This window comes from Ranitomeya imitator, chromosome 1, assembly GCF_032444005.1.
Source record: "Ranitomeya imitator isolate aRanImi1 chromosome 1, aRanImi1.pri, whole genome shotgun sequence".
In the NCBI taxonomy this organism is placed as follows: Eukaryota; Metazoa; Chordata; class Amphibia; order Anura; family Dendrobatidae; genus Ranitomeya; species Ranitomeya imitator.
The window spans coordinates 971,908,516-971,980,604 of record NC_091282.1 but is presented as its reverse complement, the minus strand read 5'-3'; positions in this window follow the sequence as shown (position 1 = coordinate 971,980,604).

Genomic DNA, 72,089 nt, shown 5'->3' with positions numbered 1-72,089 from the left:
ACCAAAAGTGCACACACACTGCCCGCACTTTCACCAACAGATAGGACATTTTTAAGGACGGTCTGCACGAGCTTTATAAACTGTCAATTCTGCACTCACACAAGCTTGTTAGACCATGCCCTGGGCTTGGTCTAACAAGCTTGCTAGCCTGGTGACCTGGATGTTGTCATGAGGGCCTCGGCTCACCATGGCAATGATCGGGCTCTGGTACTGACGTCATGGGGGCACCAATCAGAGGAGAGTGGGAACCCCCTCAATCTCCCTTGCTTCTAAATGCTGAGATTGATGTGGAGCCTAGCATTTAGAGGTTTAAACTGCCACAAAATCGACAGGCCATGTCCTGTACATCCAAGGTTGGGGAATCATTAATAACATTTTCTTAAATAGCCATAGAATAGTATAAATTTAAGTGTATTACTATAATGGCCCCATGACTGCTTTAGATATGGTACTGTGTATTTTAGGATGTAGCATTTAGGAAATGTTCACCAAATAGGACAGTAAAATGTGCTGGCTTTTATTAGCAAACAGTCAAGTCCATTTATTTTGACCTGATTGTGCTGCCAGCTGAGTGTTCACACAGGTTCTTACTTTTGACCTGCTCTTGACCTGGTCACAGCTTACTTGTCATATAGTACCCACCAGCCTGGGATCTATTAAAAGAATAGTAGTTTGTCTTTTACAGAGTATCATGCTGATAGCAAAAGTAAATGTTATGGTTTGCTACAGGAATCAATTTGGTTACTGTTTATTCTTCTTTTAGGTATTTTTGCAAGTGTTTTTCATTCCATAAAACCTGTGAAGATAGCGCTTTTGTATTATTTTAAACTTCTGCATCTCATCTTTGTACTAATCATATCTAAACAAAAGCACTGCAACATGAGTTGAATTTATTAGTTTAAGACTCATATCACCTTTTCAAAAAGTTTTTGAGCTTCATGAAACTCTGAAAAAGTTACTACATTTGTTTGACATCATCAGTTAACATTGAAAGACATCATATCCAGCAAAAAAAGTGCCTGCTTTAGACAACTTCTGGTCTTCTACCCTATTAGGACTCATTCACATGTCCTTGCTTACATACATACTGTACATAAAAAAACAGTACTGGTGCCATCAGCGTTTTCCATCAATGTGTCAGCCGTGTGTCCATGTTTACCATCAGTGTTTTTTATGGTGTGGTTAAAGAAAGCTTTTCCTATACTTTGCAATGTTAAAGTTGTATTATTATTATTTATTACTATAGCGACATTTATTCCAAGGTGCATTACATGGGTTCTGTACGTGCTTTTCATGGACCCATAGACTTGTATTGGCCCTTGTCATCTGTGCTGCCAAAAAAATGGACATATCTTTGTGTGTTTTGCACTGACACACGGTCAGTGTAAAAACACAGACATGTGCATAGCAGTATAGGGTATAATGGGTACGTGTGGTATCCATGAAGAAAACGGAGGCCATAGTATTGAAAAAATTAACGGACATGTGAAGGAGGACTTAGGTTGTTTTTACCTAATGCAATGTAGTCTAGTAAATGAAGCTATAAACTTTAGAGAACTATAGGTATAATGAAGTCACTAGTAGAGATGAGCGGTGTTTGAGTCGAACTGTTCGCCAATTTCAAATTCGAGCTGTTTTGGGCGGTGTTCGAGTCGTTCGACGAACTCGAACAATTTGCTTAAAATTCGGCTGTTCGAGTTTCTGTTTGATAACTGTTCGTTCACCAAAAGCCTAAGTTGATTTGCACATTAAAACTGTTTATCATTTTTAATAGACTGTTTCAGTGTATAGTGGGCGGGGGGAGGAGGATAGATCTTTGCTGAAATAATGCCAATCTCCTTTTTTTTTCTTTCCCGCATTTACAGTGGGGCGGTGCAGTCTCTCAGCCTATCAGCAGTGCACACACACACACACACACATCAATGTGCATGTGATGCGCACAAGCAAGGGCATGTGTCATTGGCTGTGTATGTCACATGTCCTTAACCTTTAAGAACCAGCCATTTGCCCCATCACCACCATTTCCTCACTGCTGCAGCTTAGTGTTAGACGGCACCGCTGCTGCTGTGGGCGCTATACTGTATAAGACTGCCGTCACACTAGCAGTATTTGGTCAGTATTTTACATCAGTATTTGGAAGCCAAAACCAGAAGTGGAACAATTAGAGGAAAAGTATAATAGAAACATATGCACCACTTCTGTATTTATCACCCACTCCTGGTTTTGGCCTACAAATACTGATGTAAAATACTGACCAAATACTGCTAGTGTGACGGCAGCCTAAGAGTGTTTTTTGGAGTGAATTTTCAGAGAGATAGGTTTAGGGAGTCGGGAGGAGTCGGGGCTAGTTGTAATATCAGCCCTTTTCAGGGTAGGTTATAGCAGTTCACTGTTTGCCAGGCAGGTCTGTGCCAGTGCTGTGCAAGTGTTTGTCACAGCATTTGGTGTAATCTAGCTCAGCCAATCCTTTTGGGCTAGTAGCATTGTCTGATAGTCATCTGAGTAGCCCGCCTGTGAAGCTAGCTACACCGCCTGTGTATCTCAATTTTTACTGCATCTAACCCAGTTAATAGTTTTGGGCCTAGGAGCAGTGTCTGCACATCAGCAGAGTAGCCCGCCTGTGAAACTAACTATACCGCCTTTGTATCTCAATTTTTACTGCATCTAATCCAGTTAATATTTTTGGGCCTAGGAGCAGTGTCTGCACGTTAGCAGAGTAGCCCGCCTGTGAAACTAACTACACCGCCTGTGTATCTCAATTTTTACTGCATCTAACCCATTTAATAGTTTTGGGCCTAGGAGCAGTGTCTGCACGTCAGCAGAGTGGCCCACCTGTGAAACTAACTATACCGCCTGTGTATCTCAATTTTTACTGCATCTAACCCAGTTAATATTTTTGGGCCTAGGAGCAGTGTCTGCACGTCAGCAGAGTAGCCCGCCTGTGAAACTAACTATACCGCCTGTGTATCTCAATTTTTACTGCATCTAACCCAGTTAATAGTTTTGGGCCTAGGAGCAGTGTCTGCACGTCAGCAGAGTAGCCTGCCTGTGAAACTAACTACACCGCCTGTGTATCTCAATTTTTACTGCATCTAACCCAGTTAATAGTTTGGGGCCTAGAAGCAGTGTCTGCTCGTCAGCAGAGTAGCCCGACTGTGAAACTAACTACACTGCCTGTGTATCTCTATTTTTACTGCATCTAATCCAGTTAATATTTTTGGGCCTAGGAGCAGTGTCTGCATATCAGCAGAGTAGCCCACCTGTCAAACTAACTACACCGCCTGTGTATCTAAATTTTTACTACATCTAATCCAGTTAATAGTTTTGGGCAGGGTTGAGCGAAACGGGTCGGCCATTTTCAGAAGTCGCCGACTTTTGGCAAAGTCGGGTTTCATGAAACCCGACCCGACTCCTGTGTGGGGTCGGCCATGAGGTCGGCGATCTTCTGAATCTGGTATCGGAATTCCGATACCGAGTTCCGATATGTTTGCAATATCGGAAATCGGTATCGGAATCCATATTTAAGTGTAAAATAAAGAATTAAAATAAAAAATATTGCTATACTCACCCTCTGACGCGCCCTGGTACTAACCGGCAGCCTTCCTTCCTTAGAATCAGCGCGTGAAGGGCCTTAGATGACGTCGCGGCTTGTGATTGGTCGCGCGACTGCCCATGTGACCGCTCGCGCGACCAATCACAAGCCGCGACGTCATCTAAGGCCCTTCACGTGCTGATTCTATGGAAGGAAGGCTGCTGGTTGGTACCAGGGCGCGTCAGAGGGTGAGTATAGCAATATTTTTTTATTTTAATTCTTTATTTTACACTTAAATATGGATCCCAGGGCCTGAAGGAGAGTTTCCTCTCCTTCAGACCCTGGGAACCATTGGAAACCCAATGCACTGCATTGGGATCATGTTTCGGCCGACCCCGACTTTTTTATAGGATCGGCCGATTTCACTCGACCCGACTTTTTCAAAAGTCGGGTTTCGGGAAACCCAACCCGATCCTATAAAAGTAAAAGTCGCTCAACCCTAGTTTTGGGCCTAGTAGCATTGTGTCTGCACTTCAGCAGAGTAGCCCGCCTGTGAAACTAACTGTACCGCCTGTGTATCTCAATTTTTACTGCATCTAATCCAGTTAATATTTTTGGGCCTAGGAGCAGTGTCGGCACGTCAGCAGAGTAGCCCACCTGTGAAACTAACTACACCGCCTGTATATCTCTATTTTTACTGCATCTAATCCAGTTAATAGTTTTGGGCCTAGGAGCAGTGTCTGCACGTCAGTAGAGTAGCCCGCCTGTGAAACTACTTACACCGCCTGTGTCTCTAAATTTTTACTGCATCTAAACCAGTTAATAGTTATGGGCCTAGTACCACAGTTTGGCCACTCAGTTCTGCTCGGTTTTCATCCATCGGTTGTTTTTGCCAACAACTACAGATACATAGTTGCCAATTAGTTAAGCACTAAAATGAGTGGCAAAAGGCCTGCTGCCTGTGGAAAGGGGAATAGGCATGTTGGAAAGGAAAATAAAGGTTGTGTCCGTGGGGTAGGTGGTAAAGCAACAGTAACATCTGCAGAAGAAAGACCATCTTCCAGCCAAAGTAAGATGTCTACTTCTTTTCGTGGACAATCTGATATGATCCCTTTCTTACGACCATCGCTACAAGCATCGCCAAAAATTCCAGATGAGGCCCAAAAACAGCAGGTGCTTGAACGGATATCAAGTGCTCGTTCAAGTGGGCTCTCCTCCATGTCAACTTCAACATCACAACTACTCCAGTCCTCAGAGTTGTCACCCCAATCGCACTTGCTTCCTCACAGCTCCCAAGTCTCCAGCTGCCCGTCTGAGCATGGGGTAACACACATGGTTCAGTCTGTAGAGCTATTTACGCATACTATAGCCTGGGAATCAGAGGTCTGCTCCAGAGCTTCTGTGAATCCAGACAAGGAAATGATCTGCACTGATGCCAAGAATCTTTGTCAGTCGGATCCAGGCCCAGATGAAGAAGGTTCTGAGCATAATGTAGACCCTCATTACCAAACTGTAACTACTGTTGGTGGAGACAATGAAGAAGATGATGATGAGACTGAGATACCTGATTGGAATGAAAACCTGACTTTTCGGTCAGCGCAGGAAGAGGTTGTCTCTGAGGATGATGGGTGTGAGAACACACAGGATGATGCTCACGAGGTTGTAGACCCACTTTCTGTCAACCCCCAGTCCGCCAGTCCATGAGGTCAGCAGAGGAGGTGTAGGAGGATGCTAGTGACGACTCTGATGACGAGGTTACGTTGCGCCTTCCTGGACAGAGACGAAGTACTGGAAGCACGTCAACAACTGCATCCTCAACCCCAACTGTGCCTCAGACCAGAAGTCGTGGTGGCTCTTCAGGCCTCACTGGCTCTAATCCTTGCATAGCCTGGGCATTTTTTGACATTACAAAGGATGACCCAACTCATGTTGTCTGTAAGATTTGTCAACAAAATCTCAGTAGAGGCCAAAAAATGACTAGCTTCAGTACTTCATGCATGAACCGTCACATGGATATGAGGCATAAGTTGCAGTGGGAAGCTCACTGTGCTACAATGCGGCCTAGTGGGCCGGGTCAACCACCATCTGCCTCATCAAGTGCATCCACGTCCTCTTCATTCTCTGTGACCGTGGGGACAGCAGTCGCACATGGTTGTGGACGCAGACCTTACACCTTTTACCCGCAACAGCCAGTGTGATTGGCAGGTCGTCAGGACATTTGCAAGTGGAAACACCTGCTGTTGTTGAGCGCTCTCCGACATCGACACCACATTTTGATCAAGGCAACATAACATCTCTGCCTGCACCTTCCGCACAGACCAGCAGTTTGCCGGGGACACCCTACTCAACTCCGTCTAAGCACGGCAGCCAGCCCTCAGTCCCTCAGATGTGGACAAGTAAAGGACCATTTCCTCCTAGCCATGACAAAGCTAAGAGGTTGAATTTCTCCGTCTGCAAGCGGTTGGCTACAGAAATGCTGCCTTTCCGCCTGGTGGACACAGAGGATTTTTGAGACCTTATGTCTGTCGCAGTGCCCCAGTACCAGATGCCCAGTCACCACTACTTCTCAAAGAAAGCTGTGCCTGCGCTACACCAGCATGTCGCACACAACATCACTGCTTCCTTGAGAAACTCTGTGTGTGACAGGGTGCATTTCACCACAGACACTTGGACAAGTAGACATGGACAGGGGCGTTACATGTTGGTGACTGGGCACTGGGTAACTACGGCGACATCAGGAGAAGGGGCTGCTGTCCAGGTCTTGCCGTCCCCATGAGTTGCTCGACGATCCTCTGTATTTAGAAGTTCCTCCACTGCTTCTGCCTCCTCAACCTCCTCTCGGTCCTCCACCTGCACCCAAAGCCTGTCTGGTAATGCCACCCACGTTGTAACTGTGCAGAAGGATTCCTGCACACCTCCTCACTATGCAGTCACCAGGGCTCAACGACATCAGGCAGTGTTTACATTGAAATGTCTGGGAAATGTGAGTCACACAGCTGAGGACTTGTGGTCAGCTCTGGAGACCGAGTTCCATCAATGGTTGTCTCCACTCAACCTGCAGCCAGGGAAGGCTGTGTGCGACAATGCTGCAAACATTGGTGTGGCCCTTCGCCGGGGCAATGTCGCATACATGCCTTGTATGGCCCATGTTTTGAACCTGGTTGTCCAGCAATTTTTATCCCACTATCCCGGACTAGATGGGCTTCTGCAGAGGTCACGGTCGCTGGGTGCTCACTTCCACCATTCGCATCCCGCAGCTCAATGACTTACATCTCTACAGAAGTTGTTGGGCCTGACAGTTCACTGGCTGAAATGCGATGTGCCCATATGGTGGAATTCAACTCTGCACACGTTGCAGCGACTGTGGCAGGAACGACGAGCCCTGGTGCAATACGTTATGATGTATAGCCTGGGCCAACGAGATCAAGAGGTGGGGCAATTCACGCTGCAGGAGTGGTCTCAGATCAGGGACCTATGCATCCTTCTGCACAGTTTTGAAATAGCAACGAAGATGTTTAGCGCTGACGATGCCATTATCAGCATGACCATTCCGGTGATTTACATGCTGGAGCACACCTTACACAGTGTTCGGAGTCAGGTGGTGGAACAAGAGGAGGAGGAGGAGGAAAAGGAGGAGTCGTATGAGGAAGGGATAATATCTCCAAGGTCAAGAAGGTTGGCAGCACCAATGCGGCTGGCATTGGAGGCTGGGGGAGAGGGATTACCAAGGGCACATGGTAGCGGCCAAACTGTTGAGGAAGGTGCAGGAGGCGAGGAAGAAGTGGAGGACGAAATGGTGCTGGGCATGGAAGACTCATCAGATGAGGGAGACCTTGATCAAATTTCTGTTGTGCGAGGTTGGGGGGGAGAGGGCAGATGAAGGAAGCATGATTCTCACCTCGCCACCACCAAGACAACAAGGACTTGGTACTCTTTGATGCGCAAGACACATGAGTGACTTCTTACTGCACTACCTGCAACATGACCCTCAGATTGTCAGAATCCGAAGTAATGCCGACTACTGGGTTGCCACACTCTTAGATCCCCGGTACAAAAGCAAATTTGGTGAAATAATTCCTGCCATAGAAAGGGATTCACGCATGCAGGAGTATCAGCAGAGACTGTTACAGAATCTAACATCTGGTTTTCCACAAAACACCAGTGGTGCACGTAGTGAATCTCTGAGTTCTAACTTGCCAACCGTGGGACTATCGAGTCATCACTAAAACCGTAACAGTAACATCGTATCTGGTGGCAACAGCAATTTTTTCCAATCGTTTCAAGATTTTTTTAGACCATCCTTTGCAAGGCCACAGGAGACAAGAAGTTTGACGCACAGCCAACGCCTAGAGAGGATGGTACAAGAGTATCTCCAAGTTAACATCGCTGCCATGACTCTGGAACTGGAAACTTGCTCCTTTTTCGCTTCCAATCTTGAAAAATGGCCTGAGCTCGCCACTCACGCCTTGAAGATCTTGTCGTGCCCCACAGCCAGCATTCTCTCTGAACGCGTGTTCAGCGCTGCTGGTGGTGTGCTGATGGACAGATAAGCGCAAGCGGCTGTCCAGTGACAATGTAGACAGACTAACGTTCATCAAGATGAACAAATCCTGGATCTGCAAGGACTTTTCTACCCCTGTGTCATCTTGGGGAGACTAAAAGCTTGATGATTTTTGAAAATCACCTCACCAGCCATTTTAAAAAACACTGGCGAAATTGATGCCACTTAACCCCTTCGCGCCATGCACCGTACTAGTACTGCGCTGCCGGCACTGCATTTGTGCCAGCAGCAGTACTAGTACGGCGCACCGATCACCGCGGTCTCGCGCTGAGCGCCGCGGTGATCGGGTGCGGGTGTCAGCTGTATATGACAGCTGACACCCCGCAGCAATGCCCACGATCGGCGCTATCGCCGATCGCGGGCATTTAACCCCTCTGATGCCGCTGTCAGTTGTGACAGCGGCATAGAGGTGGATCGCGCAGGGACGGGGGCTCCCTGCGCTCTCCCACCGGAGCAACGCAATGAGATCACGTTGCTCCGGTGACCCGGAAGGAGTCCCCGGATCCAAGATGGCCGCCGGACTCCTTCCGGGTCATGAAGTGACCTGGCTAGCCGGCGCCTGCTGAGAGCAGGCGCTGGAAAGCCAGCTAAACTGCATGTCAGATCGTTGATCTGACGGTGTGCTATGCACAGTGTCAGATCAACGATCTGATCTATTACAGAGATGTCCCACCCTGGGACAATGTTAGAAAGTTAAAAAAAAAAAAATAGAATGTGTAAAAAAAAAAAAAAAAAATCCCCAAATAAAAAAAAAAAACATTTCCCAATAAATCCATTTATTTATGTAAAAAAAACAAAAAACAATAATTGTACACATATTTGGTATCGCCGCATCCGTAACGACCCGCTCTATAAAACTATCCCACTAGTTAACCCCTTCAGTGAACACCGCAAAAAAAAAAAAACAAGGCAAAAAACATTGCTTTATTATCATACAGGCGAACAAAAAGTGGAATAACACGCGATCAAAACGACGGATATAAATAGCCATGGTACCGCTGAAAATGTCATCTTGTCCCGCAAAAAAAAAGCCACCACACAGCATCATCAGCAGAAAAATAAAAAAGTTATAGCTCTCAGAATAATGCAATGCAAAAACAATTATTTTTTTATATAAAATAGTTTTTATTGTGTAAAAGCGCCAAAACATAAAAAAAATTACATAAATGAGGTATCGCTGTAATCGTACTGACCTGAAGAATAAAACTGCTTTATCCATTTTACCACACGTGGAACGGTATAAACGCCCCCCCTAAAAGAAATTCAGGAATTGCTGGTTTTTGTTCATTCCGCCTCCCAAAAATCGGAATAAAAAGCGATCAAAAAATGTCATCTGCCCGAAAATGATACCAATAAAAACGTAAACTCGTCCCGCAAAAAACAAGACCTTATATGACTCTGTGGGCCAAAATATGGATAAATTATAGCTCTCAAAATGTGGTGATGCAAAAACTATTTTTTGCAATAAAAAGCGTCTTCTAGTGTGTGACGGCTGCCAATCATAAAAATCCACCAAAAAAACGCTATAAAAGTAAATCAAACCCCCCTTCATCACCCCCTTAGTTAGGGAAAAATAATAAAATGTAAAAAAATGTATTTATTTCCATTTTCCCATTAGGGCTAGGGTTAGGGCTAGGGTTAGGGCTAGGGTTAGGGCTAGGGTTAGGGCTAGGGTTGGGATTAGGTTTAGGGCTAGGGTTAGGGCTAGGGCTAGGGTTAGGGCTAGGGTTAGGGTTGGGGTTAGGGTTTCAGTTATAATTGGGGGTTTCCACTGTTTAGGCACATCAGGGGCTCTCCAAACGCGACATGGCGTCCGATCTCAATTCCAGCCAATTCTGCTTTGAAAAAGTAAAACAGGGCTCCTTCCCTTCCGAGTTCTCCTGTGTGCCCAAACAGTGGTTCCCCCCAACATATGGGGTATCAGCGTTCTCAGGACAAGTTGGACAACAACTTTTGGGGTCCAATTTGTCCTGTTACCCTTGGGAAAATAAAAACATAGGGGATAAAATATCATTTTCGTGGAAAAAAAAATATTTTTTATTTTCACGGCTCTGCGTTATAAACTGTAGTGAAACACTTGTTGGTTCAAAGCTCTCACAACACATCTAGATAAGTTCCTTGGGGGGTCTAGTTTCCAATATGGGGTCACTTGTGGTGGGTTTCTACTGTTTAGGTACATCAGGGGCTCTGCAAATGCAACATGACACCTGCAGTCCATTCCATCTAAGTCTGCATTTCAAACGGTGCTCCTTCCCTTCCGAGCTCTGCCATGCACTCAAACGGTGGTTCCCCCCACATGTGGGGTATCAGCGTACTCAGGACAAATTGGACAATAACATTTGTGGTCCAATTTCTCCTGTTACCCTTGGGGAAAAAAAATTGCGGGCTAAAACATCATTTTGTGGAAAGAAAAAATTATTTTTTAATTTTCACAAAGCTACATTCTAAACTTTAGTTGAAAACACAAAAAAGCACAGTAAAACCAAAAACACACTGTTGCAAAAAAATCACAGTGGACAGCAAGTGCTAGTAAAAAGATGGAAAAAACAGGGTATTTGGTTGATACGTTTTTTGCAAAAAATGTATATTAAGCCGCTCTACCAAACGTCAAGGTATACCCATATCAGAGCAGTCCTAACTAATGTATGTAATCCCTATCTGATGTATTTAAAACCTGGTCATATGTACAATACCTGTATGAGCAGGATTCAGAAAAGGAATGTCCATGTGGACACGCTGGACAGAACGGCTCCTGTGCGCACAGCTCAAAAAAAGAGGGGTGGAGGCCTCCCCAGTCTTGTGTACACAAGAAAACAATTATATGAAACCAGAACACATGAGCTGCGTGCACAGTGAACAAGCCCATAGAGACATGTTCACACCACCAAGAGACTTGAAAACACAAAAAAGCACAGTAAAACCAAAAACACACTGTTGCAAAAAAATCACAGTGGACAGCAAGTGCTAGTAAAAAGATGGAAAAAACAGGGTATTTGGTTGATACGTTTTTTGCAAAAAATGTATATTAAGCCGCTCTACCAAACGTCAAGGTATACCCATATCAGAGCAGTCCTAACTAATGTATGTAATCCCTATCTGATGTATTTAAAACCTGGTCATATGTACAATACCTGTATGAGCAGGATTCAGAAAAGGAATGTCCATGTGGACACGCTGGACAGAACGGCTCCTGTGCGCACAGCTCAAAAAAAGAGGGGTGGAGGCCTCCCCAGTCTTGTGTACACAAGAAAACAATTATATGAAACCAGAACACATGAGCTGCGTGCACAGTGAACAAGCCCATAGAGACATGTTCACACCACCAAGAGACTTGAAAACACAAAAAAGCACAGTAAAACCAAAAACACACTGTTGCAAAAAAATCACAGTGGACAGCAAGTGCTAGTAAAAAGATGGAAAAAACAGGGTATTTGGTTGATACGTTTTTTGCAAAAAATGTATATTAAGCCGCTCTACCAAACGTCAAGGTATACCCATATCAGAGCAGTCCTAACTAATGTATGTAATCCCTATCTGATGTATTTAAAACCTGGTCATATGTACAATACCTGTATGAGCAGGATTCAGAAAAGGAATGTCCATGTGGACACGCTGGACAGAACGGCTCCTGTGCGCACAGCTCAAAAAAAGAGGGGTGGAGGCCTCCCCAGTCTTGTGTACACAAGAAAACAATTATATGAAACCAGAACACATGAGCTGCGTGCACAGTGAACAAGCCCATAGAGACATGTTCACACCACCAAGAGACTTGAAAACACAAAAAAGCACAGTAAAACCAAAAACACACTGTTGCAAAAAAATCACAGTGGACAGCAAGTGCTAGTAAAAAGATGGAAAAAACAGTTTTTTCCATCTTTTTACTAGCACTTGCTGTCCACTGTGATTTTTTTGCAACAGTGTGTTTTTGGTTTTACTGTGCTTTTTTGTGTTTTCAAGTCTCTTGGTGGTGTGAACATGTCTCTATGGGCTTGTTCACTGTGCACGCAGCTCATGTGTTCTGGTTTCATATAATTGTTTTCTTGTGTACACAAGACTGGGGAGGCCTCCACCCCTCTTTTTTTGAGCTGTGCGCACAGGAGCCGTTCTGTCCAGCGTGTCCACATGGACATTCCTTTTCTGAATCCTGCTCATACAGGTATTGTACATATGACCAGGTTTTAAATACATCAGATAGGGATTACATACATTAGTTAGGACTGCTCTGATATGGGTATACCTTGACGTTTGGTAGAGCGGCTTAATATACATTTTTTGCAAAAAACGTATCAACCAAATACCCTGTTTTTTCCATCTTTTTACTAGCACTTGCTGTCCACTGTGATTTTTTTGCAACAGTGTGTTTTTGGTTTTACTGTGCTTTTTTGTGTTTTCAAGTCTCTTGGTGGTGTGAACATGTCTCTATGGGCTTGTTCACTGTGCACGCAGCTCATGTGTTCTGGTTTCATATAATTGTTTTCTTGTGTACACAAGACTGGGGAGGCCTCCACCCCTCTTTTTTTGAGCTGTGCGCACAGGAGCCGTTCTGTCCAGCGTGTCCACATGGACATTCCTTTTCTGAATCCTGCTCATACAGGTATTGTACATATGACCAGGTTTTAAATACATCAGATAGGGATTACATACATTAGTTAGGACTGCTCTGATATGGGTATACCTTGACGTTTGGTAGAGCGGCTTAATATACATTTTTTGCAAAAAACGTATCAACCAAATACCCTGTTTTTTCCATCTTTTTACTAGCACTTGCTGTCCACTGTGATTTTTTTGCAACAGTGTGTTTTTGGTTTTACTGTGCTTTTTTGTGTTTTCAAGTCTCTTGGTGGTGTGAACATGTCTCTATGGGCTTGTTCACTGTGCACGCAGCTCATGTGTTCTGGTTTCATATAATTGTTTTCTTGTGTACACAAGACTGGGGAGGCCTCCACCCCTCTTTTTTTGAGCTGTGCGCACAGGAGCCGTTCTGTCCAGCGTGTCCACATGGACATTCCTTTTCTGAATCCTGCTCATACAGGTATTGTACATATGACCAGGTTTTAAATACATCAGATAGGGATTACATACATTAGTTAGGACTGCTCTGATATGGGTATACCTTGACGTTTGGTAGAGCGGCTTAATATACATTTTTTGCAAAAAACGTATCAACCAAATACCCTGTTTTTTCCATCTTTTTACTAGCACTTGCTGTCCACTGTGATTTTTTTGCAACAGTGTGTTTTTGGTTTTACTGTGCTTTTTTGTGTTTTCAAGTCTCTTGGTGGTGTGAACATGTCTCTATGGGCTTGTTCACTGTGCACGCAGCTCATGTGTTCTGGATTCTAAACTTTAGTGAAACAATTGGGGGTTAAAAGTGCTCACCACACATCTAGATAAGTTCCTTAGGGTGTCTTCTTTCCAAAATGGGGTCACTTGTGGGGGGTTTCCACTGTTAAGGCACGTCAGGGGCTCTCCAAATGCGACATGGCGTCCGATCTCAATTCCAGCCAATTTTGCATTGAAAAGTCAAATGGCACTCCTTCCCTTCCGAGCTCTGCCATGCGCTCAAACAGTGGTTTATCCCCATATATGAAGTATCGACGTACTCAGAACAAATTGCACAACAACTTTTGGGGTCCAATTTATCCTGTTACCCTTGGGAAAATAAAAAATTTGGGGCAAAAAGATCATTTTTTGTGAAAATTAATATAAAATTTTTTTTACGGCTCTACATTATAAACTTCTGTGAAGCACTTGGAGGTTCAAAGTGCTCACCACACATCTAGATTAGTTCCTTAGGGGGTCTACTTTCCAAAATGGTGTCACTTGTGGGGGTTTCCACTGTTTAGGCACATCAGGGGCTCTCCAATCGTGACATGGGCTCCGATCTCAATTCCAGCAAATCTTGCATTGAAAAGTCAAATGGCGCTCCTTCCCTTCCGAGCTCTGCCATGTGCCCATCAGTGGTTTACCCCCACATATGGGGTATCGGCGTACTCAGGACAAATTGTACAACGACTTTGTGGTCCAATTTCTCCTGTTACCCTTGGTAAAATGAAACAAATTGGACCTGAAGTAAAAATTTTGTGAAAAAAAAGTTAAATGTTCAATTTTTTTAAACATTCAAAAAATTCCTGTGAAGCACCTGAAGGGTTAATAAACTTTTTGAATGTGGTTTTGAGTACCTTGAGGGGTGCAGTTTTTAGAATGGTGTCACTTTGGGGCATTTTCTGTCATATAGACCCCTCAAAGTCACTTCAAGTGTGAGGTGGTCCGTAAAAAAATGGTTTTGCAAATTTTGTTGCAAAAATGAGAAATTGCTGGTCAACTTTTAACCCTTATACCGTCCTAACAAAAAAAAATTATGTTTCCAAAATTGTGCTGATGTAAAGCAGACATGTGGGAAATGTTGTTTATTAACTATATTATGTGATATAACTCTCTAATTTAAGGGCATAAAAACTAAGAGTTTGAAAATTGCTAAATTTTCATAATTTCCGACAAATTTTTGTTTTTTTCACAAATAAATGCAAGTCATATCGAAGAAGTTTTACCACTATCATGAAGTACAATATGTCACGAGAAAACATTGTCAGAATCACCAGGATCCGTTGAAGCGTTTCAGAGTTATGACCTCATAAAGTGACAGTGGTCAGAATTGTAAAAATTGGCCCTGTCACTTAGGTGAAAACAGGCTTTGGGGTGAAGGGGTTAAGTGGTGTCCGTGGCCGAATATTTGGAAAAAATGGAGACTCTTTATTTTGTCCCCTTGCTGAGTTTTACATGACGTTGCCATCGTTAATTCCAGGTGGGTGGGGTCATCTGCAGAGTTGTTTACTCATACTATGGCCTAGGATTCAGAGGTTTGCTCCAAAGCTTCAGTGTCTGCTAGTCAGCAGAATAGCCCAGCCACCCATCGCCTGTTTACCTAAGTACTATTTTTAACGGCATCTAGCCCAGGAAATCCTTTTGGGCCTAGTAGAATTTGGTGCTACTCAGCAGCGTACTTCACCCATGAAGCAAGCTACACCGCCTATTTACCTAAATACTATTTTGTAACGGCATCTAGCCCAGGAAATCCTTTTGGGCCTAGTAGAATTTGGTGCTACTCAGCAGCGTACTTCACCCATGAAGCAAGCTACACCACCTGTTTACCTAACTACTATTTTGTAACAGCATCTAGTCCAGGAAATCCTTTTGGGCCTAGTAGAATTTGTTGCTACTCAGCAGCGTACCCCACCCATGAAGCAAGCTACACCGCCTGTTTACCTAAGTACTATTTTGTAACGGCATCTAGCCCAGGAAATCCTTTTAGGCCTAGTAGAATTTGGTGCTACTCAGCAGCGTACTTCACCCATCAAGCAAGCTACATGCCTGGTTACCTAGCTACTATTTTGTAATGGCATCTAGCCCAGGAAATCCTTTTGGGCCTAGTAGAATTTGGTGCTACTCAGCAGCATACCCCACCCATGAAGCAAGCTACACCACCTGTTTACCTAACTACTATTTTGTAATGGCATCTAGCCCAGGATATCCTTTTGGGCCTAGTAGATTTTAGTGCTACTCAGCAGCATACCCCACCCATGAAGCAAGCTACACCGCCTGTTTAACTAAGTACTATTTTGTAATGACATCTAGCCCAGGAAATCCTTTTAGGCCTAGTAGAATTTAGTGCTACTCAGCAGTGTACCCCACCCATGAAGCAAGCTACACCTCCTGTTTACCTAAGTACTATATTGTAACGGCATCTAGCCCAGGAAATCCTTTTGGGCCTAGTAGCAATTTCTGCTACTCAGCAGCGTACCTCACCCTTGAAGCAAGCTACACCGCCTGTTTACCTAACTACTATTTTGTAACGGCATCTGTCATGATCCCAATGGCAGGGGATCACAAAAATGACAAGCACAGATACAAACAAGCTCTAGGGCGATGGAACCTGAGCTGACCGCGACCCTGAACCTAACACACAAATAAAAGTAGCCGGGGAACGTGCCTACGATGATCCTAGACGTCTCGCTCCAGCCAAAGATCTAACTTCCCCTATCAGAAGAAACACAGACCTCTCTTGCCTCCAGAGAAATACCCCACAGCAAATAGCAGCCCCCCACATATAATGACGGTGAAATGAGAGGAAAGCACATACGTAGTATGAAAACAGTGTCAGCAAAATGAGGCCCGCTAAAGCTAGATAGCAGAGGATACAAAAGTGAACTGCGCGGTCAGCGAAAAACCCTTCAAAAAACCATCCTGAAATTACTTGAACTCATGTGCCAACTCATGGTACATGAAAAGTAATTTCAGCCCACTAGAGCAACCAGCAGCAGAGAATCACATATCTGCAGGCTGGACTAAAAACCAAATTAAGCAAAACACAAAACAGGAAAATCCAAACTTAGCTTGTCCAGAAGGTACTAGGAGCAGGGAGCAGAGGTAACAAGACACACTGGATACATTGATAACCGGCGAGGAAATGCCAGCAAAGCCAGGTTAAATAGGAAACTCCCATATGCTGATGGAACAGGTGGAACCCAGAAACCCAGGAAAGACAAGTCACCCAGTACCATCAGTAACCACCAGAGGGAGCCCAAAAACAGAACTCACAACAGTACCCCCCCTTGAGGAGGGGTCACCGAACCCTCACGAGAACCACCAGGGCGACCAGGATGAGCCCTATGAAAAGCGCGAACCAAATCATCAGCATGAACATCCGAGGCAACCACCCAAGAATTATCCTCCTGACCATAACCCTTCCACTTGACCAAATACTGGAGTTTCCGTCTGGAAACACGAGAATCCAAGATCTTCTCCACAACATACTCCAATTCTCCCTCCACCAGCACTGGAGCAGGAGGCTCAAGCGAAGGAACAACAGGTACCTCATACTTCCGCAACAACGACCGATGGAACACATTATGAATAGCAAACGATGCCGGGAGATCCAAACGAAACGACACAGGGTTAAGAATTTCCAAGATCCTATAGGGACCGATGAACCGAGGCTTGAACTTAGGAGAAGAGACCTTCATAGGAACAAAACGAGAAGACAACCACACCAAGTCACCAACAAGAAGTCGAGGACCCACGCGGCGACGGCGATTAGCAAACTGCTGAGCCTTCTCCTGGGACAACTTCAAATTGTCCACCACATGACTCCAAATCCGATGCAACCTATCCACCACCATGTCCACTCCAGGACAATCAGAAGGTTCCACCTGACCAGAGGAAAAACGAGGATGAAACCCCGAATTACAAAAGAAAGGAGAAACCAAGGTAGCAGAACTAGCCCGATTATTAAGGGCAAACTCGGCCAGCGGCAAAAAGGTAAACCAGTCATCCTGATCAGCAGAAACAAAACACCTTAAATAAGTTTCCAAGGTCTGATTAGTTCGTTCAGTCTGGCCATTCGTCTGAGGATGGAATGCAGACGAAAAGGACAAATCAATGCCCATCTTAGCACAGAACGTCTGCCAAAATCTAGACACAAACTGGGATCCCCTGTCAGAAACGATGTTCTCAGGAATCCCATGCAAACGAACCACATTCTGAAAAAACAGAGGGACCAACTCAGAGGAGGAAGGCAACTTAGGCAAGGGTACCAGATGAACCATTTTAGAAAAGCGATCACACACAACCCAGATGACGGACATTTTTTGAGAGACAGGGAGATCCGAAATAAAGTCCATGGAAATGTGCGTCCAAGGCCTCTTCGGGATAGGCAAAGGTGACAACAATCCACTGGCCCGAGAACAGCAAGGCTTAGCCCGAGCGCAAACCTCACAAGACTGCACAAAAGAACGCACATCCCTCGACAAGGAAGGCCACCAAAAAGACCTGGCCACCAAGTCTCTAGTACCAAATATTCCAGGATGACCTGCCAACGCAGAAGAATGGACCTCGGAGATGACTCTACTGGTCCAATTATCCGGAACAAACAGTCTCTCAGGCGGACAACGATCAGGTTTACCCGCCTGAAACTCCTGCAAAGCACGTCGCAAGTCTGGGGAGACAGCAGACAAAATCACCCCATCCCTAAGGATACCAGAGGGCTCAGAATTTCCAAGGGAGTCAGGCACAAAACTCCTAGAAAGAGCATCCGCCTTCACATTCTTTGAACCTGGCAGGTATGAAACCACAAAATTGAAACGAGAGAAAAACAGTGACCAACGAGCCTGTCTAGGATTCAGACGCCTGGCAGACTCAAGGTAAATCAAATTTTTGTGATCAGTCAAGACCACCACACGATGTCTAGCACCCTCTAGCCAATGACGCCACTCCTCAAATGCCCACTTCATGGCCAAAAGTTCCCGATTACCAACATCATAATTCCGCTCAGCCGGCGAAAACTTTCTAGAAAAAAACGCGCATGGCTTCATCACTGAGCCATCGGAGCTTCTCTGTGACAAAACCGCCCCCGCTCCAATCTCGGAAGCATCAACCTCAACCTGAAAAGGGAGCGAAACATCTGGCTGACGCAACACAGGAGCAGAAGAAAACCGGCGCTTAAGTTCCTGAAAGGCCTCCACAGCCGCAGGAGACCAATTAGCAACATCAGCACCCTTCTTAGTCAAATCCGTCAAAGGCTTAACAACACTAGAAAAATTAGTTATAAAACGACGATAGAAATTAGCAAAGCCCAAGAACTTCTGTAGACTCTTAAGAGATGTAGGCTGCGTCCAGTCACAAATAGCCTGAACCTTGACGGGATCCATCTCAATAGTAGAAGGGGAAAAAATATACCCCAAGAAAGAAATCTTCTGGACTCCAAAGAGACACTTTGAGCCTTTTACAAACAAGGAATTGGCCCGCAGGACCTGAAACACCTTCCTGACCTGCTGAACATGAGACTCCCAGTCATCAGAAAAAACCAAAATATCATCCAAATACACAATCATAAATTTATCCAGATATTCACGGAAAATATCGTGCATAAAGGACTGGAAGACTGAAGGAGCATTAGAAAGTCCAAAAGGCATTACCAAATACTCAAAATGGCCCTCAGGCGTATTAAATGCGGTTTTCCACTCATCACCTTGCTTTATTCGTATAAGATTATACGCACCCCGAAGATCAATCTTAGTGAACCATTTAGCCCCCTTAATGCGAGCAAACAAATCAGTCAACAATGGCAAAGGATACTGATATTTTACGGTAATCTTATTCAAAAGACGATAATCTATACAAGGCCTCAAGGAACCATCTTTTTTGGCCACGAAAAAAAAACCTGCTCCCAAAGGTGACAAAGATGGACGGATATGTCCCTTTTCCAAGGACTCCTTAACATAATCCCGCATAGCAGTATGCTCTGGCACTGACAGATTGAACAAACGACCTTTAGGAAATTTACTGCCTGGAATTAAATTTATAGCACAATCGCAATCCCTGTGAGGAGGAAGCGAACTGAGCTTAGGCTCCTCAAAAACATCCCGATAATCAGACAAAAACACAGGAATCTCAGAAGGAGTAGATGAAGCGATAGAAATCGGAGGTGCATCATCATGAACCCCCTGACAACCCCAGCTTAACACAGACATTGATTTCCAGTCAAGGACTGGATTATGAGTTTGTAACCATGGCAGACCAAGTACTAGAACATCATGCAAATTATACAGTACCAGGAAGCGAATCACCTCCTGATGAACGGGAGTCATACGCATGGTCACTTGTGTCCAGTACTGAGGTTTATTCATAGCCAAAGGTGTAGAGTCAATTCCCTTCAAAGGAATAGGGACTTCCAGAGGCTCCAGACTAAACCCACAGCGATTGGCAAATGACCAATCCATAAGACTCAGGGCAGCGCCTGAATCCACATAGGCATCGACGGAAATGGATGATAATGAACAAATCAGAGTCACAGACAGAATGAACTTAGAATGTAAAGTACTAATGGCAACAGACTTATCAACCTTTTTTGTGCGTTTAGAGCATGCTGATATAACATGAGCTGAATCACCACAATAAAAGCACAACCCTTTTTTCCGCCTATACTTTTGCCGTTCACTTCTGGACTGAATTCTATCACATTGCATTATCTCAGGTGACGGTTCAGACGACACCGCCAAATGATGCACAGGTTTGCGCTCCCGTAAACGCCGATCAATCTGAACAGCCATAGTCATAGACTCATTCAGACCAGCAGGCGCAGGGAACCCCACCATAACATCTTTAATGGCCTCAGAAAGGCCATCTCTAAACTTTGCAGCCAGAGCGCACTCATTCCACTGAGTAAGCACCGACGACTTCCGAAATTTTTGACAATAAATTTCTGCTTCATCTTGCCCCTGAGAGAGGGCCAACAAAGCTTTTTCAGCCTGAATCTCTTGGTTAGGTTCCTCATAGAGCAAACCCAATGCCAGAAAAAATGCATCCGCATTAAGCAACGCAGGGTCCCCTGGTGCCAATGCAAATGCCCAATCCTGAGGGTCACCCCGCAGGAAAGATATAATTATCTTGACTTGCTGAGCAGGGTCTCCAGAGGAGCGAGATTTCAAAGAAAGAAACAACTTGCAATTGTTCCTAAAATTCAGAAAACGAGATCTATCTCCAGAAAAAAACTCTGGGACAGGAATTCTAGGTTCAGACATAGGAGCATGTACAACAAAATCCTGTATATTTTGAACCTTAGCGGCAAGATTATTCAGGCTGGAAGCCAAACTCTGGACGTCCATGATAAACAGCTGAGATCAGAGCCATTCAAACATTAAGAGGAGGAGGAAGTAGCCAGGCTGCAATAAGGCTAGGCAGCAAACTCTGAGGGAAAGGGGAAAGAAAAAAAAAAAAAAAAAAAAACTTCCTCAGACTACTTATCCTCCTACTTCAGCCAATACAATTAACACTTTGTGGGCCGGTTATACTGTCATGATCCCAATGGCAGGGGATCACAAAAATGACAAGCACAGATACAAACAAGCTCTAGGGCGATGGAACCTGAGCTGACCGCGACCCTGAACCTAACACACAAATAAAAGTAGCCGGGGAACGTGCCTACGATGATCCTAGACGTCTCGCTCCAGCCAAAGATCTAACTTCCCCTATCAGAAGAAACACAGACCTCTCTTGCCTCCAGAGAAATACCCCACAGCAAATAGCAGCCCCCCACATATAATGACGGTGAAATGAGAGGAAAGCACATACGTAGTATGAAAACAGTGTCAGCAAAATGAGGCCCGCTAAAGCTAGATAGCAGAGGATACAAAAGTGAACTGCGCGGTCAGCGAAAAACCCTTCAAAAAACCATCCTGAAATTACTTGAACTCATGTGCCAACTCATGGTACATGAAAAGTAATTTCAGCCCACTAGAGCAACCAGCAGCAGAGAATCACATATCTGCAGGCTGGACTAAAAACCAAATTAAGCAAAACACAAAACAGGAAAATCCAAACTTAGCTTGTCCAGAAGGTACTAGGAGCAGGGAGCAGAGGTAACAAGACACACTGGATACATTGATAACCGGCGAGGAAATGCCAGCAAAGCCAGGTTAAATAGGAAACTCCCATATGCTGATGGAACAGGTGGAACCCAGAAACCCAGGAAAGACAAGTCACCCAGTACCATCAGTAACCACCAGAGGGAGCCCAAAAACAGAACTCACAACAGGCATCTAGCCCAGGAAATCCTTTTGGGCCTAGTAGAATTTAGTGCTACTCAGCAGAGTACCCCACCCATGAAGCAAGCTACACCGCCTTATTTCTTTCTCAATCTAACCCTTTGGATCTGGGGTGTCCACTTTCCCTCCTGCTCTCTCCTTCTCACAGGTGGACTACCGCGTGTTTTCACACTGTGGTGAATCTTTTGTGCCCCGGCATAAGAACTCATCGAGGTAATAGATAATATGTGCCGCCTTACAAACGTCCATGACGACACATTCGAGGAAACGCCTCAAATAGTGAGCAGGATATGGAGCACCCCATGGGCAAACAGCGATTAATGTAGCATGCTCCTTCACAGAAGCAACCCAAAGGGAGGACACTATTCGGAGGTACAGGTAGTAACCGGAACGCCCCCTCAATGTCTGTTTTGGCCATTAGGGTGCCCCTTAACAACTTCTTGACCCGACTAATTGCCTCGTCAAAGGAGGCACAGTACATAGTACTGTACTTGGTTCCGCGTCGATGTTGTCATTTACTGACCTGCCCCTTGGATATGACAAATGGTGGATTAGTCTGAATGTTTTGGGTTCATTTTTTGGCACAACTCTCAATGGGGGTACCACTACGTCTTCTAAGTAAAGTGTTCTGAATGGACCCGCCGCCATTCTACCTAAAGATAATTTAATTTTTTTATTTTTTTTGTCAAGATGTCTGGGTGTTGGTCGAGTGATTTTAGATTTTGACTACAGCCTTTCTTAATTTTAGAAGGGCATGACATGCCTAGATCTGTGTCTCCTCCTCCTTTTACTCCTCCACCTCTTTTCTTTTTGCATGACTATATGTAGTTGTGACTTTTCCATGTGTTTGTTGTGTCTTCTGAGCAGTTTGTCAGCTTTTGGACACCTTTTAAGGTGTTTTCTATGTGTTTTCTATGTGTTTGTATGTGTTTGTGTTTGCCTGCCATTGGTTTCAATGGGGCTCGACGGTGTTCGTCGAATGTTCGACGAACATTCGTCGAACACATCCCAGTTCGACGAACCAAACCGAACCCGAACACTAGGGACGTGGCTCAACACTAGTCACTAGGCACCTTGTAGCATCTAAATTTACCTGGCAAGACTGAAAGAGAAAATTGCAGTTTATTTTGTAGCCTATGTGCCTATAACAGCTGACGCTGGAAGACCTCCATATTGAGATGATTTTATCCAGTTGGGCAGTTCAATTTTGTCATTTCTGAAAAACATATTCATCTATTGAGCTCCCCTAAATTAAATATTATCAGTTTTTGGTTTTTTTTGGTTTGTTTTTTTACAAATGATCTACATTGTTTGCATTTAAGAAAATAACAGGACATCAAAGAAAACACAACTCTGAAAAGAATACACATATATACAAAAATAGATATACAGCGTACATTCACCAATAATATATAAACCTACAACATAATGCACGACTCAAATAAGTATAATAAACATAATTTTATTAGTCATAAAAACATAACACAACACATATACAAGGGAAAACAAAAACAAGTGTTAAAAAGTACGAGGTGTCACATGGACTAACACAGTATATATATAGTTGCCCATAAAATCTGAAGTAGATATCAATGTTGAAAATTAATTCATATACCTTAAATGGACACTAAAACATACAAAATTTTTATGCATAAGTACCCACAAAATAAATTATTGCAATTTTTATAATTATGTTTATTATACTTATTTGAGTCGTGCATTATGTTGTAGGTTTACATACAACTCTGAAAAGGTATAATATATATTATATATCTACTATATGATTGTCTAAGGGTCACTTCTGTCTTTCTGTCTGTCTGTCCTTCTGTCTTTCTGTCACAGATATTCATTGGTCGCGGCCTCTCTCTGTCATGGAATCCAAGTTGCTGATTGGTCATGGCAAAACTCCCACAACCATTGCCACGACCAATCAGTGACGGCCACAGTCCGGCGGCAATATGGCCGCTCTTTCCTCCCCGCAGTCAGTGCCCGCTCCATACTCCCCTCCAGTCATCCAGTCAGCCCTCACACAGGGTTAATACCGGCGTTACCAGAGCGCGGTATAACGCACTCCGGTTACGCAACTATTAACCTTGTGTGACCAACTTTTTACTATTGATGCTGCATATGCAGCATCAATGGTATAAAGATCTAATATTACAAATAATAATAATAATAAAAAAAAAATGTTATTCTCACCCTCCCATGTCACGCTGTCCTTGGCAGTGCAAGCGGCAGGTTCCGGTGCTAAGGATGCTATGCGAGAAGGACCTGCCATGACGTCACGGTCATGTGACCGCGACGTCATCACAGGTCCTGCGCTCATACCAACCCTGGGACTGGAAGCTGCCGCATGCACCGCACATAGGCGACAGGACTACAAGGGGCCCCTCGTAAGGTGAGTATATGTTTCTTTTTTATTTTTTAACCTGTTACATACGTGGCTGGACAATATACTACGTAGCTGGGCAATATACTATGTGACTGGCCAATATACTACGTGACTGGGCAGTATACTACGTGTCTGTGCTGTATACTACATGGCTCTGTGCTGTATACTGCGTCGCTGTGCAATATACTATGTCGCTGTGCAATAAACTACGTGGCTGGGCAATATACTAAGTCACTATACAATATAGTACCTAACTGGGCAATATACTACTTGACTGGGAAATATACTACGTGACTGGGCAATATACTACGTGGCTGGGCAATATACTATGTCACTGGGCAATATACTATGTGGCTGGGCAATATACTATGTGGCTGGGCAATATACTATGTGGCTGGGCAATATACTATGTGGTTGGGCAATATACTACGTGGCTGGGCAATATATTACGTGGGCTGTGCAATATACTACGTGGACATGCATATTTTAGAATACCCGATGCGTTGGAATCGGGCCACCATCTAGTATATACATATATGTAAGGTTACAGCTCCTGAAACCCCTCTGGTTGGTAGATGCAATGTAGTATTGTAAGTGATAAAGAGATTGCGAGTAATCTGTGCTGTTGATGTACAATCAATCAAATAGTCAAGATCAAGCAAACATATTGACAGTGCGGTTTATTTTCCACGTGTTTCGGAATATTACAACTTCTTCAGGAGAACCACGAGGATTTTTGATCCTGAAAAAGAAGTTGTAATACTTCGAAATGTGTTGAGAATAAACCGCACTCTCAATATCCTTATTTGATCTGGACTCCTTGATTGATTGCACACCAGCAGCGCAGATTTCCCATTATCTCTTTACCACTTGTAAGTGTTGCAATTTGTCACTTAAAGGGGATGGTGAATTTACTCTTATGTTAGCAAATGCGTTGGGCACATGATTTTATGGCAACAACTAATATTTAAATAATATAGGTGTTATGCGTCGAGATTTTCCCGCTGCACAGGATACATCACTGGTGCTATGGTTTCCCTGCGGGTGCTGCTCAGCACAGACATCGGTCCCAGCGTCTTGCTCACGCTCATGGTATGTGTTTGGTTACTACTGACTTTCCAGTCAAACCTATGGTAACCAGCGGTAGGCAGGCACAGACTGATGCTCGGGAGTCTAAGTCCAGAGATCACCCTACTGAGCATGTCTGTGATGTGGCATCTGCTCATTGGTGGTCAGACGGTTGCTGCAACAATGAGGTGGCAGTTCCGGATTGTCCCGCGTGAGTGTTTGGGGTGGAGCTTTGTGTATAAAAGACCCCCAGCGGCACATGTGGGCACGCTAGTATCACTTATGTGTGGTGTATGTGAGTGGATACGCTACCACTCTGCGTGTGTCACTCTATACTCTGAGAGTCCTTACGTTGGCAGGTAGGGTTAGGACTGGGTAGCTAGTAGCTTCCCTTGGCATAGCATCTGTTTCCTAGATGTGTGCGGTTAGCACAGTTGAGTTACAGAGCAAGTCCAACCCTCAGGCTACACAGCTCAGGGAAAGCATCAGGGGTTTGAACCTAGCATCACATGAGCTCTTCCTTTGGCTCAGCATCTGCTTCATTCTTGTGTGTGATTGACACAGTTTAGTTGCAGAGCAAGCGCAATCCACGTGCTTCCATCCCTGTGACATTTAACAGGGAATAGTACTCAGCGGTCTGAGTGCAATACCTCTCAGTGAAGTAACTGAGCTTGGTACTTTGCGTTCTGTTCATACTGTGTGGAGTTAACACAGTCTGATTTAGGTTAAAACTTGAAACTTCATTCTGCCATGGTTCACACTAGCAGCAGTCATCCATCTCTGCATGGTGGACCTCGGGTTGCGATTGCACTTTAATTTATATTTTGCTTAGTGCAATCCACCAACCCTAACAATAGGGTTCTCTACCTTTACATTGGAAGTGCAGCTTCCTCCCAGATGCCACAACTATCCAGCCCATAAAATGCCTGCTGATGGAGAAGCATGTGACCAAACTATTTCAGTAGCATTATCCAACTGAAAAATGCATCACAATGGAAAGTTGTTTTGAAAATGGATGAGGATTATGGATAGGTCTGGTCACATCTTCTTTCAGCAGCTTTCATTCATTTCATGGAGAATTGTGCAGTATTTGAGAAACTTTGCCTTCTTCTGCCCCTGTTAATGCAACCTTCCTCACACACTGTATATAGAGTTGAAACCAGAACTTTACATACACTATATAAAGACACATATGCATGTTTTTCTCAAAATCTGACATGAAATCAGAATAAACCTTTCCCGTTTTAGGTCAATTAGGATTACTATAATTATTAATATTTGTCAAATGCCAGAATAATAAGTGACAGAGAATGTTTTAAGACATTTTTATTACTTACTGCAGAGTCAAAAGCTTACATACATTTCATTAGTAATGGTAACCATTGCCGTTAGGCTGGTTTCACACATCAGTCTCTGGTACATGTGGTGACAGTTTTCTCACACACTAGAGACACTACCACACGTAGACCCTTTCAAATGAATGGGTCTATGCACATGTCAGCAGCGTGTTTTCACGGACTGTGTGTCCGTGTGCAAAACACGCAGACATGTCCGTTTTTACCCAGATGCACGGGCCGCAAAACGTGCCACACACGCGCCACACACATGCACACAGAGAACAGTGTACACTGTCCTCCATGTGCATGGATGGCTGCCGAGAAAGTAGCGCTACTGTAAGCGCTGTTCCCCTGCGTGTGGTGCTGAATGCGGCTTTCCTCTATCCACTCACCCCTGCTGTGTCGGCAAGCAGCGTGAACAGGGGAGAATAAATTAATGAAAAACCCGACGTGGGGTCCCCCTATGTTTTTAAACCAACCTGGGAAAACTCACGGGTGCAAGCTGCTATTCTCAGGCTGGTAAGGGGCCATTGATATGGCCCCCCCAGCCTAAAAGCAGCAGCCCACAGTTGCCCAGAAAAGGCGCATCTATTAGATGTGCCAATTCTGGAGCTTTGCCCAGTTCTTCCCATTTACCCTGTAGTTGTGGCAAGTGGGGTAATGAGGGGTTAACCCCTTCATGACCCAGCCTATTTTGACCTTAAAGACCTTGCCGTTTTTTGCAATTCTGACCAGTGTCCCTTTATGAGGTAATAACTCAGGAACGCTTCAACGGATCCTAGCGGTTCTGAGATTGTTTTTTCGTGACATATTGGGCTTCATGTTAGTGGTAAATTTAGGTCAATAAATTCTGCGTTTATTTGTGATAAAAACGGAAATTTGGCGAAAATTTTGAAAATTTCGCAATTTTCACATTTTGAATTTTTATTCTGTTAAACCAGAGAGATATGTGACACAAAATAGTTAATAAATAACATTTCCCACATGTTTACTTTACATCAGCACAATTTTGGAAACAAAATTTTTTTTTGTTAGGAAGTTATAAGGGTTAAAATTTGACCAGCGATTTGTCATTTTTACAACGAAATTTACAAAACCATTTTTTTTAGGGACCACCTCACATTTGAAGTCAGTTTGAGGGGTCTATATGGCGGAAAATACCCAAAAGTGACACCATTCTAAAAACTGCACCCCTCAAGGTACTCAAAACCACATTCAAGAAGTTTATTAACCCTTCAGGTGCTTCACAGCAGCAGAAGCAACATGGAAGGAAAAAATGAACATTTAACTTTTTAGTCACAAAAATTATCTTTTAGCAACAATTTTTTTATTTTCCCAATGGTAAAAGGAGAAACTGAACCACGAAAGTTGTTGTCCAATTTGTCCTGAGTACGCTGATACCTCATATGTGGGGGTAAACCACTGTTTGGGCGCACGGCAGGGCTTGGAAGGGAAGGAGCGCCATTTGACTTTTTGAATCAAAAATTGGCTCCACTCTTTAGCGGACACCATGTCACGTTTGGAGAGCTCCCGTGTGCCTAAAAATTGGAGCTCCCCCACAAGTGACCCCATTTTGGAAACTAGACGCCCCAAGGAACTTATCTAGATGCATAGTGAGCACTTTGAACCCCCAGGTGCTTCACAAATTGATCCGTAAAAATGAAAAAGTACTTTTTTTTCACAAAAAAATTCTTTTAGCCTCAATTTTTTCATTTTCACATGGGCAACAGGATAAAATGGATCCTAAAATGTGTTGGGCAATTTCTCCTGAGTACACCAATACCTCACATGTGGGGGTAAACCACTGTTTTGGCACATGGTAAGGCTCGGAAGGGAAGGAGCGCCATTTGACTTTTTGAATGAAAAATTATTTCCATCGTTAGCGGACACCATGTCGCGTTTGGATAGCTCCTGTGTGCCTAAACATTGGCGCTCCCCCACAAATGACCCCATTTTGGAAACTAGACCCCCCAAGGAACTTATTTAGATGCCTAGTGAGCACTTTAAACCCTCAGGTGCTTCACAAATTGATCTGTAAAAATGAAAAAGTACTTTTTTTTCACAAAAAAATTCTTTTCGCCTCAATTTTTTCGTTTTCACATGGGCAGAAGGATAAAATGGATCATAAAATTTGTTGGGCAATTTCTCCCGAGTACGTCGATACCTCATATGTGGGGGTAAACCACTGTTTGGGCACTCGGCAGGGCTCGGAAGGAAAGGCGCGCCATTTGACTTTTTGAATGGAAAATTAGCTCCAATTGTTAGCGGACACCATGTCGCGTTTGGAGAGCCCCTGTGTGCCTAAACATTGGAGCTCCCCCACAAGTGACCCCATTTTGGAAACTAGACCCCCCAAGGAACTTATCTAGATGCATATTGAGCACTTTAAACCCCCAGGTGCTTCACAGAAGTTTATAACGCAGAGCCATGAAAATAAAAAATAATTTTTCTTTCCTCAAAAATGATTTTTTAGCCTGGAATTTCCTATTTTGCCAAGGATAATAGGAGAAATTGAACCCCAAATATTGTTGTCCAGTTTGTCCTGAGTACGCTGATACCCCATATGTGGGGGTAAACCACTGTTTGGGCGCACGGCAGGGCTCGGAAGGGATGGCACGCCATTTGGCTTATTAAATGGAAAATTAGCTCCAATCATTAGCGGACACCATGTCGCGTTTGGAGAGCCCCTGTGTGCCTAAACATTGGAGATCCCCCAGAAATGACCCCATTTTGGAAACTAGACCCCCAAAGGAACTAATCTAGATGTGTGGTGAGGACTTTGAACCCCCAAGTGCTTCACAGAAGTTTATAACGCAGAGACATGAAAATAAAAAATAAAAATTATTTTCTCAAAAATGATCTTTTAGCCTGCAATTTTTTATTTTCCCAAGGGTTACAGAAGAAATTGGACCCCAAAAGTTGTTGTCCAGTTTCTCCTGAGTACGTTGATACCCCATATGTGGGGGTAAACCACTGTTTGGGCACATGCCGAGGCTCGGAAGTGAAGTAGTGACGTTTTGAAATGCAGACTTTGATGGAATGCTCTGTGGGCGTCACGTTGCGTTTGCAGAGCCCCTGATGTGGCTTAACAGTAGAAACCCCCCACAAGTGACCCCATTTTGGAAACTAGACCCCGAAAGGAACTTATCTAGATGTGTGGTGAGCACTTTGAACCCCCAAGTGCTTCATAGAAGTTTATAATGCAGAGCCGTGAAAATAATAAATACGTTTTCTTTCCTCAAAAATAATTATTTAGCCCAGAATTTTTTAATTTTCCCAAGGGTAACAGGAGAAATTTGACCCCAATATTTGTTGTCCAGTTTCTCCTGAGTACGGTGATACCCCATATGTGGGGGTAAACTACTGTTTGGGCACATGCCGGGGCTTGGAATTGAAGTAGTGACGTTTTGAAATGCAGACTTTGATGGAATGCTCTGCGGGCGTCACGTTGGTTTGCAGAGCCCCTGATGTGCCTAAACAGTAGAAACCCCCCACAAGTGACCCCATTTTGGAAACTAGACCCCGAAAGGAACTTATCTAGATGTGTGGTGAGCACTTTGAACCCCCAAGTGCTTCATAGAAGTTTATAATGCAGAGCCGTGAAAATAATAAATACGTTTTCTTTCCTCAAAAATAATTATTTAGCCCAGAATTTTTTATTTTCCCAAGGGTTACAGGAGAAATTGGACCCCAAAAGTTGTTGTCCAGTTTCTCCTGAGTACGCTGATACCCCATGAGTGGGGGTAAACCACTGTTTGGGCACACGTCGGGGCTCAGAAGGGAAGTAGTGACTTTTGAAATGCAGACTTTGATGGAATGGTCTGCGGGTGTCACGTTGCGTTTGCAGAGCCCCTGGTGTGCCTAAACAGTAGAAACCCCCACAAGTGACCCCATTTTAGAAACTAGACCCCCCAAGGAACTTATCTAGATATGTGGTGAGCACTTTGAACCCCCAAGTGCTTCACAGACGTTTACAACGCAGAGCCGTGAAAATAAAAAATCATTTTTCTTTCCTCAAAAATTATGTTTTAGCAAGCATTTTTTTAGATTCACAAGGGTAACAGGAGAAATTGGACCCCAGTAATTGTTGCGCAGTTTATCCTGAGTATGCTGGTACCCCATATGTGGGGGTAAACCACTGTTTGGGCACACGTCAGGGCTCGGAAGTGAGGGAGCACCATTTGACTTTTTGAATACGAGATTGGCTGGAATCAATGGTGGCGCCATGTTGCGTTTGGAGACCCCTGATGTGCCTAAACAGTGGTAACCCCTCAATTCTAACTCCAACACTAACCCCAACACACCCCTAACCCTAATCCCAACTGTAGCCATAACCCTAATCACAACCCTAATTCCAACCCTAACCCTAAGGCTATGTGCCCACGTTGCGGATTCGTGTGAGATATTTCCGCACCATTTTTGAAAAATCCGCGGGTAAAAGGCACTGCGTTTTACCTGCGGATTTTCCGCGGATTTCCAGTGTTTTTTGTGCCGATTTCACCTGCGGATTCCTATTGAGGAACAGGTGTAAAACGCTGCGGAATCCGCACAAAGAATTGACATGCTGCGGAAAATACAACGCAGCGTTTCCGCGCTGTATTTTCCGCACCATGGGCACAGCGGATTTGGTTTTTCATATGTTTACATGGTACTGTAAACCTGATGGAACACTGCTGCGAATCCGCAGCCAAATCCGCACCGTGTACACATAGCCTAATTCTAAAGGTATGTGCACACGCTGCGGAAAACGCTGCAGATCCGCAGCAGTTTCCCATGAGTTTACAGTTCAATGTAAACCTACGGGAAACAAAAATCGCTGTACACATGCTGCGGAAAAACTGCACGGAAACGCAGCGGTTTACATTCCGCAGCATGTCACTTCTTTCTGCGGATTCCGCAGCGGTTTTACAACTGCTCCAATAGAAAATCGCAGTTGTAAAACCGCAGTGAAATGCGCAGAAAAAAACGCTGTAAATCCGCCATAAATCCGCAGCGGTTTAGCACTGCGGATTTATTAAATCCGCAGCGGAAAAATCCGCAGAGGACCAGAATACGTGTGCACATACCGAAACCCTAACCCTAGCCCTAACCCTAACCCTACCCCTAGCCCTAACCCTAGCCCTAACCCTACCCCTAACCCTACCCCTAACCCTACCCCTAACCCTAACCCTACCCCTAACCCTAACCCTACCCCTACCCCTACCCCTACCCCTAACCCTACCCCTAACCCTAACCCTATTCTAACATTAGTGGAAAAAAAAAATTTCTTTATTTTTTTATTGTCCCTACCTATGGGGGTGACAAAGGGGGGGGGTCATTTATTATTTTTTTTATTTTGATCACTGAGATATAATCTATCTCAGTGATCAAAATGCACTGTGGAACGAATCTGCCGGCCGGCAGATTCGGCGGGCGCACTGCGCATGCGCCCGCCATTTTGGAAGATGGCGGCGCCCAGGGAGAAGACGGACGGGACCCCGGCTGCATCGGTAAGTATGATGGGGTGGGGGGGACCACGGGGGGGGGATCGGAGCACGGGGGGGGAATCGGAGCGCGGGAGGGGTGGAACGGAGCACGGGGGGCGTGGAACGGAGCACGGGGGGGCTGGAATGGAGCACGGGGGGGTGGAACGGAGCACCGGGGGGGTGGATCGGAGTGCAGGGGGGGTGATTGGAGCACGGGGGGGTGATTGGAGCACGGGGGGAGCGGACAACAGCACAGGGGGGGAGCGGAGCACTGGACGGAGGGGAGCCGGAGCAGTGTACCGGCCAGATCGGGGGGCTGGGGGGGCGATCGGTGGGGTGGGGTGAGGGCACATTAGTATTTCCAGCCATGGCCGATGATATTTCAGCATCGGCCATGGCTGGATTGTAATATTTCACCCGTTATAATAGGTGAAATATTACAAATCGCTCTGATTGGCAGTTTCACTTTCAACAGCCAATCAGAGTGATCGTAGCCACGAGGGGGTGAAGCCACCCCCCCTGGGCTAAACTACCACTCCCCCTGTCCCTGCAGATCGGGTGAAATGGGAGTTAACCCTTTCACCCGATCTGCAGGGACGCGATCTTTCCTTGACGCCACATAGGCGTCATGGGTCGGATTGGCACCGACTTTCATGACGCCTACGTGGCGTCATGGGTCGGGAAGGGGTTAATGTCACCTTCCTATTGTAAGGTGACATTAAGCCGGCTTAATAAGAAAGACACCTCTCCATTACTAATCCTATAGTTGGTAAAGGGTTAATTAAACACACCACATAGTAAGAATAAAGTATTTTAATGAAATCATACATCACAAAGTTTCCCATCTTTATTATACGGGTAATCCAAGCGACGCCCTCAATCTCCTGTAAAAAAAATAAAAATAACAAACCAACAATATACCCATTCCTGTCCGGCATTCAGTCAGTCCCACGGCGTAATCCATATCTGGGGGATAGGCAGTTTACAACTAGGAGTGGTGCTAATGCGACAGGCCAGGCTGTAAACTACTGGGGAATGAATGAGAAGCAGTGGGCGCAGGCTCAGTAACTAGCGGTGATGTCACTGAGTCTGTGCTCACTTGCCGGCATGAACTCCTGTGACCTCAGGACCGTAGGAGAGTGCAAGTGATGAGGTCACGGCAGTTCAAGCTCTGTCACAGAGACCTCATCACTTGCATTCTCCCATGGTCCTAAGGTCACAGGCGCTCATGCCGGCAAGTGAGCACAGACTCAATGATGCCAGTACTAGTTAATGAGCCTGTGCCTGCTGCATTTCATTCATTCATTCTCCCCTGCTTACACTGCTCCCCATGAGAGAAGGGATGACAGCCGGCTTCAGCACCATACACATCAACCCCACAAATATTACCACACTTGCCACCGCTACAGGGCAAACGGGAAGAGCCGGGCAAAGTGCCAGAAAATAAATAAATAAATGTGCCTTTTTGGGCAACTGCGGTCTGCTATTTTTAGGTTGGGGGTCATTATCTATGGCCCCTTGCCAGCCTGAGAATTGCAACCCCCAGCTGTGAGCTTTCACAAGGCTGGTTGTCAAAAATGGGGGGGACCCCATGCCATTTTTGTACATTATGTATTTAAATAATTTAAAAAACAGGATGGGGACCCCTCGAATCTTGATAACCAACCTTGCAGGAGCTGACAGCTGCAGGTTGCAGCCCCCAGCTGTGAGTTTTGCCTGGTTGGTTCAAGAAAATAGGAGGAACTCACATCAGGTTTTTCATTCATCTATTTAGTTAGATCGCAGTCGGCAGCTATGGAACGATCATCCGCTCCTGCTGTCACTGTTATTAGTAGCAGCAGGTGTCAGATCATGGGGGTAAGAGTCCCAAAAGCCCCATCTGCTGTCATAGTTCGGACATCATTCTCCTTTGCTCACGCCGATCACTGGCTTGCGGCTTTAAGTCTCCTCACCACGACATGCTTAACATGTCACTCTCTGCAAGGAGAAACAATACTTCTTGGATCCCAGTCAGACACCTCTCAATCAGCCAAACCAGATATCCATTTCGGTAAGTAGCAAGGTTATGGTCCTGAAGATAACTCCTAGGTTGACTCGGAAGATCTTCAAGTGGAGGCAAGGCCTGGTGAGGGAGTTCTATTGGCAATGTCTGACAATGCGGGCTTCTGAGGGTCCGGTGGCTTCTCATAGAAGGGGATGTACTGTCATTGTTCAGTTTGAGGATTTAAGCCGGTGACCCGTTACTTCATGGTCGGTTCTTCTGTTTGATTTATTGCTTTTTCCCTTCCCTGTCCAATTGCTGATTGTTTCCATTATATTTATTCTCCCATCTTGGTTTGCTCCTTTCCAGGAGATTACAATTTTAGCATTTTGGCTTGCCCTATCACGTTCTGGGTGGGGCTTACTATAATATCCCTGCACGACACTTCCTTGCTGCATGTGCTTAAAGGTGGATTTGTGCTAAGCTTATATTCTTGCTGTTTGTTTGCTTGTGTACCTTCGCGACATCTTTTCCTTTTACCAATTTTAGCTTTCTGGGAGATGATTCTAGCTTCATTTATTTGTTTCTCCTTACTATTCCCTCTCTCCCAATTTATGAACCTGCTTTAAGTTTCTCACCATGGGTCTTCATGTCCACCTGAACAACTTTCTCTCCACTTGTGCCAGTGTGTTGAAGCCTCCCCGCTGGTTCCTCAGGATGCACAAAAAAAACTTCATTGGCCTTTTCTGTAGTCAGGTGCAAAGTCTTGTTTTTAATTGTGAGGCTAGGGATTGTGTACAAAAAGAAAAATATTCAGCTCACCCAACAAAGATCCAAATATGATGAAGACATCCGAGCAAGGATAAACGTCCAGCCAGTGACATGGAGAATACAGGAAAAACTCAAAGAAATCCAGCTCCAGGAAATAGAAATAATTTTTTGTTTAAAATTCAATGCAGCCTTATTCAAATTATCATGGTAAAAATTTGAACCCGACTAACAAGTGGCTGAAGAGAGGATCACACATCAGCCCTCACATCAGCTAGGGATTGACTAGTCTGTGCAGGGACCAATTGGGTGTAGGTATGGCTTCTATAGTAAGTCTCCTTAGGGTACCGTCACACAGTGAAATTTTGATCGCTACAACGGTACGATCCGTGACGCTCCAGCGTCGTAACAATATCGCTCCAGCGTCGTAGACTGCTGTCACACTTTGCAATGTACGACGCTGGAGCGATAATTTCATGACGTATGTGCGATGTAGAAGCCGTTGGTTACTATGCGCACATCGTATACGATATATGTTACACCATGCGATCATGCCGCCACAGCGGGACACTAGACGACGAAAGAAAGTTTCAAACGATCTGCTACGACGTACGATTCTCAGCGGGGTCCCTGATCGCAGGAGCGTGTCAGACATTGCGATATCGCTCGAACGTCACAGATATATCGCTCGAACGTCACGAATCGTGCCGTCGTAGCGATCAAAATTTCACTGTGTGACGGTACCCTTACTCATGTGTGAGCGTGGTACATGCATAACAAGTATCATGTCTTTAGTCAGTATTGCTAGTTCAATCCTGAAGTTCCTGAAAGGGACCCTGTCAGCAGTATTGTGCTGAGTAACCTACGGACAGTGTCAGGTTGGCGCAGTTAAACTGATTAAAATGATACCTTGGTTAATGAAATCCATCTTGTGGTTTGTTGTCTAATCTTTGTTTTCAGTTTTGAGTTAATGACATGCTTGATCTCTGGGGCGAGGTCTTCATGTAGTGCTCTGCTTAGCTATTCATCTGTATGGTTTGTGACAGGTCACTGATCCCTCAGTGATCTACTCCCTATTTTGCATAATGAATATTATATATAGAGAAAAAAATCACCTGCAGTAGGCAGGTGGCAGCACCTGCACTGCAGCATGATCGCATGTGTAATGTGCATTAAATTCTTTTAATTAATTTTAAAAAAGTGTCTTAAAATGGCGTCTGCATAGGCACCAGCCCCGCCGTCTTGGAGGAAGCAATTTTTTTTCCCTAGCAATATGTCATCGCCTGCGCAATAGCAGCTATCGGATCGCTGATAGCTACTACTGCACAGGCGCGGCTGGCACCATTTTCAAACTGATATTTTTGTTTTTTATGAATTTATGGATACTATCAAAGAAAAGAATTAAATACATGTTATCGATGCTGTCATGCTACAGCACAGGCGCCAGCGCCTGCCTGCAAAAGGGGATTTTTATTTTCAATATATATATATACTATTCATTATGTAAAATAGAAGGCAGGTCACTAAGGGATCAGTGACCTGTCAGAAGCCATACTGATGAATGCCTAATTAGAGCACCACATGAGGCCCCCCACAGGCCGCCCCAGAGCACGAGCATATTATTAACTCAAAACTGAAAATAAAGATTAAACAACAACCAAAAGATGGATTTCATCAACCAAGGTATCATTTTAATCAGTATAAAGGTGCCAAGCTGACAATGCCTGTAGGCTACTGAGCCTGTAGGTTACACTAAACAAAAAAACAGAAAGGTGATTCCTCTACCCATTTAAATAATTAAAAAAGTGCTAATAAGCCATTTAGAAACCAGCAAAGAATTAGTTACCTCCTTGAACACATGTTAAAATATGCTAATCATGCACTTGAAGGAAGCTGTCATGTGTTATTGTAGCAACATGATTATGTTTGTGAATCTACAGGAGTCTGTTCTACCTAATTAGAGGCTAAATGGTGACAAAGGTCCAGACACCCATGACACTAATTGTATCCATGACAAATTCCCAAAATAATCTGTGTTAAATGCCCATCTCAATTCACTGTCTTCAATGTATCTGTTACCAATTTAGTGAAAAAAGTATTTTATATCCTATCCTAAGAACTACAGAAATACAGGGATTATTCATTAGATCAGTATAACGGTTTTAGATACTTTACATTAAATGTGGAGTTGCAAAACCCAAAAACTATTAAAGGTACAATTTCTAATTATGTAATCGTTGTCATTGCAAATATATTACTAATATTTTACAACTTTATTTCTTCAATATGTGGATTTTTATTAGATAGATAGATAAATAGATAGATTGATAGTTAGCAATGATTTTAAATCTGAGTTGCATCCCATTTCAAAAAAATATTTAGAGATCAGAAGATCGAGTCTTTTCTTCCTTATGGTATATCAGTGGACATGCTGTTAGGGTTGGTGGATTGCACAAAATAAAATATAAATTAAAGTGCAATCGCAATCCGGGGTCCACCATGCAGAGATGTTACCTGCTGCTAGTGTGAACAATGAAGGAACCAAGCAGTGAGCGTTTATTCTAGACACACTGAGTTTACGCCACACAGTGTGTTTAGAACACTGAGTACCAAGTTCAGTTACTTCACCGAGAGGTATTAAATTTAGAACGCAAAGTGCTAAACCCTGTTCACGACACAGGGACGTAAGCACATGGATTAGACTTGCTCTGCAACTAAACTGTGTCAATCGCACACATGAATGAAGCAGATGCTGAGCCAATAGATAGAACTCTTATGACGCTAGATAAGATACCCTGTTGCCTCCACTGAGAAATAAAGCCTAAGAATTGAGCTTGCTCAGTGACTAAACTGTGCTAACTGCACACATGAATGAAACAGATGCAAAGTCAAGCAGCTAGTTATCCCTCTCCTGACACTACTGATCCTGTGCATAGCCGGCACCCAAAGCATGTAGCAGACTAGAGACTCTGGCATAGAGCCAAGGGAACGAAACCGCATGAATGTGCAGACAGAGTGGTGGAGTATCCACCCATATACCCCAAACATAAATTACACTAGGGCGCCCGCGGGTGCCTCTGAGACCCTTTTAAACGTTAGGCTCCACCCCAAACACTCACGCCCAGTCAGTCGAGGCTTCCCCCACGGGCAAATCTGGGACTGCCACATCACCAGAGCAGGTAGTGTCCAACCACCCATGAGAAGACACCACATCACGGACATGCTCAGTAAGATGATTTCTGGACTTAGACTCCGGAGAGCAGGGCTTCACCAGAATATCATTGGTTACCATAGACTTGGCTGAAGAGCCAGTAGTAACCAAATATATACCATGAGCCTGAGCAAGATACTGGGATCGACGTCTGTGCTTAGCAGCATCCGCCTCGGCTGGACCTGAATGGGAGACCGCAGGAGCAGATAATGCTTGGAATCTATTATTATTATTATTATTATACATTTTTATAGCGCCATTTATTCCATGGCGCTTTACATGTGAATACGGGGCAAATATAGACAAATACATTAAACATGAGCAGATAACAAGGCACACGAGTACATAAGGAGGGAGGACCCTGCCCGCGAGGGCTCACAGTCTGCAGGGGGTGGGTGAGGATACACTAGGAGAGGGAAGAGCTGGCTGTACGGCTGTTCAGTAGGTTGAGGATCACTGCAGGCTGTAGGCTTGTCGGAAGAGATGAGTCTTCAGGTTCTTTTTGAATGTTTCTATGGTAGGCGCAAGTCTGATGTGTTGGGGTAGAGAGTTCCAGAGTATGGGGGAAGCACGGGAGAAGTCTTGGATGCGGTTATGGGAAGAAGAGATGAGAGGGGAGTAGAGAAGGAGGTCTTGGGAGGATCGGAGGTCGCGTGTAGGTAGGTACCGGGAGACCATGTCACAGATGTATGGAGGAGACAGGTTGTGGATGGCTTTGTATGTCAGTGTGAGGGTTTTGAACTGGAGTCTCTGGGCGATAGGAAGCCAGTGAAGGGCTTGACACAGGGGAGAGGCTGGGGAATAGCGGGGGGACAGGTGGATTAGTCGGGCAGCAGAGTGTAGGATGGATTGGAGTGGTGCCAGAGTGCTAGAGGGGAGTCCAGAGAGTAGGAGGTTGCAGTAGTCGAGGCGGGAGATGATAAGGGCATGCACTAGCGTTTTTGCAGTGTTGCGGTCAAGGAAAGCACGGATCCGGGAAATATTTTTGAGTTTGAGACGACAGGAGGAGGCAAGGGCTTGGATATGTGGCTTGAAAGAGAGGGCAGAGTCGAGGATCACCCCGAGGCACCGGGCGTGTGGGACTGGGGATAGTGAGCAGCCATTGACATTGATGGATAGGTCTGGTGGAGGGGTAGAGTGAGATGGGGGAAAGATGATGAATTCTGTTTTGTCCATGTTCAGTTGTAGAAAGCGAGCAGAAAAGAAGGCTGAAATGGCAGACAGACAGTGCGGGATTTTGGTAAGCAAGGAGGAGAGGTCAGGTCCGGAGAGGTAGATCTGCGTGTCGTCAGCGTAGAGATGGTACTGCAGCAGTAAAATCTCGATGTCTAACACATGCAATTTGGAAATGTTCCTACATATAATTCCTATGTACACTTATCTGACTGCTTGAGATAGGTTCATTTGAGCCGAAACGTTGCCACGCCATATGGACAATATAAAGTCCACTTGCATTCGGTAAATATTGGAGTGCTGACTACTTTTTCTATTTTTATGTGCATTTTTACAAAAGTTGTATTCTTTGTATGTGATGCTTTGCACACACATTGCATTTTTTTGTAGTGTGCTGTTATAATTTCCTTGATAGATAGATAGATATGTGATAGAGATAGATAGATAAATAGATAGAAGATAGTTATGGGATAGATAGATAGATAGATAGATAGATAGATAGATAGATAGATAGATAGATAGATAGATAGATAGATAGATAGATAGATAGATGTATCCAATAATTACCCCAAAAGTGAAGTGGACATTATTTGGCCCACATTTTAGCCACACTTTGTGGGACAAATAAAGTCCACTTCGCTTTTTGGTAATTATTGGAGTGATGCTTCCTTTTTTACTTCTATATTTCTGGCACGTAACGGATAATTTGTTTGGGAGGCCTGTGCACCCACTGACTAAATGCTGTGCTGCTCCATTTTTCTAAAAATAGATGGATAGATAGATAGATAGATAGATAGATAGATAGATAGATAGATAGATAGATAGATATTAGAAAGATTAGTTTAAATTTATTTACCCTTGTATTATATGTTTCACCCTAGTACGCTTGACTCAGGTTATGAAATAAATTTTAAATGCTAGTTATCATTATTGTTTATATTTGTAAAATACCTTAAATATATACTGTATATATATATATATATGTGTGTGTGTCTATATATATATATATATATATATATATAACAAATTATGCAGTTTATGCTACTGTCAAACATGTACATTCTTTTAACAAAAAATATGCAGACAAGAAGTAATTCAACATAATCATATATGAGTAAATGTAATCCTCATTAATATGTTCTTTCTACACATACAATATTGATGTAAATTATGTCCAGTTGGTCTGTTGAGTTTTTATGAGCATCCTCCAGAGCCCAGCAGTCTCCAAAGTATCCCGCTGCTATGCTAACAAAGTAACATTTACTCAAGTGAGTATTTAACAGGATAGCTTTAATCTGCAATACCTTAAACCAAGCTTTTGCAATCATTTTCACACACTATTTTACTTCTTTCTTGTTAGATAAATATGACTATCACTTTATTCCCATGCTTGTCCTACGAAATTATGACCCATTTTGCAACTTCAAAGCATACTGTACTTTAATGCCCTATTGAATATTAAAACCAGTTAATTAAAGAATTTTTTTTTTTTTTTAAGAATGATTAATCCCTCTCTGACATATATGGCACAGCTGGAAAACTACTGTACTTGTCCTCTGCAGTCACTATTACATTGTGTCCAATTCATTATTAACCCCCAAGGGTGGTTTGCACGTTAATGACCAGGCCAATTTTTACAATTCTGACCACTGTCCCTTTATGGGGTTATAACTCTGAAACGCTTCAACAGATCCCAGTGATTCTGACATTGTTTTCTCGTGACATATTGGACTTCGTGTTAGTGGTAAAATTTATATGATATTATCTGTGTTTATTTTTGAAAAAAATAGAAATTTGGCGAAAAGTTTGAAAATTTCACAATTTTCCAACTTTGAATTTTTATGCCCTTAAATCACAGAGTTATGTCACACAAAATACTTAATAAGTAACATTTCCCACATGTCTACTTTACATCAGCACAATATTGGAACCAAATCTTTTTCTTGTTAGGGAGCTTTAAGGGTTAAAAGTTGACCAGCAATTTCTCATTTTTATAACACCTTTTATTTAGGAACTACATCACATTTGAAGTCACTTTAAGGGGTCCATATGATAGAAAATACCCAAGTTTGACACCATTCTAAAAACTGCACCGCTCAAGGTGCACAAAACCACATTCAAGAAGTTTATTAACCCTTCAGGTATTTCATAGGAATTTTTGGAATGTTTAAAAAAAAAAATAACATTTAACTTTTTTTCACAAAAAATTTACTTTAGCTCCAATTTGTTTTATTTTACCAGGGGTAACAGAACAAATTGTACAACAAGTTTTGGGGTCCAATTTCTACTGAGTATGCTGATACCCCATATGTGGGGATAAACCACTGTTTGGGTGCATGGCAGAGCTCAGAAGGGAAGGAGCGCCATTTGACTTTTTAATGCAAAATTGACTGGAATTGAGATAGGACGCCATGTCGCGTTTGGAGAGCCCCTGATGTGCATAAACATAGAAACCCCCCACAAGTGACACCATTTTGGAAAGTAGACCCCCTAAGGAACTTATCTAGATGTGTGGTGAGCACTTTGACCAACTAACTGCTTCACAGAAGTTTATAATGTAGAGCTTTAAAAATAAAAAATCATATTTTTTCACAAAAATGACCTCTTGGCCCCAATTTTTTATTTTTCCAAGGATAACAGAAGAAATTGGACCCCAAAGGTTGTTGTGCAATTTGTCCTGAGTATGCTGATACCCCATGTGTGGGGGTAAACCACTGTTTGGGTGCATGGCAGAGCTTGGAAGGGAAGGAGCGCCGTTTGACTTTTCAATGCAAAATTGACTGGAATTGAGATGGGACGCAATGTTGTGTTTGGAGAGCCACTGATGTGCCTAAACATTGAACCCCCCCACAAGTGACATTTTGGAAAGTAGACCCCCTAAGAAACTTATCTAGATGTGTGGTGAGCACTTTGAACCCCCAAGTGTTTTACTACAGTTTATAACGCAGAGCCGTGAAAATAAAATTCTTTTTTTTTCCACAAAAAATCTTTTTTAGCCCCCAGTTTTGTATTTTCCCAAGGATAACAGGAGAAATTGGACCCCAAAAGTTGTTGTCCAATTTGTTATGAGTATGCTGATACTCCAAATGTGGGGGAAAACTACTGTTGGGGCACATGGCAGAGCTCGGAAGGGAAGGAGCACCGTTTGAAATACAGACTTAGATGGAATGGTCTGCAGGCGTCACATTGCGTTTGCAGAGCCCCTGATGCACCTAAACAGTAGAAACCCTCCACAAGTGACCCCATATTGGAAACTAGACCCCTCAAGGAACTTATCTAGATGTGTTGTGAGAACTTTGAACCCCCAAGTGTTTCACTACAGTTTATAACGCAGAGCCATGAAAATAAAAAATCATTTTTTCCCATAAAAATGATTTTTTAGCCCCCCAAATTTTTATTTTTCCAAGTATAACCAGAGAAATTGGACCCCAAAAGTTGTTGTCCAATTTGTCCAGAGTACACTGATACCCCATATGTTGGGGTAAACCCCTGTTTTGGCGCATGTGAGAGCTCGGAAGGGAAGGAGCACTGTTTTACTTTTTCAACGCAGAATTGGTTGCAATTGAGATCGGACGCCATGTGGTGTTTGGAGAGCCTCTATTGTGCCTAAACAGTGGAAACCCCCAATTCTAACTGAAATATTAACCTAAACACACCCCTAACCCTAATCCCAACCCCAACTATAACCCTAACCACTCCCCTAACCCGAACATACCTCTAATCCTAATCCCAACCCTAACCACACCCCTAACTCCAACACACCCCCTAACCCTAATCCCAACCATAACCCTGACCACACCCCTAACCATGACACACCCCTAAACCTAATCCCAACCCTAATCCCAACCGTAAATGTAATCCAAACCCCAACCCTAACTTTTGCCCCAATCCTAACCCTAACTTTAGCCCCAACCCTAACCCTAAATATAGCCCCAACCCTAACCCTAACTTTAGCCCTAACCCTAATTGTAGTCCTAACTCTAACTGTAGCCCCAACCCTAACCCTAACTGTAGCCCCAACCCTAACTGTAGCCTTAACTCTAACTTTAGCCCTAACCCTAACTTTAGCCCCAACCCTAACCCTAACCCTAATGGGAAAATGGAAATAAATACATTTTTTAAATTTTATTATTTCCCTAACTAAGGGGGTTATGAAGGGGTGTTTGATTTACTTTTATAGCGGGTTTTTTAGCTGATATTTATGATTGGCAGCTGTCACACACTAAAAGATGCTTTTTATTGCAAAAAATAGTTTTTGCGTCTCCACATTTTGAGAGCTATAATTTTTTGGTCCATAGTCATGTGCAGTCTTGCATTTTGAGAGCCGAGTTGACGTTTTTATTGGTACCATTTTCGCGCATGTGACATTTTTGATCACTTTTTATTCAGATTTTTGTGAGACAGAATGAACAAAAACCAGCAATTCGTGAATTTCTTTTGGAGGGGCGTTTATACCGTTCCACGTTTGATAAAATTGATAAAGCAGTTTTATTCTTCGGGTAAGTACAATTATAGCGATACCTCATTTATATCTTTTTTTATGTTTTGGCTCTTTTACATGATAAAATTTATTTTATGTAAAAAATAAGTATTTTTGCATCGCTTTATTCTGAGGACTATAACTTTTTTATTTTTTTGCTGATGATGCTGTATGGCAGCTCGTTTTTTGAGGGACAAGATGATTTTTTCAGCAGTACCATTTTTTTATATCCGTCTTTTTGATCGTGTGTTTTTCCACTTTGTTTGGCGGTATGATAATAAAGCGTTGTTTTTTTCCTCTTTTTTTTTTTTTTACGGTTATCACTGAAGGGGTGAACTAGTGGGACAGTTTTATAGGTCGGGTTGTTACCGACGCGCCGATACTAAATATATGTACTTTTATTGTTTTTTTATTTAGATAAAAAAATGTATTTAGTGGAACAATATTTTTTTTTTTCATTATTTAGGATTTTTTTTTACATATGTAAATATATTTTTTTAACTTTATAACAAGGGGGGAGCATCATGTTATACTGTCAGATCACTGATCTGACACTTTGCTGTGCACTGTGTCAGATCAGCGATCTGACAGGCAGTGCTGCAGGCTTGCAAGCGCCTGCTCTGAGCAAGCACTTGCAAGCCACCTCCCTGCAGGACCCGGAAGGAGCCCCGCTGCCATTTTGGATCCAAAGCCTGCAGGGAGGAGGAGGTAGGAGACCCTAGGAGCAACACGATCACATCGCGTTGCTCCAAGGGTGTCAGGGAAGCACGTAGGGAGACCCCTCCCAGCGCGATGCTTCCTTATGCCGCCAAAATGCTACAATCATCTTTGATCGCAGTGTTCTGGGAGTTAATGTGCCAGGAGCAGTCCGTGACCGCTCCTGGCCCATACTTCCAGATGTCAGCTGTAATAATCAGCTGACACCTGGCAGCGATCGTCCGCACTCCCCCTGTGAGCAGGCCCATTGCCTATGACATACTATTCCGTACGGATGGAATAGTACGTCTAATGGCAGAAAGGGGTTAAAAAAGGTGAAAGGTGCTCTTTAACCATTTATGGAGCACATGTCTCTAGAAGTACAAGCTTGGCAGTTTGTTTTGGACACTAAAATGGCATAATTCTAAGTTTCATTCTGCAACAACCACTGTGCATTAATTCTCCTCTAAGCACTGCCATATTGGGTACTACCATGTATAGGAATAGTTGTTTTACAAATTGTGTGGTCTATTTTCTCTTTTTACTCCTTGAGAAAATGAATAATTTAGGGTTAGAAAATAATTTTAGTGAAAAAAACTGTAATTTTTTATTTCCATATCCCAGCATTCTAAAAGTCTGTGAAGCAGCTGTTGGTTCAAAATGCTCACCACATCACTAGATGATTTTATTGAAGGGTTTACTTTCCAATTTCCGGTCACTTTGGGGATTGTGTGCAGTTCTGGCACTTAGAGAGTTTTTAAAGTGTCACCTACAAACTATTCCAGTCAAATTTGCACTCCAAAAGCTAAATGGAAATTTCTCTCTCCCTGAGCTTTGCCATGTGTCCAAGCCAAGGCCATCTCTGCCATGAGGTGAGAAAAGCATATCACCTCAAGTGGCGGTCTGAGGTCTCTCTTAGGCTACTTTCACACTGGCGTTTTTTGCCAGACGTCGCAATGCGTCGTTTATGGCAAAAAACGCATCCTGCAAACTTGTTTGCAGAATGCGTTTTTGCCCCATAGATTAACATTGCGACACTTTGCCACACGTCGCAACCGTCGTGCGACGGTTGCGCCCCCACCTCCCCGCACCTCACAATGGGGCAGCGGATGCGCCGGAGAAATGCATCCGCTGCACCCGTTGTGCAGTGCGTCAAACGCTAGCGTCGGAATCTCTGCCCGACGCATTGCGACGGGGAGATTCCGACGCTAGTGTGAAAGTAGCCTAGGTGGCAGCAAAATGAGATCTTCACAGGCCTGTACTTACTAACTGTAGACAAAGAAAGGTTAAGTCTGAAGCTAGATCATGTAAATGCCAGGACATTCTTTGCGTGTGGAGTCAGTTTGCCCTGCTTTCATGTCCTACTCTTGCAGTTCTACTAGCTAGTCAGCCGTCTCCTTTTTGAACAGCAGCAATGTTCGTGAGAGTGTCTTGTCTCCAGGATCTGAATGGGCAAGGGAAGCATAAGGATTATCGGCAAGCAGGTCAGGATTTCTTTGCTTTTTTTTGTTTATCTTTGCATATTAATAAATGAGTAAAAGTGGGTGAAAGAATTTTTGTTCAAATAAAGGAAATAAAGGACTTTGCTCTGTGTGCTTTTTAACTTAATCTGATGGGGTTAGCAACTAGGGTGTCTTATAGACGCCTCTCCATTACTAACCCCTGGGCTTGATGTCTGCGGACATAACAAATCTGACATCAACCAGTGGAAACAGCCAAGGATAAGCTCCAGAATTGGTGCATCTAATGAATGTGCCATTTTTTGGGAGGCTTGGAGCAGATGTTCTTAGTCTGTGATAGGGCTAATATCCATGGCCCCCTTCCTAGCCTATTAATATCAGTCTACAGCTGTCTGCCTAGCCTTTGCTGGTTATTAAAAATATGGGGGCATTTTTGGGGAGGGTCACCCCTTGTTAATAACCAGTAAATGCTAACTATACAGCTGTGATCTGATATCACCTAGCCAAATCTGTTCTCATGCTTCGCACTGACGAGGGCCAACAGCCCGAAACACCGTGTCTGCGAATTGAGATATTGATTTGGCTTTTATCCTAAGTCATATTGCACGACTCGTTTAAGGGTTGATTGTGACTTGTAGGATCACTACTTCCAACAGGTGGCGCTATAGAGTTTAAGTCCTCTTTTTCTCAGAAGAGGTAATTTGCATATTATATTTCCCAGAGGAGCATTGCACGGCGAATAAGCCTCCTTACCTTGACAAGCCAGAGATGGTATGTCACTCTCCATAAGGAGGAACGATACCCCTTAGACCCCAGTCCAGAGCATCTCACCTAGCCAAATTAGTTCTCATGCTTCGCACTGACGAGGGCAAACAGCCCGAAACACCGTGTCTGCGAATTGAGATATTGATTTGGCTTTTATCCTAAGTCATATTGCACAACTCGTTAAAGGGTTGATTGTGACTTGTAGGATCGCTACTTCCAACAGGTGGCGCTATAGAGTTTAAGTCCTCTTTTTCTCAGAAGAGGCAATTCGCAGATACTAAAAGCAGATACGTGTTCAACCACATCCTGATGCAACCCCGGCCACAAAAACCTTGAAAAATGAGGTCTGCAGTTACCTTACCACCTGGATAGTCAGCAAGCACAGAGTTGTGATGTTCCTTAATTACTTTGCAGCGCAGATTAGAGGGTAAAAAATAACCTTCTTGAAGGGCAGGGGGCCGGGGCCTCCAACATCTCACCTTCAAGCTCAAGGTACAATGCTGAAATGACTTTCCCCCTTCTTCAAAATTGTAGCAGGGTTCTCATGGTCACCACCAGAAAGGAAGCTCCAGGACAAAGATTCAGCCTTGACATGTTTGACCCCTGGATGGAAAGTGACCACAAAATTGAACCAAGTAAAAAACAAGGACCATCTAGCTTGCCTAGGGTTGAGACATTTAGCCAATTGTGAGGGGTTCTTATGGTCAGTAATAACAGTAATGGGATGGACAGCCCCCTCCAATCATTGTTGCCATTCTTCAAATGCCAATTTAATCACAAAAAGTTCCCAATTGCCCACATCATAATTTCTCTCAGTCAAAGACAGTTTCATAGAAAACAAAGCACATGCACACCATTTACCTGGGAACAGACCCTGAGACAACACAGCCCAAACCCCTACCTCTGACGCATCAACCTCTGCAACAAAGGGTTGGGAATCATCGGGTTGAATAAGTATAGGGGCCTAGGCAAAACTGCTCTTTACGGAAGAAAAAGCCTGCAGGGCGGCATCCAACCATTTGGAAAAATCAGACCCATTCTTTGTCATGTCAGTAAGGGGTTTCACAACTGCAGAATAATTTTGGATGAATTTCTGGTAGAAATTAGTAAAGCCCAGGAAATGTTGTAGAGACGTCAGGTTCTTTGGACAGTGTTAGGGTTTGGCGGAACGCACCAAATATATATTTATAGAGTAATTGGTGCATTCACAACCAGAGGTCCACTGTGCAGGAGTAAAACCCGCTGCTAGTAAGTGACGGTCCTATATGGCACTATATGTGAACTCTGTTACTTCACAGAGTCACTAAAGACAAGAGAACGCTGTGCCCTGTTAACCTTACAGAGCAACACAGCTACCAAATAGAGCGAACAGTGGTCATGCAGTCAGAATAGCACAGGCAAAACTCCTCACCGGAGGTGCCGGTATTCTAGAGGCTTATTTCAGCCGGGCCCTGAATCCACTCACACAAAACTCCTCACCAGAGGTACCGGTATTCTAGGGGCTTATTTCAGCCAAACCCTGAAACCACATACACATGACCACACTGGCGCAGAACACATAAGTTAGTTGATACTAGTGCATGGCCATGCGGCCATGCAAACCTTTCATAGCTGCAGCAACTTCAGGACCTTCCTAGAGGACGAATGGGAGCTGCTGCAATGCCTGAGCAAACTCAGAACCTTCCTAGAGGATCAATGTTAGCTGCTACAATACCTAAGCATGTGACCCCCGACCTCCAATGAGAGGCCTTACCCTGGGCATGCTCAGAAGGGAAAAGCAGGACTTAGTCCCAGAGACATCTGCTCGCCGCTGACCAGTACTGGTTACAATGGCTGAACCTGGAAAGGCAGCAGTAATCATCTACACCGATTCAGGCTGAGCCAGACGCTGGGACTGACGTCTCCACTGAGCAGGCTCCACTGCAGCTGGAGAAGAATGGGAGACCAGAGCGGAGATGGCTCGAGATTTCCCCTGTGCAGAGGCAGGAACTCAACCTCTAACATTACCATCCTGCTAGGGCCCCCCTCTCCTTCGACCTCGCTACACTCAAAGGCCGCAATGAGCTGCGGAGCTCGAATGTGCTCAGCAGGCTACCAAGACCAGTCCTCTGGGCCATAACTCTTCCAGGCCACCAAATAAAATTTCTTGCCCTGTACCACCTTGCACCCCAAAATAGCGTTCACCTCATAAGCGTCCATAGAGGAACCCGATGTCCCAGCAGATGACTCAGAAAACCGGGACATGTATACGGGCTTCAAGAAGGACACATGAAAGGTGTCAGTGATACCTAGTCATGGAGGAAAGGCCAGATGGTAGACCACAGGGTTAACCTGTTCGAGGACCTTGAAGGGACCCAAGAAGCAAGGTGCAAACTTAGTGGACTCAACTCGCAGCCTGATGTTACGGGCGGAGAGCCGCACTAAGTCACCAGGAGCAAAGGTCAAAGCAGAGCACCGATGAGCATCAGTGGAGGACCTCATTCTCTCCTTGGAGGCCTTAATGGCATCCTGAGTGCGGTCCCAAATGTCCCATGCCTACACAGCACAGTCTGCCAGCCTGGAGTTGGCGGAAGACATGGGCATGGGCACAGGGATATGCGGATGCTGGCCGTAATTAAGGAGGAATGGAGTCTGACCGGTGGAGTCGGCTATGGCATTGTTAATACAAACTCCACCCACGGTAGCAAGGATGCCCAGTCATCCTGCCTGGCAGAAACAAAATGACATAGATATGTGACCAGAGTCTGGTTGATCCTCTCTATCAACCCATTCATCTCGGGATGATATGCCGAGGAGAGATTCAACTCAATGCTGAGTAGACGACAAAGCTCTCTCCAGAATCGAGATGCAAATTGGGGATCCCGGTCACTGACAATTTTGTCCGGCATACCATGTAGGCGAAAGATATGTTTAATAAACAATGCTGCCAGCGCCCGTGCAGAAGGTAGCTGTGGAAGAGGCACCAAGTGCACCATTTTGGAAAAATGGTCAGTGATCACCCAAATAATGGTTCAGCTACGAGACTTGGGTAAGCCCACCACAAAATCCATCCCTACCATCTCCCAGGGCCTGTCCGCCACTGGCAGGGGGTAAAGCAACCCAGCTGGCCGTTGACGAGGAGACTTGTTCTTGGCGCAGGAGACACAAGCCCGAACATAGTCAGCAACGTCACGGGACATATGCGGCCACCAGTATGTCCTCGCCAGTAGCTCAGAGGTCCTTTTGGACCCAAAATGTCCACCCACCCTGGACGAGTGAGCCTAAGAGAGAACCTCCGGACACAGACTGGATGGTACAAGTCTTGCCTAGCGAAACCAGGGCCACAGTTCTCAGACTCTTGGTAAGGACAATAAGCTGAGGATCCTCTTCCTCCTCCTCAGATGACACAACGGAGCGAGAGAGAACGTCGGCACGAATGTTCTTCTCCCCGGAAAGGAAATGGAGGGTGAAACGGAACCGGGAGAAGAACAAGGACCATCTGGCCTGGCGAGAATTTAACCGCTGGGCTGTCTGTAGGTAAACCAAATTTTTATGGTCTGTGAACACTTCGAAAGGAAAGCGAACCCCCTCCAAAAGATGTCTCCACTCAGAGAAGGCCAACTTCAGTGCTTGCAACTCTCTGTCCCAGATGGAATAATTCCTCTCCGCTGGTGTGAAGGTCTTGGAAAAGAAGAAGCAAGGATGCTTCCGACCTTGAGCATCCTTTTGAAAGAGGACTGTTCCAACACCATCGGAAGAGGCATCCACCTCCATTATAAACGGCTTATCTACATTGGGGCAATGTAGGATAGGAGCGCTAGCAAAATGGGACTTAATAGAAGTGAAGACCTTGAAGACCTCCTCAGACCACAATTTGGGATTTGCTCCCTTCTTAGAGAGGGCTACCAAGGGAGCTACCAAAGTTGAGAAATGAGGAATGAACTGGCGATAATAGTTAATGAACCCCATAAAGCGCTGCACCACTTTAAGGGAATGAGGTTCTTGCCAGTCCATCACAGCCTGTAGTTTGGCAGGATCCATAGCCAATCCCTGGGCGGAGATGAAAAAGCCCAGGAAAAGTAAGGACTCCTGCTCAAACACACATTTCTCCAACTTGTCGAAGAGGGAATTAGCTCGTAAGAGGTCGAAGACTTTGTAAACATCTCTCCGGTGGCAGTCAATATCTGGAGAGTAGATGAGGATATCATCCAGATAGACTACGACCCAGGTGGAGAGCATATCCCGGAAGACATCATTTACAAAGTCTTGGAAAACGGCTGAGGCATTACAGAGCCTAAAGGGCATCACTAGATATTCATTGTGCCTATCCCTGGTGTTAAAAGCCGTCTTCCATTCATCCCCCTCACGGATGCAAATTAGGTTGTAAGCACCCCGCAGATCTAGTTTAGTAAATACCCTTGCTCCCGGATGCCTATGAAAGAGCTCAGATATCTGGGGCAGGGGATATTTATTCTTAACAGTGATGGCGTTAAGACCCCTGTAGTCTATACATGAACGTAGTTCCACGTTCTTCTTTTGCACGAAGAAGAACCCGGCCCCTGCAGGTGACACTGACTTTCTAATGAAATCCCTTGCCAGATTTTCCTGGATGTACTGTGACATTGCCTCCGTCTCCAGGAGAGATAATGCATAGACTCGACCCCGGGGAGGCTCAGCACCAGGCAAGAGGTCTATAGGACAGTCATAGGGGTGGTGAGATGGAAGGGTCTCCGCAGCCCTTTTGGAGAACATGTCCATATAGGGCCAATTATGCTTGGGGAGAGAGAATAGATCTGCAGGTACCTCGGTAGTAGCAACCTGAACGTATTCCCTCTGGCATCTACCAACTCAAGATTCACCCCTTCCCAAAATTCTGCCTGTGGACCACTCAATATGAGGAGAGTGGTACCGTAGCCAAGGTATCCATAACAGGACCTCATCAATTCACTCAGGAATGATGAGCAGAAATATAATCTCCTTATGAGATGGCGACATGGACAGAGTGAAGGGGATGGTCTGGTGGGTTTTCTGAGAGGGCAGTGTCGACCCATTCACCACACGTACGGTAACTGGTTGAGCAAGCATTACCAGGGGAATTGCATGACGTTGGGCGAAGGCTGAAGACATAAAATTGCCCTCCAACCCAGTATCCACGCAGAGCTCTACCGAGTAGGAGAATGAGGCTATAGGAATTGTCTCCTTAAAGGACAATTTTGAGGCAAATGTCGCCGTGTCTGATGTACCTCCACCTACTACCACTAGACCCTGATGTTTCCTCAACCGCTGGGGACATCTGGTGGCAAGATGTCCTGATTGCTGGCAAACATGACAGACCTTGAGTGTACGAGCGGTCCAGGACTTAGATCTCTCTCGTGACACCTCCATGGCCTCATGTGACTCAGGGACCAGGACTGGAGATTCCAAAGGTTGGGCGAAGGTGGGAGCCAGCTGAAACCTCTGTCTACACTGGGCTCACTCTAACTTCTGCTCATAAAAATGGAGGTCAATACGAGTGGACACAGCTATTAACTACTAGAGTGTGGCAGGAATCTCCCTAGTGGCCAGAGCTTCCTTCACGTGGTCAGGCAGCCCCAAAATATTGGGATAAGGGCTTTATCCGACCACTCCAACTCAGATGCTAAGGTATGGAAGTGGACAGCAAAATGGCTGACCAAGGACAAGCCCTTAGTCAATGCCAATAGTTGGAGCGCCATTTCATGGGTGACTCGAGGTCCTAAAAAGACGGGTTTCAGAGTGCTCAGGAACAGTGGAGCACTCTGCACCACATGATCGCCACGCTCCCACAGTGGCGTAGCCCACTCCAATGCCCCATCTGACAGGAGAGATACTATAAATCCCACCTTTGCCAGCTCTGTGGGGAAATGTGCGGCCATAAGCTCAAAATGTAACTGGCTCATGAAACCCCTACAAGATTTACTATCTCCAGAAAATTTCTCTGGCAGCGGGAGGCGAGAAAGAGTTTGAGCAGGGGTGGCAGTGGACAAAGTTGCTGCAGCCATGCTAGCAGCCTGAACAGCAACTGCGGTAACATCCAGTGCTGAGGATGAGTGCTCGAGAGCCGCCAACCTACCCTCCAGCTGCTGGATGTACTGCAAAGATTGCTGTTTAACCGCCATTTACTAGCCAGGCCCTAGCGCTAGTATTATGTTAGGGTTTGTCAGAACGCACCAAATATATATTTATAGAGTAATCGGTGCGTTCACAACCTGAGGTCCACTGTGCAGGAGTAAAATCCGCTACTAGTAACTGACGGTACTATATGACAGTATAAGTGATCTCTGTTACTTCACAGAGTCACTAAAGACAAGAGAACGCTGTGCCCTGTTAACCTCACAGAGGAACACAGCTACCAAATAGAGTGAACAGTGGTCATGCAGTCAGAATAGCACCAGCAAAACTCCTCACCTGAGGTGCTGGTATTCTAGGGGCTTATTTCAGCCAAACCCTGAAACCACATACACATGACCACACTGGCACAGAACACATAAGTTAGCTGATAATAGCGCATGGCCGTGCAGCCATTTGAACCTTTTATAGCTGCAGCAACTTCAGTAGCTTCCTAGAGAACCAATGGGAGCTGCTGCCGTACCTGAGCAACTTCAGGACCTTCCTAGAGGACCAATGGGAGTACCTGAGCATGTGACTCCCGACCTCCAATGAGAGGTCTTACCCTGGTCATGCTCAGAAGGGGAAAAGCAAGACTTAGTCCCAGAGACGTCTGCTCACCGCTGACCAGTACTGGTTACAATGGCTGAACCTGGAAAGGCAGCAGTAATCATCCGCATCGTATCAGGCTGGGCCAGACGCTGGGACCGACGTATCCACTGAGCAGGCTCCACTGCAGCTGGAGAAGAATGGGAGACCACAGCGGAGATGGCTCGAGATTTCCCCTGTGCAGAGGTGGGAACTTGACCCCTAACAGACGGTACCAATCAAGGACAGCACGGACCTTCTCTGGATCCATCCGAAAACCTGAAGATGACAACAGGTACCCCCAAAACTGTACCTCCTGAATGTCGGAAACACATTTTTCAAGTTTGGCATATAGTTTGTTATCCCTTAATATTTGAAACACCTGTTTAACATGCCCCCAATGTGTCTCCAAATCCAGTGAGTAAACCAAAATATCGTCCACCTTAAATCCAACTTGTAGAACACTTTAGCTCCCACAACCTGGCTTAACAGATCTGGAATCAGAAGAAGAGGGTACGGATCTCGGATGGTAATCTGGTTTTATCTAAGCAGGGACAAGTGCAAGGATGCTGTGGGTTGGATGGCAGACAAAGGTTCCAGTGTGTTGACAAGCAGCACCACAAAGTCTTTCACACGATCCATTCTCAGTAGCCAAGAGACTGGAATCCTCAACCTGGTCCTTCTTCCTCCCACCATCAAGAGTCCCAGCAGACATATAACCCCAACACTGGCCACTCTGAGGAACTGTTTACATATTCTTGCTATTTGTCAGGCCTCTCAACATGCACATTTAAGCTGGTTTCACATTTGCTTTTGTGTCCACAGCGTTTCTACCGCATATATCCGCATGCGTTGTGTATTCCTATATTTAACATTAGGGACGCATGCGTTTGTGATTGTTCCCGTTTTGCCGCGTTTGACGACACATGCGTTGTTTCGTTTTTTGCGGCTTGGCGTGGAACTGCAACATGTAGTAATTTTTAGAGGCGTCAATTTGCTGCCTGGAAACGCATGCGGTCGATTGCGCAAGGTTTGCAACAAAAAAATGCATTGCTGTCAATATGAACGCATGCGTTCACAAGCACATGTGTTTGCTTGCGTTCGTGAACGCATGCGTTTCACAAGAGGAAAACATGTCTAGACACTGATGAGCCACCCCCCCACATAGTAGGTTATAAAGGGAGGTAGTGGACATTTGCAGGTCACTACTCAGCAGACACTGAAGCAGAGCAGACAGACACAAGCACCTTGGAGGAAGCCAGACTCAACAATGTGAGTATATCCTAGCCAATGCCTTTATTTTCTATTTTCTGTCTCTACATGTCCTAATTTCTGCCATTTCTTTCTTTCTACATGCATCAGAATGTCTTCTTCTTCGGCTTCTTCTCATGAGGAGTTTCTTCCTGGGCCGTCGGAAGTCGAGCATGTCAGTGAGGTGAGTACTTGCCTCGTCCGATTGATAAGTATTCACTGTCACATCCACACGTGGGTCAATTTTTGTTTTTCATTTTTTTAGAGCACTTCTTCATCTGCGGCAGAGACTGAGCAGGAACAGCGGAGTCAAGGTTGGGTTGAAAGACGGCAGCGGGTACGTATACAAGGCTGACTGTTTTATGTATCCTCAGTGTAATATTCTTGAATCTTCCTTTCTTTCCATTCGTATTTCTTTACTTTGTTCTTCTGGAATCCTTTTGTATGTTGACTTTCCTATTCATGCCATTTCTCAGCATCTTTTTTCTTTCTTTTCCTTATGTTTATTGACCAAACTTTAATGACTTTATTTAATTTTTAGGTTCCACAATGGGAGGATGATCTAATTGAGAATGACCTCCTCATCTCCCTGGTCCAGGAGCGAGTCCCATTGTGGGACACCCGGGATCCACTGCACTCAAACAACGTCATGATGCGGCGCCTATGGAATGAGGTGGCCAAAGAGATGTGGGATGGCTGGGACAACGCCCCGACTCGGGTCCGAAGTGCATTTGGTAAGTATTGCACTGCAGTGTGAAGCAGCAGAGACCTTGGCCGTGCTCACTCGACTGTGTGTGATGAAAGAAACTCTCTGGAGTTTCTGTCATCACACACAGTTGTGTGAGCATGGCCAAAAGTCATTTTTCTAACCAAAATGGTTTTTTTTTAACAGTGGCCAAAGTCAAAACACGGTGGCGTTCGATGAAGGACCGCTTCAACAAGGACCTGTGTCAAGAGAGCCGTGTTCCCAGTGTTTCAGGAGCAAGGATCCGAAGATATAAATACCATCATGTTCTGGCATTTTTAAGATCAGTCTTTGCCAAGAGAACGTAAGTATTTATCACGTGCATTAGGTTGTATTGTATTGCCATAATCTGTATTTTTATATTCCACAGGATTTTGCGTCTGTTTATTTTTTGGTATTAATTTTGTTTTTCCTTTTTTCACAGCACATGGAGCACTACTGTTGGCCCAGGTTCTGGAGCAGTCCTTCATCCGACAGCCGCGGACCCGTCCCAGCCATCCAGCAGCGCAGCAGCAAGTGGGCCTTCCACACTAACTGGAGACCAGGGAGCTGGTCTATCAGGTCTTCCCCTTTCGCAGTCCTCTTCCACTGCCCCTTTTTTTTTGGGCTCCTCCCGGCAGCGGCAGAGGGCTTCGGACAGGTCACTCATGCCCGAGTTTTTGCACTTGAGCTCGGTTTTACACGAAGCAATCAAGGCTTTGGGTGACCGAATGGATGTTTCACATAGCCTCTTGAATGCACGTATCCAGGAGGTCACCAAAAGCCTTGATCAAGTGAAAGCCGACCTCCAGAGGCCAGCACATCATTTTTTTAACCAAATTGAGCAGGGCTTGTCGGAACACCTTACTCCTGATCTCCAGCTTAGTGTCATGCAGGCCTGCAATGCTGCTTATGTGCAGGCTATGCAGCAGAGTCGGTATTTCCAGCAGACAGTGTCGGCATATCCAACTGTGCCTTCACTGTCACGATTAACCTCAATGCCGACCTCTGCTGCATACCACTGCATGGCCACCTCAATTCCTTCCACAGCCGTACACCACTACAGCGCCAGCACCATGCCGAGTGCAGTTGGACATCCCACCGCCACCACCATGACAACCACTGCTCCTGCTTGGACCTCCTCCACTGACACCATGATGCAGCAGGACCCTGGCATGGCCTTCCGTACCACCACCACCATGATGCAGCAGGACCCTGGCATGGCCTTCCGTACCGCCACCACCACGATGCAGCAGGACCCTGGCATGGCCTTCCGCCCTACAAGTGCTATGGACTCTGGCATGGCTGCATGCTCTATGAGCGCTATGGACTATGGCATGGCTGCACGCTCTACGAGCACTATGGACTCTAGCATGGCTACTCGCTCTACTCGCTCTACGAGCACTATGGACTCTGGCATGGCTACTCACTCTACGAGCACTATGGACTCTGGCATGGCTGCACGCTCTACGAGCACTATGGACTCTGGCATGGCTGCACGCTCTATGAGCACTATGGACTCTGACACAGTGCAGCCAGACCCTGACAGGTCACCCACCACCACGCCACGCCATATGAGCCCACCAATACCTCCCAGAACCCGGCAAAGTAAAAAAAAACAACAACAGAAAAACAGAGGACTCTTAGCATTCCTCGTCTCAAGCCTCTCATGTGTCAAGCTCCATCCCCAAACCACCAGACCCCACTAGTTTCATTGTCCCTTCTCCTGTCACCTCTGCGTCGTCCACGGTTAGACAGCCTCAGTTCTTAACATCCCCCGTTTACATCACTCTACCCCAAGCCGGCGCAGTTAAATAAATTTTTTTGGTTGTTAAAAAATACATACAATTTGATTTGCCCCAATTATGTTTGGTTTATTGTGTCTATTGCCGCCGGCAACACACACCATGCGCCAAATAAGAAACTTCGTCATACACTTAATTTTTGGGCCACATCATATCTCCAGTAGTTATAAAAAAAAGACTGCAGCTTTGTGTGTCTGTAGTATAAAGATATGAGGTGGCCCAAAAAAAAATAGATGTATTATCTCCATAATCTCTTCTTTCTGCTTAGTCTGTGACTAGTGTTGCAGTCTAAAAGAGAAAATGGCGGAAATACAGGGCAGAACTCTCCTGAACAGGTCAGGTGTCAAAAAACTCATTAGTTAGGACACCTGACCTGGTGAGTAGAGAACTGCCTTGTATAACCTCCATTTTCTCTTCTGTGTACTGTACATAATCTATTACACACAAATTGAAGGGACGATGGTGGTCACACACGGCATATCTATGCTCACCTGCACAGGTGTCAGAAATAGTGAATTCATGAGGCTGTTATATGTGCATCATGAATTCATTATTTCTGACACCTCACTTCATGAGTATGGATCTCTTTAATGTGACAGTCATTGTCTCTTCAGTCTGTGTCCAATGGATACTGCTGAACAGAATCAGGACGCAATGACGTCACCAAGCTTAAAGCAACATGGCTGCCGTCACACTAGCAGTATGTGGTCAGTGTTTTATATTAGTATTTGTAAGCCAAAACAAGGAGTGGAACAATTAGAGGTAAATTATGATATTAACATAATAACTAGCACCTCTGCCTTTATCACCCACTCCTGCTTTTGGATTACAAATACTGATATTACATACAGACCAAATACTGCTAGTTTTAGGACAGCCTTGGTTTGTAGAGGAAAAACATAGGAGACACGGTCAACACAACCAAAACTAAAGTTTATTAATGAGAAATGTTCTTATCATTTCAGAAAATTAATGGTACAGATCTAATTACAACAGGACATTTACACAACATTGTCCTGCCATGACACGTCCAATATCTGAATAAAAAAAGGCAGCGAATTGGTCCCGCATGTGATCAACTGCTGCAGTTGACCGCAGCGGGTGATGCTGGAAATCGGGCAGTGGGTGTGCAACTGGCTCATACAGTTCAATGTTGGGTTGCTCCTTAGCCATTATATAATTGTGCAGAACCACACAGGCTTTGACCACCTCATCGACTGTTTCCACTTTTAGATTTATGGCTGATGCAAGAATGCGCCATTTAGAGACCAGAATGCCAAAGGAACACTCTACCGGTCTTCGGGCCCTAGTCAGACTGTAGTTAAAGATCCTTCTAGTGTGGTTCAAGTCCCGACTGTAATAGGGCTTGTTAGTTTTCACACATCTGAAAGGCCTCATCCCCAACCATAACAAATGGCATTGGTGGACCTTGAGTGTTGGGGAGAGGCTGTGGCGGGGGAAAATTGAAATTTTTGCCATACACACAGCGGCCCATATCCAAGTTCATGAAAGTCTGGGAATCGTTGCCACAGCCAAAAGCTCCAATGTCCATGGCGATGAAGCGACAGTTCGCATCAGCTATTGCCATGAGCACAACAGAAAAATATTTTTTATAGTTGAAATACTCTGTTCTGGCAGGTTTGAAAATGCGGATGTGCTTTCCATCCACCGCTCCTAAACAGTTGGGAAATCACACACTCTCCAGAATTTTTCCGCAATTTCAAGCCACATGTCCACGGTGGTAGGGGTATAAACTCATCCCAGAGTACATTCCACAAAGCCCGGCAGGTGTCCGCAACTATTCTGGACAGGGTGGATATTCCAAGCCGGTATTGGAAGTGGAGGGATGATAAACTCTCTCCAGTTGCCAGAAATCTGTAAGAAAAGAAACCCCCCAAAAATTACAAACTATCCTATTTATGGTGTGGTTACGCTAAAGAAAGAAAAGAACATACCCAAAACATACATGTCAGAAAACCCAAAATTTGGACTGTCATTGGTTTAGATTTGGAATGTACCTTAATGTAACCAGCAGACTTCCTTGTTGTGAATTCTGTTGTCGAGCTCCCTCCTGTGGTTGTGAATGGTACTTCGGTGAGTTCTGTCTGTGGGCTCCCTCTGGTGGCTGTGAGTGGAGCTGCTGCTTCTGAGGTTCCTTACACAGGTGACGTGGTTTATCCTTTGGTTGGCTGTTCTATTTAACTCCACTCAGATCGTTACTCCATGCCAGCTGTCAATGTTTCTGCATTGGTTCAGTTCGCTCTTGGATCTTTCTGGTGACCTGTCTCCTCCAGCAGAAGCTAAGTTCCTGATAGTATCTAATTCGTTCATTGTTTTCTTGTCCAGCTGGATATCATGTTTTTGTCTTGCTAGCTGGAAGCTCTGGGATGCAGAGTGGATCTCCGCACCGTTAGTCGGTGCGGAGGTCTTTTTTGTACACTGCGTGGTCTTTTGTAGGTTTTTGTGCTGATCACAAAGTTACCTTTCCTATCCTCTGTCTATTTAGTAAGTGTGGCCTCCCTTTGCTGAAACCTGTTTCATTTCTGCGTTTGTGACTTTCATCTTTGCTCACAGTCAATATATGTGGGGGGCTGCCTTTTCCTTTGGGGAATTTCTCTGAGGCAAGGTAGGCTTTATTTTCTATTTCTAGGGATAGCTAGCTCTTAGGCTGTGACGAGGCGCCTAGGGAGCGTCAGGAGCTCTCCACGGCTATTTCTAGTGTGTGTGATAGGATTAGGGATTGCGGTCAGCAGAGCTCCCACATCCCAGAGCTTGTCTTGTGTGAGTTTTAACTATCAGGTCATTCCGGGTGCTCCTAACCACCAGGTCATAACAGTTCCTATGGTGGAATCGCTCTACGGAGCTGGGTGTCCTGTCTCCGTATGACTCTATGGACACGATCAAGCAAATCCCGGAACGAGTCTTGCGACATCCTTGTATATTCATGGAATTTCTCCGGGTTGGCATTAAGCTCGCCATACAGCGTGTGATAGGCTCCACGGCTCTCACGTAGTTCGATAATAGGGTGTCTCCAAAAATGCCGAGGTTGTCTCCTTCTCCATCTTTCGCGATTTCTGTCTTGCTCCCAAGCAAAAGCACAGGCAAGAAACAGCTTGATACTTAAATCCAGGTTGAAATAAAAGCTCTCCATGCAAAAATCCATCATGACACTGGATACAGGAGCAAAATCTGAAAATTACAGCTGTTCAGGGGTCTATATAAAGAAATCCCATAATTCACGCCCTCTGTAGTCCCATTGGCGGTGTCTGGTTATCTAGATTTTTCTCTTGTGAAATTTCTCATCATGCGCACAAAAAACACAAATGCAGAAAAAAACGCATATAAACGCGTACAAATGCGGCGGTTTTTTTACCGCATGCGGTACCACATGCGTCTAAAAATCGCCATGTTTGTGCGCATTTATATGCGTTTTTTCCACCCCTTGCGGATGCGTATTAAGCGCTGCCGATTTAAACGCAAATGTGAAACTAGCCTTAAAGAGGGTCATGAAGAGGTTGAGTGCAGTGATGCCCAAACATTTGAGCACCAACAGCCAGGAGAAAGTCAAGTTGGGGAAGGTCAATTAATGTCTGAAGAGGTGGAGGATAATAATGAGACACAGTTGCCATCAGGTCAGCCTCAAATCATAGCTCAGAAGGAGGACAGATTGAGGAATTGGAAGACGATTTGGTTGATGATGACGCCACTGATCCAACCTGGCACGGTGGCACACCTAGCGAGCACAGCAGTGCAGAGAGGGCTGGATCTGTAGCAAGAAAACAGGCAAGAAGAGATATTGGTTTGCCCAGAGATAGAACTCAGTCAACTGTTTCACAGAGCCCCCCCCCCCCCCCCCACTCAGCTAGATAACAGGCCAAGGGTGCATTGTTCCCTTGTATGGCAGTTTTTTCTGAATGTCCTCAGATAAAAAAGTTGAAACAACTGTTATTTCCAGCATCTGCCAAGCCAAGTTAAGAAGAGGCAAGAATAGGGTTGAGCGAAACGGGTCGGCCATTTTCAGAAGTAGCCGACATGAAACCCAACCCAACCCCTGTGTGGGGTCAGCCATGAGGTCGGCGATCTTCTGATCTGGTATCGGAATTCCGATACCGAGTTCCGATATGTTTGCGATATCAGGAATCGGTAACGGAATCCATATTTAAGTGTAAAATAAAGAATAAAAAAAAAAATATTGATATACTCAACCTCGGACGCGCCCTGGTTCTAACCAGCAGCCTGCATTCCTAAAAATGAGCAAGTGAAGGACCTTTGATGACGTCGCAGCTTGTGATTGGTCGCGTGAGTGGTCACATGGGTGGTCACGCGACCAATCACAAGCCACAACGTCATCTAAGGTCCTTCATGCGCTCATTCTTAGGAAGGAAGGTTGCCGGTTAGAACCAGGGCGTGTCCGAGGGTGAGTATATTCCTATTAGGGATATACTCACCCTCGGACGTGCCCTGGTTCTAACCGGCAGCCTTCCTTCCTAAGAATGAGCAAGTGAAGGACCTTCAATGACATCGCGGCTTGTGATTGGTCGCGTGACCGCTCATGTGACCGCTCACGCGACCAACCACGAGCCGCGATGTCATCGCAGGTCCTTCACTTGCTCATTTTTAGGAACGCAGGCTGCCGGTTAGAACCAGGGCGCGTCCGAGGGTGAATATATCCCTATTTTTCATTTTTATTCTTTATTTTACACATTAATATGGATCCCAGGACCTGAAGGAGAGTTTCCTCTCCTTCAGACCCTGGGAACCATTAGTATCCCATTGCACTGCATTGGGTTTCATGTTTCGGCCGACCCCGAACCCGACTTTTCTATAGGATAGGCCGATTTCACTCGACCCGACTTTTGAGAAAGTCGGGTTTCGTGAAACCCAACCCGATCCTAAAAAAAGAAAAGTCGCTCAACCCTAGGCAAGAACACTGCCAACCTGAGCATCAACAGAATGCAAAAGCACATAGCAGTCAAACACCCCAGTAGGTGGGCAGAACGCCTGGGTACCAAATCTGTGTCTGAGGGTAAAACCACTGCCCCTTCCCCTGTGTTACGCCCTTCGCAATCTGCTGACCATGAAGCAGTTGCTGAAGCTTCCTGCCCACAATCAGCAGTTGCACACATGCAACAGTAAGCAAACATGTCCACTTCATTGTCCCAGTGCAGCATTCAGTTGTCCCTGCCCCAGGTGTTTACTAGAAAGCAGAAATATTCATCCACCCACAGGCCCAAACACTAAACACCCACATTGCCAGATTGCAAGCCCTGGAAATGTTACCGTTTCAACTTGTGGGAATTGAGTCTTTCCGCAACCTCTTGGCGGTGCAGCCTCACGGTACTCGATTCCCAGCCAACACTATTTTTCCCGCTGTGCTGTCCCCGCATTACACAAGCATGTGTTACACAATAGCAGCTGTGCTCTGGTCAACGAAGTCCCAGGGAAGGTCCACCTAACCACAGACACGTGTACAAGTTCTTTTGGACAGGGACAATACATTTCCCTGATGGCACACTGGGTTAACATGTTGGAGGCTGGGACATCACACATCTTACCAACACTAAGAATAGCGGGCCCAACTTTCATCAGTGTTTCAGTCTTCTTGCATTCCACTTCCTGTCTCTCCTCATCCTCATCCTCAGCAGTACTAGCTGAAGACGCGAAGCATGGCGAAGTGGCAGCACGCTCTGCTGAAGCTCATCTGTTTAGGTGATAAAGCTCACAATGCAGCTGAGCAGTGGAAAGGGATAAAAGAACAGACCAATCAGTGGCTCTCCCCACTTAACCTCCAACCAGGTCTTGTTTTGTGCGATAATGGGTGTAACTTGATGGCTGCTTAAAAGCTCCGCCATGCATGGCTCACGTGCTGAACTTGTTTGTACAGCGGTTTTTTAAAACATACCCTGACTTGCCTGACCTACTTGCCAAGATACGTCGTGTTAGCACACATTTCCAAAAGTCATCTCAGGCCGGTCTAGCTTTGCTGCAGCAGCGCTCTAATTTGCCTTGTCACCAACAGATTTGTGACCTGCCCACACACTAGAATTAGACCTTCCATATGTTGGCAAAGCTTAGTGAGCAGCAGAGGGCAGTCTCTGATTTCCAGCTTCTCAATGCCAGTCAGAGTAACACTCAGCTCCCACACATAATAATTGTTGAGTGGGTGTGGATCGCTGACCTATGTGAGGTTCTTCAAAAGTTTGAGTACTGCACCAAGATGGTGAGCGCTGATGACACTATTATGAGCATAACCATCCCACTACTCTGTCTATTAAAACGTTTACTGCAGAATCTGAAAGAGGAAGCTTTGAACGCCAAGCAGGTGCCTATGGAGCAAGATTGAACAGTGGCAGATACCACACAGTGCCGCCTCTCTCAGTATTCGCAGGCCACATTAGGTGATGGCAAGGAACAGGAAGAGGAGGAGGAACAGGATATTTTGCTCTTCTCTACAGAGGGGACTCCCAATCCCAGCTTCATGCCTATACAGCATAGACGACCTGAAGAGGAGGAAAAGGATGAGGAGGAGGAGGAGGCGATGCATCATGAGGAGGAGAGGATGTCTAGTGTTCTTCCTGGTGAGAACACTGAACGTTTGACTCTTTGTTGTCTGCCACACATGGTGGAGTTCATGTCCAGATGCATTTCCCAAGACCGTTGCATGAAACACATTTTGGCCATGACAAAATACTGGCTGTGCACCTTTTTTGACCCCTGGTACAAGGAGAAATTTGCATCTCTAATGTCGGAGGCAGACGTAACATTTTCAGTGCATGCATGGCAGAGGGCAGTAGTGGAAGACTTGCTCAAAAGATTATCCTTAAACAACACTAGTTGCAAAGGTACCGACTCTTTTCACCCACAAGGATTACAGGAAAGGGCCACAAACACCAGGTGCAACTCGGGGGGGAGGATGTCCATCAACTGGGCCATTTTCATGAGACCATCCCATCAGGAAGTTTAATCTGTGGGTGCAACTATGATGAGGAGGGAGAAGTTGACTAAGATGGTGAAGGACTACTTAAGTAACCATACCCGCGTCCTTCCTGATTCTTCAGTGCCCTTTAACTATTGGTTGTCCAAGCTGCACACTTGGCCCAACCTCTCCTTGTACGCCTCAGAGGTGCTGCCATCCCCTGCCGTGGATGTGTTGTCTGAGTGGGTTTTTAATTCCGCAGGTGCAATCATAATGGATAGGCGCACACAACTGTCAATGGAAAATGCAGACAGTCTGACTCTTCTAAAATTGAACAAGTGCTGGATTTCCAACTTTGTAAGCCCTATAGATGAAAGCAACATTATGTAAATACAGGCCAAATGGATTTTTTGGGAAGTTGTCTTAAGGTCCATCCCTTACTATCCAAAATCATTTTGTTCAGGAAATAAACTCCTCCCCCTCCTCCTGCTTCTGCAACAAGTACTTAGTGTTCTTCTATGTATATCCCACATGGGTATTGTTTTGTACTTTTTGAAACCTTTGCACATTGTGCAATGGTGAAACTTGTACTCTCTATCTATACCTCTTGTAATAAATGCAAAGTGTATTGTGATGTCCCCATCACTGCGTCTTTCAGCTTGTCTAAGAGAAACACCTTGGCTAATTTTTTTTAAACCTTTGCACATTGTACAATTGTTAACCCCTTTACCCCCAAGGGTGGTTTGCACGTTAATGACCAGGCCAATTTTTACAATTCTGACCACTGTCCCTTTATGAGGTTATAACTCCGAAACGCTTCAACGGATCCTGGTGATTCTGACATTGTTTTCTCGTGACATATTGTACTTCATGATAGTGGTAAAATTTCTTTGATAGTACCTGCGTTTATTTGTGAAAAAAACGGAAATTTGGCGAAAATTTTGAAAATTTCGCAATTTTCAAACTTTGAATTTTTATGCAATTAAATCACAGAGATATGTCACACAAAATACTTAATAAGTAACATTTCCCACATGTCTCCTTTACATCAGCATAATTTTGGAACCAATTTTTTTTTTTGTTAGGGAGTTATAAGGGTTAAAAGTTGACCAGCAATTTCTCATTTTTACAACACCATTTTTTTTTAGGGACCACGTCTCATTTGAAGTCATTTTGAGGGGTCTATATGATAGAAAATGCCCAAGTGTGACACCATTCTAAAAACTGCACCCCTCAAGGTGCTCAAAACCACATTCAAGAAGTTTATTAACCCTTCAGGTGTTTAATAGGAATTTTTGGAATGTTTAAATAAAAATGAACATTTAACTTTTTTACACAAAAAATTTACTTCAGCTCCAATTTGTTTTATTTTACCAAGGGTAACAGGAGAAATTGGACCCAAAAAGTTGTTGTCCAATTTGTCCTGAGTACGCTGATACCCCATATGTGGCAGTAAACCACTGTTTGGGCGCATGGGAGAGCTCGGAAGGGAAGGAGCGCTATTTGACTTTTCAATGCAAAATTGACAGGAATTGAGATGGGACGCCATGTTGCGTTTGGAGAGCCACTGATGTGCCTAAACATTGAAACCCCCCACAAGTGACACCATTTTGGAAAGTAGACCCCCTAAGGAACTTATCTGGATGTGTGGTGAGCACTTTGACCCACCAAGTGCTTCACAGAAGTTTATAATGCAGAACCGTAAAAATAAAAAATCATATTTTTTCACAAAAATTATATTTTTGCCCCCAATTTTTTATTTTTCCAAGGGTAAGAGAAGAAATTGGACCTCAAAAGTTGTTGTCCAATTTGTCCTGAGTACGCTGATACCCCATATGTGGCAGTAAACCACTGTTTGGGCGCATGGGAGAGCTCGGAAGGGAAGGAGCGCAGTTTGACTTTTCAATGCAAAATTGACAGAAATTGAGATGGGACGCCATGTTGCGTTTGGAGAGCCACTGATGTGCCTAAACATTGAAACCCCCCACAAGTGACACCATTTTGGAAAGTAGACCCCCTAAGGAACTTATCTAGAGGTGTGGTGAGCACTTTGACCCACCAAGTGCTTCACAGAAGTTTATAATGCAGAACCGTAAAAATAAAAAATCATATTTTTTCACAAAAATTATATTTTTGCCCCCAATTTTTTATTTTTTCAAGGGTAAGAGAAGAAATTGGACCTCAAAAGTTGTTGTCCAATTTGTCCCGAGTACGCTGATACCCCATATGTGGCAGTAAACCACTGTTTGGGCGCATGGGAGAGCTCGGAAGGGAAGGAGCGCCGTTTGACTTTTCAATGCAAAATTGACAGGAATTGAGATGGGACGCCATGTTGCGTTTGGAGAGCCACTGATGTGCCTAAACATTGAAACCCCCCACAAGTGACACCATTTTGGAAAGTAGACCCCCTAAGGAACTTATCTGGATGTGTGGTGAGCACTTTGACCCACCAAGGGCTTCACAGAAGTTTATAATGCAGAGCCATAAAAATAAAACAAAATTTTTTTCCCACAAAAATTATTTTTTAGCCCCCAGTTTTGTATTTTCCCTAGGGTAACAGGAGAAATTGGACCCCAAAAGTTGTTGTCCAATTTGTCCTGAGTACGCTGATACCCCATATGTGGGGGGAACCACCGTTTGGGCGCATGGGAGGGTTCGGAAGGGAAGGAGCGCCATTTGGAATGCAGACTTAGATGGATTGGTCTGCAGGCGTCACATTGCGTTTGCAGAGCCCCTAATGTACCTAAACAGTAGAAACCCCCCACAAGTGACCCCATATTGGAAACTAGACCCCTCAATGAACTTATCTAGATGTGTTGTGAGAACTTTGAACCCCCAAGTGTTTCACTACAGTTTATAACGCAGAGCCGTGAAAATAAAAAATCTTTTTGTTTTCCCACAAAAATTATTTTTTAGCCCCCAGTTTTGTATTTTCCCAAGGGTAACAGGAGAAATTGGTCCACAAAAGTTGTTGTCCAATTTGTCCTGAGTACGCTGATACCCCATATGTTGGGGTAAAAACCTGTTTGGGCACACAGGAGAGCTCGGAAGGGAAGGAGCACTGTTTTACTTTTTCAACGCAGAATTGGCTGGAATTGAGATCGGACGCCATGTCGTGTTTGGAGAGCCCCTGATGTGCCGAAACAGTGGAAACCCCCCAATTATAACTGAAACCCTAATCTAAACACACCCCTAACCCTAATTCCAACGGTAACCCTAACCACACCTCTAAACCTGACACACCCCTAACCCTAATCCCAACCCTATTCCCAACTGTAAATGTAATCTAAACCCTAACCCTAACTTTAGCCCCAACCCTAACTGTAGCCCCAACCCTAACCCTAACCCTAGCCCTAACCCTAGCCCTAACCCTAGCCCTAACCCTAACCCTAGCACTAACCCTAGCCCTAACCCTAGCCCTAACCCTAGCCCTAACCCTAACCCTAACCCTAGCCCTAACCCTAGCCCTAACCCTAGCCCTAGCCCTAACCCTAGCCCTAACCCTAGCCCTAGCCCTAACCCTAGCCCTAACCCTAGCCCTAACCCTAGCCCTAGCCCTAACCCTAGCCCTAACCCTAGCCCTAATGGGAAAATGGAAATAAATACATTTTTTTTTATTTTTCCCTAACTAAGGGGGTGATGAAGGGGGGTTTGATTTACTTTTATAGCGAGTTTTTTAGCGGATTTTTATGATTGGCAGCCGTCACACACTGAAAGACCCTTTTTATTGCAAAAAATATTTTTTGCAATACCACATTTTGAGAGCTATAATTTTTCCATATTTTGGTCCACAGAGTCATGTGAGGTCTTGTTTTTTGTGGGACGAGTTGACATTTTTATTGAAAACATTTTTGGGCACGTGACATTTTTTTATCGCTTTTTATTCCGATTTTTGTGAGGAAGAATGACCAAAAGCCAGCTATTCATGAATTTCTGTTGGGGGAGGCGTTTATACCGTTCCGCGTTTGGTAAAATTGATAAATCAGTTTTATTCTTCGGGTCAGTACGATTACAGCGATACCTCATTTATATCATTTTTTTATGGTTTGGTGCTTTTATACGATAAAAACTATTTTACAGAAAAAATAATTATTTTTGCATCGCTTTATTCTCAGGACTATAACTTTTTTATTTTTTTGCTGATGATGCTGTATGGTGGCTCTTTTTTTGCGGGACAATATGATGCTTTCAGCGGTACCATGGTTATTTATATCTGTCCTTTTGATCGCGTGTTATTCCACTTTTTGTTCGGCGGTATGATAATAAAGCGTTGTTTTTTGCCTCGTTTTTTTTTTTTTTTTCTTACGGTGTTTACTGAAGGGGTTAACTAGTGGGACAGTTTTATAGGTCGGGTCGTTACGGACGCGGCGATACTAAATATGTGTACTTTTATTGTTTTTTTTTTTTTATTTAGATGAAGAAATGTATTTATGGGAATAATATTTTTTTTTTTTTTTCATTATTTTGGAATATTTTTTTTTATTTTTTTTACACATTTGGAAAATTTTTTTTTAACTTTTTTACTTTGTCCCAGGGGGGGACATCACAGATCAGTGATCTGACAGTTTGCACAGCACTCTGTCAGATCACTGATCTGACATGCAGCGCTGCAGCCTTCACAGTGCCTGCTCTAAGCAGGCTCTGTGAAGCCACCTCCCTCCCTGCAGGACCCGGATCCGCGGCCATCTTGGATCCGGGACTCGAGCAGGGAGGGAGGTGAGGAGACCCTCGCAGCAACGCGATCACATCGCGTTGCTGCGGGGGGCTCAGGGAAGCCCGCAGGGAGCCCCCTCCCTGCGCGGTGCTTCCCTGCACCGCCGGCACATCGCGATCATCTTTGATCGCGGTGTGCCAGGGGTTAATGTGCCGGGGGCGGTCCGTGACCGCTCCTGGCACATAGTGCCGGATGTCAGCTGCGATAAGCAGCTGACACCCGGCCGCGATCGGCCGCGCTCCCCCCGTGAGCGCGGCCGATCGGCTATGACGTACTATCCCGTCCAGGGTCAGATAAGCCCAGGGCACCTCGACGGGATAGTACGTCTAAGGTCACAGAGGGGTTAAACTTGTACTATCTATGTCTACCCCTTGTTATAACTGCTAAATATATTGTGAGGTCCCCATCACGGCATCTTTCAGTGTGTATGATACAAACCACTTGGGATAATTTTTGGAAACCTTTGCACATTGTGCAATGTCACATTTCCACTCCCTATTGCTACCTCTTGAAATAACTCCAAAGTCTATTGTGATGTCCCCATCACGGCATATTTCAGTGTGTATGATACAGACACCTTGGGTAATTTTTGGAAAACTTTGCACATTGTGCAATGGTGAAACTTGTACTCCTTATCTCTACCTATTCTAATAACTGCTAAATGTATTGTGAGGTCCCCATCATGGTTTATTTCAGCATGTATGATACAGACCCCTTGGGTAATTTTTGGAAACCTTTGTACATTGTGCAATGGTCAAATTTCTACTATCAATCTCTTTATATTCTATTATTATTTTTTTTATTGTTTTGCCCTTCTCACGGTCTCTTTAAGCGTGTATCTGGTAGCCTGATTTTGTTGTTTTTGTCTGCACTTGGACATTTTGGAACATAAATACATTACTATGTTCCACACAATTCTTCAGGTTTCAGCCTTACACAGAACAATATGAGTAATGAAACATGCTCTACATACTGTATATGCTGCTAGTTCGAAAATATTACCCACACATCCCTTTATAAAGGGAAATTCGACATAATATCTCTGTTAGCATACACCATATACTGATCATATACGCAGCACCCCAAGAGGTGAGCGGAACGCCTGGGTACAAAATATACAACTGATGGTGAAACCACTGGCCCTTCCCCTGTGTTACATCATTCCCACTCTGCTGTCCAGGAAGGAGGCGCTGATGCCTCCTGTCCACAACCTGCAGTTGCACAGACGCAACATTCAACAACCATATCCAGTTCATTGTCCCAGTGCAGCGTTCTGTTGTACATTGTCAGCATATACAGTATATCTGTTAACAAATTACTAGTTAGATAGGGCATACATATTCATTAGCAATTTACAATGTCTGGTGCTGGACAAAACCAGGCTCCTAAATGAGACTTGTGTCTCTTTATTAAACTGTTGCTTCCCTTACATTTTCTAAATTTGAGTCCTTACAAAAAATGGTGGTGGGGTATTGGCCAGGCTCTGTATATTTTAAGCACGTCTAAGAGACTGGGTTGAAACGCTTCACAGACCTATTCAGGCCACAGACTTAACATATTAAAACATGGTGATTGCCATGCTAAGGATGGGCCAGAGGCTGGATCAGTAAAGGGCAGAGAGCTCCACTCCAACTCAGATGCCAGCAAGGTGGAGGTGGTACTGGTATGGGCTGGTATCATCAAAGATGAACTTGTGGGACCTTTTCAGGTTGAGGATGGAGTGAAGCTCAACTCCCAGACCTACTGCCAGCTTCTGGAAGACAACTTCTATAAGCAGTGGTACTGGAAGAAGTTGGTATCGTTCAAGAAAAATATGATTTTCATGCAGGAGAATGCTCTATCACATGCCTCCAACTACTCCACAGCGTGGCTGGCCAGTAAAGGTCTCAAAGAAGAAAAATAATTACATGGCCCCCTTGTTCACGGACGCAACAGTCAGCAACCACATCCAGTTCATTGTCCCAGTGCAGCGTTCTGTTGTACATTGTCAGCATATACAGTATGTCTGTTTACAAATTGTTAGTTAGATAGGGCATACATATTCGTTAGCAATTTACATTGTCTGGTGCTGGACAAAACCAGGCTCCTAAATGAGACTTGTGTCTCATTATTAAACTGTTGCTTCCTTACATTTTCTAAAGTTGTGTCCTTATAAAAAATGGTGGTGGGTTATTGGTCAGGTTCTGTATATTTTAAGCTAAGAGACTGGGTTGAAATGCTTCACAGACCTATTCAGGCCGCAGACTTAACATGTTAAAACATGGTGATTGCTATGCTAAGGTTTTTACCTGAGCTCTGTAATACTGCCTTTCACCTGAGTAATGCACTCCACAGACCTCGACACTCTCTGGGACACATCCTGTAATTACTCCATTGTTGTTCAAAACCATGCAAAAGATACATTGTGCCTGGTTGGGTAGTTTCCAGAAGAAGTGCATAGGCTTGTGCAGTTTGGTCAATGACAATCCTGCCTCTTTCCCTTGAGGAGGCTGCTTCCAAGTAAAATGAGGCTTGTAAATGTTCCTGACATGGGTTTCAGGCCTGACAGACTGACCACAATACAGACCCTCGCTTGCATACACAGTATTCCAAATTTAATTTTAATGCTTTTGATGTCTGGTAGATTACAATTTACTGACATTGATCATACAGCTACCCCAACTACTGTATTATATTCACTTTCCAGCGGCTTCACCCACTATGACAGTTGTTCCAATTGAGATCCGATGGCAAAAATGAACCATGGAGCTTACAAAACTCAGGTTTCACAGCACCTGCTGGCCCTCTGCTAATTGTCAGCAAGGGCCGCATAATGACATGGCAGTGGACATGGTGGTGGCGGGCAAAGCCAAATATTCAAGTGGGCATGTTTGAAATGGGCATTGTAAAGGGATGGGGAATATGTTTTCCACTATCTTGCTATTTGTCATGAGGGCAGGACTTCCTAAATATAGGAGTTAGAGCTCTCACAAATGTACACTGTGTGCAGAATTATTAAGCAAGTTGTATTTCGATCACATGATACTTCTTATACATGTTGGCCTACTCCAAGCTGTTCAGGCTTGAGAGCCAACTACCAATTAAGTAAATCAGGTGATGTGCATCTCTGTAATGAGGAGGGGTGTTGTCTAATGACAACAAAACCCTACATAAGGTGTGCTTAATTATTAGGCAACTTTCTTTCCTTTGGCAAAATGGGTCAGAAGAGAGATTTGACAGGCTCTGAAAAGTCCAAAATTGTGAGAGGTCTTGCAGAGGGATGCAGCAGTCTTGAAATTGCCAAACTTTTGAAGCATAATCACCAAACAATCAAACGTTTCATGGCAAATAGCCAACAGGGTCGCAAGAAGCGTGTTGGGCAAAAAAGGCGCAAAATAACTGTCAATGAATTGAGGAAAATCAAGCGTGAAGCTGCCAAGATGCCATTTGCCACCAGTTTTGCCATATTTCAGAGCTGCAATGTTACTGGAGCAACAAAAAACACAAGGTGTGCAAT